The sequence below is a fragment of the Netta rufina genome, assembly GCF_964035555.1.
Source record: "Netta rufina genome assembly, chromosome: 18".
NCBI lineage: Eukaryota > Metazoa > Chordata > Aves > Anseriformes > Anatidae > Netta > Netta rufina.
The window spans coordinates 4,021,659-4,092,488 of NC_140142.1; the positions used below are offsets into that span (position 1 = coordinate 4,021,659).

At 51.0% G+C, this 70,830-nt stretch overlaps 3 protein-coding genes across 3 annotated transcripts; 2 read left to right on the plus strand and 1 right to left on the minus strand.

Annotated features, from left to right (window-relative positions):
* Positions 1–4,314: 4,314 nt before the first annotated feature.
* On the minus strand, positions 4,315–5,235 carry LOC311216255 (olfactory receptor 14C36-like; the record flags this gene model as incomplete). The annotated part of the gene is made up of 1 exon (XM_084297797.1): positions 4,315–5,235. One exon carries the CDS (start codon positions 5,233–5,235, stop codon positions 4,315–4,317), a length of 921 nt encoding a protein of 306 aa, XP_084153923.1.
* Positions 5,236–13,192: 7,957 nt separating this feature from the next.
* Positions 13,193–14,119, plus strand: LOC311216256 (olfactory receptor 14C36-like; the record flags this gene model as incomplete). The annotated part of the gene is made up of 1 exon (XM_084297798.1): positions 13,193–14,119. One exon carries the CDS (start codon positions 13,193–13,195, stop codon positions 14,117–14,119), a length of 927 nt encoding a protein of 308 aa, XP_084153924.1.
* A 29,110-nt stretch (positions 14,120–43,229) lies between these two features.
* LOC311216257 (olfactory receptor 14J1-like) lies at positions 43,230–44,171 on the plus strand (the record flags this gene model as incomplete). Its single annotated transcript, XM_084297799.1, has 1 exon — positions 43,230–44,171. One exon carries the CDS (start codon positions 43,230–43,232, stop codon positions 44,169–44,171), a length of 942 nt encoding a protein of 313 aa, XP_084153925.1.
* Between the last annotated feature and the right edge of the window lie 26,659 nt (positions 44,172–70,830).

Genomic DNA, 70,830 nt, shown 5'->3' on the forward strand with positions numbered 1-70,830 from the left:
TCCTCCTTGTGGCCAATGCTTAACTTCCGAGGTGCACTCTGTGGAAGTTTTTTCTTCTGCTCTTTCCTACTACCAAAGAAAGCTCCATCAGGGTGGAAACCACTCCTCAAGTAGGCATCCCAACCCAGCAGGCTCCTTGCGGCCTCTCAGCCAACCAGACACAAGTCACCTCAGCAGCAGCTTCCAAGCCAGGGGCCTGCTGCTGGCCTTGCAGCTTCTTGTGGAGACACAGCCAAGCCTTGTGCCTGCTGCTATGCAGTCATGGACTCAAGCAGAAGGGACAGGACAACCCATGTTGGGGCCTTCTTTCTGCCTGGGTCCTCCTGGGTGTGTAGGCAGAGGGGATCCCCCAGTCAGCATGCCAAGCAGGTGCCTTCTGCTGGCCTAGCAGGGCCACTGCCAGTTGTCAGCCCAAAAGTGCAGCTCCCAGGGAGAAGTCAAGGGTGACCTGCCACCTCCAGAAAGAAGTGACCTCCCAGTCCCTTTCTGAGACACGTTCCTGCTGCTGCCCTATCAAGTGCAGAGACAGAAGTGACCTCACAGTCCCGGCCACAGTCACATTCCTGCTGCTGGGGCAGGAGTCTGGTGGTTTTACCGTGTTAGGAAGCTAAACACCACAATCGCTCTCTCACTCCCCCTCCTTAGATGAAAAAGGGACGAAGTAAAGTAAAGTACAACTAATAATTATTAAATAATAAAAATTAAAGAAAAATTACTATGAACTAAACTATTTAACTAAAGAGAAAAAAAGGGTACGGGGAAAAAGGAGGCTGAAAGTGAAACATAAATAAACAAACAAAACAAATAAAGGCTATGTGGAAGTGCAGAGGAAAGAAATTCCTCTCTACTTCCCACAAATGTGCCATGCTTGACCATGTCCTTGAAGCAGGGCCTCAACACACATAGTCGGTGTTCAGAAGGCGGACCGACATTTTCCCAACGAGAGCCCACACCTCCCCTCTTTTTCCTGTTTCCACCTTTTATTACTGAGTGTGACATCATACGGTATGGAATATCCCTTTGGTTGATTTAGGTCAGCTGTGAGGTTGCTTTTCTCACTTTTTTTTTCCCACCTGCTAGGAGGGTTAAAGAGAGTCCTGATGCTGTGTGAGCACTGCTCAGCAGCAGACACAACACTGGTGTGATCCCACTGCTGTTCTAGCTCCACACGCAGAGCACAGCACTGTATGGGCTGCTGCAGGGAAAGTTAACATCCCAGCCAGACCCAGTACAGTAACTTTGTTTGGACGTTGTTGTCCATACAAAATACATGAAGGCTCTCCTCAGAGCTTTTAACCAAGATTTTTGGTTAGTCCAGCTGGCATCCTTACAAGTGGTGTCCCTGAGAGGTTGGTACTGGGACCTATCTTGTTTAAGGTCTTTATTGATGACCTAGATGAGGGGATTGACTGTACCCTCACTAAGTTTGCAATGACACCCAGTTGGGAGGTAGTGTTGGTCTGCCTGAGGATCTGTAGGTGGCCCTTCAGAGGGATCTGAATAGGCTGGATTGCTGAGCTGAGGTTAATGGGATGAGGTTCAACAAGGCCAAGTGCAGGCTCCTGCACTTTGGCCACAATAACTCCATGCAATGCTATAGGCTTGGGGCAGAGTGGCTAGAAGACTGTGAAGAGGAAAAAGACCTGGGAATGTTGATGGACGCTTAGCTGAACACGAGCCAGCCGTGTGCCCAGGTGGCCAAGAAGACCAAGGGCATCCTGGCCTGTATTAGAAATAGTGCAGCCAGCAGGAGCAGGGAGGTGATCATCCCCCTGTACTCTGCTTTGGTGAGGCCACACCTTGAGCACTGTGTTCAGGTTTGGGCCCTTCATTACCAGAAGGACATCGAGGTCCTGGAACATGTCCAGAGAAGGGCAACCAAACTGTTGAGGGTTCTAGAACACAGGACATATGAGGAGCAGCTGAGAGAACTGAGATTATTTACTTTGGCGAAGAGGAGGCTCAGGGGAGACCTCATTGCACTCTACAACCTTGTACAGCTAATTGCAGAGCTTGCAAGATGTAGTTAAGGAAGAAGATTTCAAAAAGCACCTAGTGAAAATATCTTTTGTTTTTAAAGGCTGAATTTTTCTGCATTTCAGTTTTGAGCATCATTCTCCTATTGCTATTGATCCAGGGGGACTTCTTTGGAGACCTTTATCAGGAGGAAAAGCAGAGTCTGGAGGTCTGACATCTCCACTGCCAGCAGTGGTCTTTGTCCCTGTAACTGCAGCCCAGCCCAGCACGTGAAACACTTTCTAACACAAGTCATGGGTTCCTTGAGAAAAAAATAAAAATAAAATAAAATAAAATAAAATAAAATAAAATAAAATAAAATAAAATAAAATAAAATAAAATAAAATAAAATAAAATAAAATAAAATAAAATAAAATAAAATAAAATAAGTTTGAAATAAAATAAATTCAAAAAGACCATTGGAACCTGAGAAATTCAGCCTGAATCTTACTAGAAAACTGGACATCCATGGTCTCTCTTGGGTTTTCTGTGGAAAACTCAGAATGAAAACTAAAGAAAATATTTCTTCAAGTGGCTGTAGCTGTACATATGAGCTTGGGGAAATTGGCCCCTTCCAGCCACGGAAAACAAAACTGAGTAATGTGAAAAGAGCTGCCCAGTCAATAGAGTAGCTATTGACTGGGCAGCTCTTTTCACAAGGCAGATATCCCAAAACCCCATTGGTGGTGCCCTCTTGGAACTTTGCAGTACCCTCTCCCGAAGCAGTCTACGCCGAGGATGCACAGGAGGATGTCTCTGGGCCAGTCCCATTGGGGTGCTTGTGCCATTCCTACCCAATTAGACTCAGTTCAACCTCCAGTACAGTTAACTGCTGGGATCCCCCTGTCACTTGAGAAATATAGGTGGGTTCTACCTCTACCTAGCTTGATGGCATTAAGGTACCCAGTGTACCGGTGTCCAGTAGAGCCTGATACATTGGTGGGACTGATATGCCAGGCCATCAAATATACCTAGTCCAGTAAAGCCGACAGTCCCTTTTCTCCCCTTCTCCACCTGTCTGGAAGCAAGACCCCTCTAGTCCTGCTCCCAGTATTCATTACTGTGTCTGGTAGAAGGCCCACTGGAAAGCACGTCCCACCATGGCAGGGGAGAGGTCACTGAGAGCCAAGGGATGCATTTCGATGCAGAAGTTGGGACCCAGCAGAGACAAGGAGTCAAGGCAGTTGGGTGGGGGAGGCCAGCAGAAGCAGCCCAAGGGGTGGTGCTGCTGGTGAGGACACGTTTGTGGCAGCAGCCGGAGTGGGCAGCAGCTGTGCGCAGGCGAGGGGAGGCCAGGAAGCGCATGCCAAGAGCGCTCCTGCCAGCAGAGCCAAGGCCGGGGCCGAGCCCAAGGGCAGAGGCAGGCCCAGGGCAGGGGGCTGCAAGGGCCATGCTGAGCTCCCTGCCCCTGCAGCAGCTGCCCTGGCCCTCGGCCTCCTCTCCCCTGCCCCTGCAGCTCTGGGCTCTCTTCGCGCAGCCCTGGCTCTGCAGCACCAAACCCTGCTGGGAGCCCTCCCCTGCATGCTGCCACCGTTCCCTGACGCTGCTGTTGCCCTCTGCCGGGCACTGCCCAGCCCAGCCCAGCCCCTGCCCATCTCTCCCCATCTCCCTGCCCTTGCCTGGTCACCCAGTCTTTTGGCCCTTTCCACTTGTTCACTGAAGCCCTCTGAGACCCGTTCTGTGCCCTGGCATTGCAGAGCTCCCTCTAGCAAATGCATCCTTTGGCTTAACTTTACTGTGAAGATCCACTCACTGCCCACTCAACATAAGGCACACAGTGTCCCAGGAGAACCCTTAGGATATTCTGGTGGTTCACAATACCTCCTTGATGCCACCGGTCCTGTCACGTTTCAAACCCAGGAAGCTGCTTCTTGACCTGTCAGGGTCTCCAGGGGCACTGGGCATCCACCAGTGACAACTCAGTCCAGCCCTCGCTCCCTCACCCAAAATCTGGTGCCCCCATGGCCCTGTGTCCAGGAGGATCCCCAGTACAAGACCGAGACCTTCAGCCTGGCATTCCCTGATTGTCTTCTGCACTCCAGATTGGGAAGAAGAACCCTAAGCATGAGCAATTTAATTTTACTAACAAGATACCAGAACAGAGGCCAGGTGTCATTTAGGGATAAACACATTCAGAGAAAGCCTCTGGGTCACACAGAGGACTGGTCATTTGGAAAAGAGGAATGAAAGCAAACATCTAACTGGAAAGAGAATTTTAAAAAATGCTATACCTAAAGGTCACAAATTGCCTGAGATTAACGTGAGTAAAACTAGAAAAGTGAGATAGCCAATTTATTGCTAAGTAAATAGAATCAGTTTCTTCAGTGTGGCTTTCAGCTCTTGGTTCCTCATGCTATAGATGAGGGGGTTCAGTGCTGGAGGCACCACCGAGTACAGAACTGCCATCACCATGTCCAAGGATGGGGAGGAGATGGAGGGGGGCTTCAGGTAGGCAAATATGGCAGTGCTGACAAAGAGGGAGACCACGGCCAGGTGAGGGAGGCATGTGGAAAAGGCTTTGTGTCGTCCCTGCTCAGAGGGAATGCTCAGCACTGCCTTGAAGATCTGCACATAGGAGAAAACAATGAAAACAAAACAACCAAATGATAAAGAAACACTAAAGACAAGTGCCTCAACTTCCCTGAGGTAGGCATGTGAGCAGGAGAGCTTGAGGATCTGGGGGATCTCACAGAAGAACTGGTCCACAGCATTGCCTTGGCAAAAGGGCAGGGAAAATGTGTTGGCCGTGTGCAGGACAGCATTGAGAAAGCCACTGCCCCAGGCAGCTGCTGCCATCTGGGCACAAGCTCTGCTGCCCACGAGGCTCCCGTAGTGCAGGGGCTTGCAGATGGCAACATAGCGGTCGTAGGCCATGACGGTGAGGAGATAGTACTCTGCTACAATCAAGAAGACCGAAAAGAAAACCTGTGCAGCACATCCTTGATAGGAGATGGCCCTGGTGTCCCAGAGGGCATTGGCCATGGCTTTGGGCAGAGTGGTGGAGATGCAGCCCACGTCGAGGAGGGCGAGGTTGAGGAGGAAGAAGTACATGGGGGTGTGGAGGCGGTGGTGGCAGGCTACGGCGCTGAGGATGAGGCCGTTGCCCAGGAGGGCAGCCAGGTAGATGCCCAGGAAGAGCGCGAAGTGCAGGAGCTGCAGCTCACGCGTGTCTGCGAATGCCAGCAGGAGGAACTCGCTCACACAGCTGATGTTGGGCATTTGCTGACTTTGGTCAAGGAGACTGCGAAATGAGAAACAAAACATATATAGAGAGTGAGACGGTGTGTTATGAATAATGACTGTGAGCAAAAATCAGTTAATCCCCAATTAAAATCTTACATTCCCTCTTTCTAAGAGGATCTTTGTGTCTCTCCCTGTCTGGAGCCCTGCTTTCTGCTTGCTGAGTGTCCTGTACACTGCAGCCTCCTCTGCCCAGCAGCTCCCAATGAGCCTACTCTGCTCCATTCGAGGTTCCAAGAGGGAAGGTTCCTGGGCAGTGGCTCCCTCTGCTGAGTGAGGGGTGTTTGGCTGTGTGACTCTGTGTGCATCTTCCCTGTTCAATACCCAGGAGACAAAACCAGCACGTGGATCATGCGTGTCTGGCTGGAGAAAACAGGGAGCATCTCCTCCTGCTTCACCCTTCGTGCACAGCACTCCCTGTCAGAATCAGGCACCACCAGCTGCCACGCCGGGCAAGGGAGAGAAGCAGGCACGGGCAGGCAGGGCGGATCCAACCCAGTGCAGAGGCTGCGGTGTTGGTGAGGTAGAGCCTGTCCTCACAGCCCTGTGCCATCTGCCCTGCACAGACAGCAGAGGGACAAGAGCTCTGGAGTTTAAGAAGCGTTTGGAATGTGTTTCTGGTCATATGGTAGGAGTTTGGGGGTAAGACCTGTATGGAGGCAGGAGTTGGACTCGATGATCCCTGTGGGTCCCTTCCAACACAGGATATTTTATGATTCTCCGATTCTGTGCCTTCTTCCACAGAGGAAGGTAGAGGGGGTCTGCAGCAAATGTGTCTACTGACACAGAGATTTAGGGTTCAGACACCCCATATTCTCAGCCCCCCAGGTTATACATGCCGTGACAGAAGCTGTGAGGGGAAGAGAGGAGACCAGGGGCTGCTGCAAGGAAGGCGCCTGCACTGCAGGGGATGGCAGGGAGGGAGCAGCTCCCTCTCACTGCCTGTCTATGTCCCTGCTGCCTGCAGTTGTCCCTGCCAGCAGCTCTTTCTCTGTCCCCACAGCTCCTCCCGTCAATGCTCACAGACCGCATTCCACCCGCTGTGTGCCAAACTCAGCCCTGCAGACAGCTGCCGGGGATGAGGACAGCTCTGGGGAGATCTCCCTGTCTGCAGGTCCTTAATGAATAACTCAGCAAAGCCCTTGTGCAGTGTGTAAGCAGAGAGAACTGAAGGGATGCTCTCGGGTTCATCACTAACCTGTTTATGTCTTATTCAAACGCAACAGGAAGCTCCATCACCTGGGCAAACCCAGCCACTCTGTTAATGCAGAGTCTGCCCCACAATCATAGCAGGATGAGGCAGGCAGAGAGTGCAGAAAGTACCTTCACTTTGCAGGCATCCCCTGTCATGCCCTTCCTCTGCCCAAGCCCCTGGGCTCCCTGGGCAGGCTGATGGCTGAGCCTGGCAGGCAGCAGAGGCCCTGCCCCGGCACACAGCCCCTGGGGCACAGCAGGGACCCTGCTCTGCACCACAGCCCTGGGCAGCCCTGCAGCTGTCCTGCAGCATATTCTCCTTCACACTGCACAAGCTACGAGAGGCATCCTGGCAGCTCCTGGCCAAGCAGAGACACCCCGCATCCAGGTGCCCCTTCCAGGAACCTGCCCTGCACTGTCTGGCAGCCAGAGACTTACTGTGGACAGAGCTGTGAAGGTTTCTCCTGCACTGAGCTCTCCTCTACCCACACCCACCAGGCTGCCTGGAATCCCTTCCTGCCTGGGTGCCTGTGGTCAGAGCCCCCAGCCCTGCTGCGTTGTGCAGAGGAGCTGCTCCTGGGCACAGCTGTCTCTCTGCACCAGGGCCCTCTTGCCACGAGCTCTCTCTGTCCCACGAGCCCGGCCCAGCTCAGCAGCACAGCACCAGCCCAAGGCACTGCAATCACCCCTCTGGGGGCTTTGCTGATGAGCCCACGAACCTCAGGTACTCAGACACAATTGAAGACATCTCTCCAGAAGTCCAAGTCAGAGGCAAGTTTCCTGCAGTGTCCCCCTGAGGGCCAGCACTGACACAGCCTCCCTTGGAGCTCGTTAGAGCAGAACCCTGGAGGCAGTGAGGACAAGGAGACAAAGGCAATGTGAAGGTAACACTGATGTGCAGGAAAATTGGATGTGTTTCACCAAGCTCAAGGGCCAGGCCTTGACCCCTGTCCTCTGGGAAGGGAGATCCTTAGCAGTCACACCTTGCTCAGGGCTCTTTGTGGGGCAGTAGGAGATGGGGATGTGCATGGCCAAGTGCAGGAGAATGGTACGACCCCTGCCTGGTTTATGGGAGGGGATGAGGAGGCAATGAGGCCCTGGTGTTTCAACGATCAGCTGTCTGCTCATGGGCCTCAGTGGCAGAGACAGTAGCCGTAGCTATGGACACAAAGACCTGGGTTCCTTTTGGGACTTTAAGCCTTGCCACAGCCCTCTATCCTGTCTACACCTGACCATTTAAAGGACTCCCAGTCCTGCACACCTTTCACTGCAGACTGGTGTCCATGTGGTGTCACACCAGATCAGAGCTGAGTCTGTGTTGTGGTTTAACCCGGCTGGCAGCTAAACACCACGCAGCCGTTCGCTCACCCTCCCCCCTCCCTCTCTGGGACGGGGGAGAGAAATGGAAAGTGAAGCCCGTGAGTTGAGATAAAGACAGTTTAATAAGACAGGAAAATAATAATAATAATAATAATAATAATAATAATAATAATAATAATAATAATACAATGATGATAATAGTACTACTACTAATAATATGTACAAACAAGTGATGCACAATGCAATTGCTCACCACCCGCTGACCGATGCCCAGCCTAACCCCGAGCAGTCCGGCCCCCTCCCTCTGGCTAGCCACCCCTATATATTGTTTAGCATGACGTCAGATGGGATGGAATACCCCTTTGGCTAGTTTGGGTCAGCTGTCCTGGGTCTGTCCCCTCCCAGCTCTTACTGCACCCCCAGCCTGCCTGTTGGCAGGACAGAGCAAAAGGCTGAGATGTCCTTGGCTTGGTATAAGCACTGCTCTGCAACAATTAAAACATCGGGGTGTTATCAGCACTCTTCTCATCCTAAGCCAAAACACAGCATTCCACCAGCTACTAGGAAGAAAATTAATTCTGTTCTAACTGAAACCAGGACACAAGGTCACGGGGATTTGCTGTGCTGATGATTGCTCTTTATTACAGATCAACACAGATTCCCAGTCCCAAGGGCGCCAGGCAGAATCTGGCGAATATGTAGATACGAGGCTCTTCCATTTCTTACCAGGAAAGAAAGAGATCAAAAGATCTGTGCGTTTCTCTCTGTCAACCTTAGGAAAAACATAGGAAGGGGAGAGCGCTGATGAACAGGAGCATGCTCAGCTCAGCCACTGCGATGGAGGCTGCCCTCTCCTCAGCACCTCTAAGCAGCAGCACCTTCAAGTCTCCTCCTGCAGCAGCAGCACATCAGTGTCTCTTGTCCCACCAGCAGGACAGTGGCGTCTCCCATTGCACCATGCCGACCTCCACGCCTCGAGTGCCACAGCAGTCCTCATTGCGAGCTGGACGCTCAGGGCACTTGTGGCCACCCACCTTTGTGAGCTCCAAGGCTGACAGTGACTCTCTGCTGAGCTACCACGGCTCTCAGGCGTCCCGGTGGCAGAGCTCTCGGCTCTAAGCTGACTGCCAGGAGAAAAGGCTGCCGTGAAATGGCTGCTCCACAATGCCAGGAGCAAGGTCTGCTGGGTTGGGGGTTCGCAGGGGAGCTCGGCCTTGGGCCTGGCAACTGCGCCTGGAAGCCAGGGACGGCCTTGGTGTGCAGCTGGACACCTGGGCCTGAGAAAGCAAGGTCTCTTTCCAGACACTTGGCACCATCGTCACCCAGTGACTGTCTCAGGGGGATGAGACAAATGCACAGCATCTCTTGCTGCCCTGCAGTGCTGCTGTCCTACGCCCTTGGGGGTCTCCGGGATAGAAAAAGGGACGGATTTTGACCCAAAACCCAGCTCCTTTCTATCAAATGCATCACGTCCTCCTGTCTTTCTTGTATTTGGCTATGACTTTAGCAATCCCTGCAATCCCTGCAGCTGTGTCCCCTGCCAGCTTCTTGTGTGCCCCATGCATCCTCGCTTGCAGGGCAGTAGAAGATGCAGATAAGGCCTTGCCTTAGTGGAAGCACTGCCCTGCAGGAGCTCCAACATCCCTCTCAGCAGCACACTGTAGCCCCCAAATGCCCCCGAAACGGCACATTTCAGCTACTGGGAAGGAAATGAGCTCGCTCAAGGTGAGCTACCCGCTCAAGGCCCTGCTCTTTGGCCCAGGTGTCTCTGAGGCAGTATTGGAAATGAGTTCTGTTGTGAACATAAGAACATAACATAACATAAGAACATAAAATAACATAACATAGAAAAAATGTATAATAACATAACGTACCATAAGAACATAAAACAAGAACAACTATCATCATGTGGTCTGCTAAGATCTAGGAGAAAGCAGAAATCCAGCAATGCTGTGTTTCCTACTCCTCTAAACCAATTCAGTTGACAACTATGAATGCTTCCAGCTGGAAAAAAATGGAAGAATGAAGTGGAGGACTCCTTGCCATCACTGTGTTTCTGGAGCACACCTCTACCTCTCCGCCCAACAAGGGCTTCTTCTTGGGAGAGAAATGCAGAACATGAAAAAACATGACCAAAGCCAGAGGACCCATCTCCACAACAGCACGATAAATATAAAAGACATCTCTAGATGCAGGCCCCAGAGCTCCAATTCACTATGTCCCGCTATTGGAAGCTATTTTTTATGCTTTGTTTTTAAGGCCGCTGGCTGCCTCCTCCCTTATGCTCCCCATTGTCCCTGTTGTCCTGTCTTTCTCCTGCATTGCTTCCTTTCCTTGGTGGACCTTGCTGAGCTCTTTGATGTTGTGTTGTTGTAGTGGGTTTACGTGACAAGGTTTTGGTAGCAGGGGGCCATAGGGGTGGTTTCTGTGAGAAGGATCTAGAAGCTGCCCCATGTTTGGGAAGGGCCCCATTGTTTTCCAGAGCTGAGCCAATAAGCGATGTTGTTTTGCGCCTCTGTGAGAGCATATTTAAGACAGGGAAAAAAACGCTGTGCCACACAGCAGCCGGGAGAGTGAAGGGAGTGAGAAAAAGCCTTGCAGGTGCCAAGGTCAGTGTAGAAGGAGGGGGAGAGGTGCTCCAGACGCCGGAGCAGAAGTCCCCTGCGGCCTGTGGTGAGGACCATGGTGAAGCAGGATGTCCCCCTGCAGCCCATGGAGTGCCACGGTGGAGCAGGGTTCCACGCTGCAGCCCGTGGATGACACCACGGTGGAGCAGGTGGCCCTGCACCGACGGAGGCTGCCGCCCGTGGAAGACCCCTGCCGGAGCAGATTCCGGGCCGGACCTGTAGCCCGTGGAGAGGAGCCCACGCAGGAGCAGGTGACCTGGCAGGAGCTGCTGCCCGTAGGGGAGCCAGGTTGGAGCAGTTTTCTCCTGAGGGATGGACCCCATGGTACAGACCCATATCTGGAGCAGTTCTGGAAGAGCTGCTGCCTGTGGGAAGCCCACGCCGGATCAGTTCACCAAGGACTGCATCCCATGGGTGGGACCCCGCAGCACAGGGGACGAGAGTGACCGAGAAGGAGCGGCAGAGAAGAAGTGCTGTAGACTGACCATAACCCCCATTCCCCCGTTCCCCTGTGCCGCTTGGGGGAAGGAGGTGGAAGAGGGTGGTTGGGGGGTGGAAGGTCCTTTTGGTTTCTTTCCTTTGTTTCTCACTTCTCTAGCTTGTTAGTAATAAGCAATAAATCTTACTATCTCCTTATGCTGAGTCTGTTTTGCCCGTCACTATAATTACTGAGTGATTTTCTCGTCCTTATCTCAACCCTTGAGCCCTTTTCACATATTTTCTCCCCATTCCTCTTTGAGGAGGGGGAGTGAGAGAGCGGCTGTGGTGGAGCTCGGCTGCCCACTCGAGCGGAACCACGACAGGCACCCAAGTGTTTTGCCACAGCTGATACCAGTAATGCATTTTTCTCCATCCGTTTGCCAGCAGAGTGAAGGCCAAAGCCTGCTTGAAAACTGGAACGAACTGCCCCAGGGCAGGAAACACAGACCTACCTTTTGCCATGGACTGATCCAGACTGCCCTGGAAGAGGAGGAAGCTCCTGAGCACCTGCACTACATCGATGGCATAACTGGGTGGGGTGACACAGCAGAGGGAGTATTTGAGAAAGGGAAGAAAATACTCCAACTTCCGCTGAAAGCTGATTTTGCACGAAAAGAAATTAAGGTCAAGGGACATGCACAAGAGATCCCGATGCCGGCTGGCCAGAGTCAGTGGGACCAAAGCTCAGGGATAGGTTGAGCATCGGTGAGGGGCTTCTCAGGAATTGCATGGTGCAACACTTGCCTTGTACATATTATTATTGCTATTGTTATTGCTATTGTCATTGTTATTGTTAACATTAATTTCTATTTTATCTTCCTTTTCTGTATTTTCAAATTTTAAATCATTCATTATTGTCTGTACCCTGGTACTTAGTGAAACAAATCCCGTTTATGTACACTTCAGTGTCACCTTCAAACAGCCTTTGTCTCCTTGTCCTCACTGCCTCCAGGGTTCTGCTCTAACGAGCTCCAAGGGAGGCTGTGTCAGTGCTGACCCTCAGGGGGACACTGCAGGAAACTTGCCTCTGACTTGCACTTCAGCAGAGATGTCTTCAATTGTCTCTGAGTGCCTGAGGCTCATGGGCTCATCAGCAAAGCCCCCAGAGGGGTGATTGCAGTGCCTTGGGCTAGGTCTGTGCTGCTGAGCTGGGCCGGGCTCCTGGGCTCAAGGGGAGAATGTGGCAAGAGGGCCGTGGTGCAGAGAGACAGCTGTGCCCAGGAGCAGCTCCTCTGCACAGCGCAGCAGGAAAGAGACACAGAAGCACAGACATAAAGAGAAGAAAAGGAGAGAGGGGCTGAAGGCAGTTGGCAGTGGGAGGATGCTGAGAGCTGCCTGCAGGAGAAACCTGCACAGCCCTTGACAAGGTAAGTGCCTGGCTGCAGGGCCATGCAGCTGCAGGTCCTGGAAAGGTCTCCTGCTGGGTGTTGTTTCTGGGAGGGCAGTGGGCAATGCAGTAGGCTTTGAGAGTCCTGCTGGGTTGCAGTGCAAGGTGAGGAAGTCTGGCAGAAGCCCCTTGGAGTGCCCTAAGGCAGGTGCCCCTGGGCAGCCATGAGCAGAGTGGCCAAGCCTCCTCCAGACCCTGCAGGGGGAGCATCTGGGATATGGGACACTCCAGCTTTCAGATATCCAGCTTTGTCAGTGGGGCATCCTCCTGGACTGCAGGCTGCTCTCCCGCAGGATGCAGCTCCCCTGTGGCATCCTTGTGTTATCCAGGTGCCCCAAGGAGAAGACACCTCCATGCTAACACCATGGCCTTGCGTCTTGATGGCTGTCTGTGGGAAGCTGCAATGAGGTGCAATAAGGGCAATGACCTCTACACCTCTTGCTAGGAGGGAAGAGCTGAGAACTTGCTCACAACGCACAGACAAGGTGAGGTTTCTGTCCATCTGCACTTGGACTGGGGGTTCTCTGCTCTCAGCTGTCTGCTGTTTCTTCTCAGGGAAACACTTGAGTGTGGTGGTCCTGCAGCTCACAGAGGGCTGACACAGGGCAGGTGAGAATAGCAGTGTTCAACAGTGGCATCTGAATCCCTGTTCTGCCTTGAGATGCATTGTTTGAAAGAGCACTGCGAATTCCAATGTCCTGATCAGTGGACTGAACTAGAGTTTCCCCCATATCCCTGCTTCCCCCTGATGAACAGCAGGAAGGACTCCTCTGCAAGCTCAAGTAAGGGAGGTGTGGAAAGGTTCTCCGGCAAAGAGAGGCTCAGGCTGGGGGGTGCTCCAAAACTTGCAATAGGTTTTCCTCAGAGAAGCCTCCTCTAACTGTTCTGTCTTCTCTCTTCAACAGACAACTGTGTCCAATGTCAGAGAATGCCCAACAGCAGCTCTGTGAGCGAGTTCCTCCTGCTGGCATTCGCAGACACGCGCGAGCTGCAGCTCCTGCACTTTGCGCTCTTCCTGGGCATCTACCTGGCTGCCCTCCTGGGCAACGGCCTCATCCTCAGCGCCGTAGCCTGCGACCACCGTCTCCACACCCCCATGTACTTCTTCCTCCTCAACCTCGCCCTCCTTGACCTGGGCTGCATCTCCACCACTCTGCCCAAAGCCATGGCCAATGCCCTCTGGGACAACAGGGCCATCTCCTATGAAGCATGTGCTGCCCAACTCTTTTTCGTTGCTTTCTTGTTTGTAGCAGAGTATTCCCTTCTCACCATCATGGCCTATGACCGCTACGTTGCCATCTGCAAGCCCCTGCACTACGGGAGCCTCCTGGGCAGCAGAGCTTGTGCCCAGATGGCAGCAGCTGCCTGGGGCAGTGGCCTTTTCAGTGCTGTCTTGCACACGGCCACTACATTTTCCCTGCCCCTCTGTCGAGGCAATGTTGTGGACCAGTTCTTCTGTGAAATCCCCCAGATCCTCAAGCTCTCCTGCTCGCATGCCTACCTCAGGGAAGTTGGGGCACTTGTGTTTAGTGTTTCTTTAGTCCTTTGTTGTTTTGTTTTCATTGTGGTGTCCTATGTGCAGATCTTCAGGGCAGTGCTGAGGATGCCCTCTGAGCAGGGACGACACAAAGCCTTTTCCACGTGCCTCCCTCACCTTGCTGTGGTCTCCCTGTTTGTCAGCACAGCTACAGTTGCCTACCTGAAGCCCCCTTCTATCTCCTCTCCTTCCCTGGACCTGGTGGTGGCAGTTCTGTACTCAGTGGTGCCACCAGCAGTGAATCCTCTCATCTATAGCATTAGGAACCAGGAGCTCAAGAATGCTTTGATTAAAACTGTTTTTATACATGCTTCTTAAGCATCAGTGTTGTGGTCATTATTACTACTGTCATAATACATAATGGTAAATAAAAACATTAACTGGACTGATAAGTTATTTGGGAAACTGACAGGACAATTTTTATTATTATGCTTTAACATTTTTTTCAATATAATTTTTATTTGAATAATGGAATTTTTAACCTGAAGTATGTTAATTTATTTACTTTAACACAGTCATCTCATGTACCTGTAGAGCTAGGTTTCCTCTGTGAATAAAGACAATAAGGAAGGCATCTGAAATACATTCAGAATGGCACTGGTCAGAGGTCCCGTGTCAACTGGAGCTGGGGGAGCAGCCCCAGCACGCAGGAGGGGCTCAGGGCCAAGAACCCAGCTGACACATGCAGGAGCAGCCCTGCTGGCCCTCGGGGCTGCCCCTCACTGCCCGCTGGGCTCTGCCTCTCTGCTGCCTTCGGGCTGGGGCTTCTGCTTCCCTGGAGCCATGGCCATGGCCAGCAGCAGGACATGGCCTTGTCACTGTTGTTCTCTTTTGGCTTCCGTGTTCTTCTCTTGTACTCTTGCATTTGACTAAGTCTTGAGATTCCATGTATATTGCTGACAGTCTTTCTTTGCACAGCTCTTCCAAAGCTGGTGCTAGGAATATACCCAAGGAACTGCTGCATGAACGGGCCCCGTACTTCTCTGGGCTTCACCGTGGATCAGAATTTCAGTGTAGTGCTGGACTGGGAACTCCCTTCTTGGATGGCCATGGTCAGCAATCAATAATTGGCCTTGACTGCCCAGGGAGTATCCTGAAGTTGCTGAGTCTGATGGCAAATGGCAACCTGGAGAGGAATCTAGAGCTGCTCTGTGGCTGGGCCAGGCCTCTTGTGCTGGCCTGGGGAGCGGGGCTGGCCCTGCAGGGCACAGGCACTGTGTGCTGGGGATCTGCCAGGCAAGAGAGCAGGGCTCCTGCAGCTTCACGGACCTCCATCTCCTGAGCACGGGGGCTGCTGGGGAGGCCCAGAGCCGCCTTTGTGCCAGCAGCTGCGGTGCCTTGCGAGGGGCTGGGGCTGTGGTGGCCGTGCCCAGAGCCCTGCAGCAGCCTGCGGTGGGCACTGCCCTGGGGCCAGCTCAGCCTGGGCTGCTGGGCTGGGCTGGGGAGAGGGTAGGGACCTGGGGAGAAGTGGGCAGGGGCTGGGCTGGGCTGGACAGTGCCCGGCAGAGGGAAACAGCAGCATCAGGGAGTAGTGGCAGCATGCAGGGGAGGGGTCCCAGCAGGGCTTGGTGCTGCAGAGCCAGGGCTGCGTGAAGGGAGCCCAGAGCTGCAGGGGCAGGGGAGAGGAGGCCTCTCTGGGCCCTTGCTGGCCTGGGCAGAGAAGGAAGTGGGCCCAGGGCATTCGTCCCCTCACCACAGCCTGACAGGACCTGCAGGGATATCAGGAACAGCCCAGGGCCAGGCTATGCCCTGTGGCCACGAGCCCTGCCTGTCCTCCTCCTGCCACGCTGCATGCGCTGGCTGCAGCAGAGGGGACCCCCAGCCAGCCCCTGCAAGTGGCTCTGCCACCTGCCTGGCCCCAGCCCTCTCCAGCATCCTCCTTGCTGCTCTCTGATGCACGCCAGCACCTCCCCGTGCATGCCGGCCAGCACATCTGCTGAGGGCCAGGGCGGCTGCTGCAGGGGCAGGGAGCTCAGCATGGCCCTTGCAGCCCCCTGCCCTGGGCCTGCCTCTGCCCTTGGGCTCGGCCCCGGCCTTGGCTCTGCTGGCAGGAGCGCTCTTGCCATGCGCTTCCTGGCCTCCCCTCGCCTGTGCACAGCTGCTGCCCACTCAGGCTGCTGCCACAATCGTGTCCTCACAAGCAGCACCACCCCTTGGGCTGCTTCTCCTGGCCTCCCCAACCAACTGCCTTGACTCCTTGTCTCTTCTGGGCCCCACCTTCAACACTCAGATGTGTCCCTTGGCTGTTGTCTCCCTTTCCCCTGCCCTGTGGGAATACTAATCTGGGGCGGACAGGTTACCGTTAGGTGTGCTGGTGCTTGTGTAATTCACATTGGTGATGGCACAAATGACGGTTCCTTCACCAATGATGCACATCCTTCTTCATGTTAGGCCAAAATCAACGTCCTTCTCTCTGCTTTTCCTCATGAATGAACTGGATTAGGTCTCCTTGATTATTCTGAGGCACAATACAATGCTTTTTGCCTTCTGCTACTCCAGCACAATATGTGTGACTTTCCCTTACTCTGCACATTGACCTGCAGGGTCATTCCATATTTGTTGCTTTCAAAATGTTAGTTGGACGGGGGCCATTTCCAAAGTGGGGCAAGCTGATGTGTTCTGCCTCAGCCATTTGAAGCATGCTATACTTGAGTTTTTCAGCCTGAGTTTGCTAAAGATGACCCAGGAAGGTCATCAACAGATGTTCAAGTGTCTAGTTTAAGTAAGGGAGAGTATCTCAGGTTTCCAGTGGCCATTTCAAATCTAGGTCAATCCAAGGAACCCACTGAAGAAGAGGTTTGTCTTTGAAGGGGTGTTCCTGTGCTGGGCTGGGCTGCAGTTACAGGGACAAAGACCACTGCTGGCAGTGGAGGTGCCCTGGGAACTCCACTTGGCTCCACCTGATTTTCCTAAAGGTCTCTGGCATCCTGCAGGTCTTTTCTGATATCTGCCAGTCCAGGCAAGTGCCTCAAACACAACAGGGCCACTGGAGGTTTTCCCTGGTTGCTTATGGTCAGACAGCAAAGCTCTGCCAGAATACCCAGTATTTTTTTCAGTACTTGAATAATAAAGCAACAACTCATCAGCTCAAAAGACTCAATCCTTTCTGTAAAATGTCTCATGTGAAGTGTAATTTCTATCATGAAGAAATGTGATTTTTCAGGATGCATATTCATCCCAGGAGAAGAAATACTGGTGTTCACCTGTAGTTGCATTGGCATTGCTTTTCTATCATGGTGTGCTCCCTCCCTCATCTTCCAGGCACAAAACTCATCTTGATTACACAGACCCTGCTGAATGTCCCCTTTCCAGCTGCCTGTCTGGACCTATGCACTTCCCATCATTCTCCTGGTTTGCCCTCCTCTTACCATTTAATCATTCAGACCACTCTCAGTGACCCAGTTGCTGCTTGGAGTTTCAGTGAATTCAAGGTCGCCCATCTCTCAGCAGCCTGTCTAATGCTTTCCTTAGTAAGACCCTCATCATTTATCATTGAATTAGTATGATATGGATTAATATTAACACAATTAGTTAAAATTTCCTATTAATCACTGTAAAATACATCATGTACAGTCATCCTTTTAAGAAGGTAAACATCACTGGAGGCAACAAAATAAGGAACTTGATCTGTGTTTTGTTTTTTTTTTTTTTTTTTTTTTTTTTTCTTTGAAAATTGCATCATGATTTCCTGTTGTTTGTTTTGAAATAGGAAAACTCCTGTTCTTCCCACCTAAACAGGGCTTCAAAGGAGAAACCCTAGACCAATATAACCAGGAGAATGATGCTCTAAACTGAAACACAACAAAATTCAGCCTTTAAAATGAAGAAAGATTTTTATTAGATGCTCCTTGAAATCTTCCCCCTTAACTACAACATGAAAGCTCTCCAATTAGCTGAACAAGTCTTGAATACTTGAAGAAAACGGTGGGAGAGATATGGCTCCTTACGAGTTTCTGTGTTTTAATGAGTTCCATGGTGTATTTTGGTGCTGAGTCAAAGAAACTTGGGTACTGAGAGGAGAATGATGCAACTGAGCGAAAAAGCAAACTCAAAAGGAAAAGCTGAAGTGACTTGGAGTATTAATGGGCCCCACTGAGGGCTGTTACTAACAAAGCCTCCCCAGGGATGTGTTAGGGCAGATAATTGGAGGCCATGGTTACAGACAGGCAAAGCACTGTGATGAGAAAAGTCTTGGTTGGTTTTGGTGAAGCAAAAGGTCTAAAGCCTGACCCCAGTCACTGTGAGGGGAGATCCTGCACCCCCCTGTCTGGCTCAGGACTTTTCCTGGAGGTCTGAGGAATGTGGTGGGCAGTGTGATGCCATGAGAAGGACACTGGTATGACACTACCCTGCCTCTGCACAGGGTTGCAAGGAAGCAAAGAGGCTGCATTGCAATGACTGTATCTAGTTTACTCATAAGCTCTAGCCAAAGTGATAGGGCTGTTGGGTCCTTCCTTTCTTGCCAGCACTCTCTGCCTTCTCCTCTGCACATTTTAATATGCTGTCCCACACTTTATCCTATTTCCTGGAAGTCTGCAGACACCCATCTCTGTTCACCACCTTGCTCTCATCCCAGCATTTCCATCATTTCACTGTCTCATCAACCCTCACCAGCTGTTCCTTGAAAAACGAAGCTAAGGTCACATCATAGATACTCACCAGCATCTTCCAAGCCATGGGCCTGCTGCTGGCCTTGCAGCTTCTTGGCTAGACAGAGCCAAGCCTTGTGCCTCCTGCTGCCCAGTCATGGACTCAAGCACGAGGGACAGGACAACCCATATGGGGGCCTTCTTTCTGCCTGGGTCCTCCTGGGTCTGGAGGCAGAGGGGATCCCCCAGTCAGCATGCCAAGCAGGTGCCTTGTGCTGGCCTAGCAGGGCCACTGCCAGATGTCAGCCCAAAAGTGCAGATCCCAGGTCTATGTCAAGACACAGTACTGTCACCTGCCACCTCCAGACAGAAGTGACCTCCCAGTCCCTTCCTGTGACACGTTCCTGCTGCTGCCCTATCAAGTGCAGAGACAGAAGTGACCTCACAGTCCCTGCCACAGTCACATTCCTCCTGCTGGGGCAGGAGATCCTGAGGCAGAGCTGAGCTTTCTCTAGCCCCCTTGGTATCTCTTTTTACTTTCTGGGTTAGAGATTATGTGAAGTTTTAGTGGGATTGTTTGGTGTTCTGCTTTTTCTGTCACGTCTGTGGTTGAGGTATGGACAAGCTCTGTGGTTTACGGGTGTTTTACATCTGCCTAGGAGTTTAGGGTTAAATAGAGCATTTTAATGTTAGTGGTAAGTGAAAGGATTATGGTTATCAAGAGAGAAAATTGATTCCTTTCAGAGTGTTGTAGTAGCATTTAGGTTTAGGGATTAAAATCACTGTTTCCAGTAAGGTAAGGGACATACATTACTGTTTTAAGTCAGTGTTACTGCAGCATTGGCATTGCATGAATGCTCTTACCTCTGAAATCATTAATTACCTCTATGAAATCATTAATTTCTGCTGGCCATGTGTGGTGGTTTTACTCAGGTGTGCAGCCGAGCTCCACCACAACCGCTCTCTCACTCCCCCTCTCCTCAAAGAGGAAGGGGGAGAAAATACAACACAGAGAACTCGAGGTTAGAGATGAGAAAGGTTTAATTAAAGGGAAAAGGAATGGGGAGGAAAAACAGAGACAAAAGAAACAATCAGTCCGCGCAGAAGCACAGAGAGAGAAAAAATTATTCTCTACTTCCCATCAGCGAGCGGTGTTCGGCCACGTCCTGGGAAGCAGGGCCTCAAACGCGTAGTGGTTGTTCAGGAGGAACAGCCCCCTCCCCCACGAGAGCCCCCCTTTTATTGCTGAGTGTGACTTCAGGTGTTATGGAATATCCCTTTGGTTGGTTTAGGTCAGCTGCCCCAGCAATGTCCCCTCCCCATCACTTGCCCACCCCCAGCCTGCTGGCTCCTGGGGGCTTGGAAGGAGTCCTGATGCTGTGCCAGCACTATGCAGCAAGAGACACAACACTGGAGTGATATCAGTGCTGTTCCAGCTTCGAGTGCAGAGCACAGCACTGTGTGGGCTGCTGCAGGGAAAAGGTGACTCCAGCTCAGACAGACCCAACACACCCTGGTTGCTTATGGTCAGACAGCAAAGCTCTGCCAGAATACCCAGTATTTTTTTCAGTACTTGAATGATAAAGCAACAACTCATCGGCTCAAAAGACTCAATCCTTTCTGTAAAATGTCTCATGTGAAGTGTAATTTCTATCATGAAGAAATGTGATTTTTCAGGATGCATATTCATCCCAGGAGAAGAAATACTGGTGTTCACCTGTAGTTGCATTGGCATTGCTTTTCTATCATGGTGTGCTCCCTCCCTCATCTTCCAGGCACAAAACTCATGTTGATTACACAGACCCTGCTGAATGCCCCCTTTCCAGCTGCCAGATGTCGGCCCAAAAGTGCAGATCCCAGGAAGAAGGCAAGGCTGACCTGCCACCTCCAGACACAAGTGACCTCCCAGTCCCTTTCTGTGACACGTTCCTGCTGCTGCCCTATCAAGTGCAGAGACAGAAGTGACCTCACAGTCCCTGCCACAGTCACATTCCTCCTGCTGGGGCAGGAGATCCTGAGACAGAGCTGAGCTCACTCTCGTCTCCTCGGGACCTCTTTTTCACTTTCTGGGTTAGAGATTAAGCAAAGTTTTAGTGGGAGTGTTTGGTGTTCTGCTTGTGGTGACAGGTCTGTGGTTAAGGTACGGACAAGCTCTGTGGTTTAGGGATGTTTTAGGTCTGCCAAGAAGTCTAGGGTTAAATAGAGCATTTTAATGTTAGTGTTGACAGAAGGGATTAGGGTAATCAAGAGAGAAAACTGCTTCATTTCAGAGTATTATATTAGTATTTAGGTTGGGGAATAAAATTACTGTTTCAAGTAAGTTAAGGGCCATATGTGACTGTTTTAAGTCAGTGTTACGGCACTACCATCATTGCATGAATGCTCTTACCTCTATGAAATCATTAATTTCTGCTGGCCATGCTCCTCTTCCCACCCCATAATCTCACTGCTGCTCCTGACCTCCCCATATCTTGTTGGGATCAGCTTTCTGATGACATTTAACATCTCAGTGTATCTGTCTCACCTCTGTTGGCTCCTTCATTCCTGAGAAGGAAGTAGCATTGTAGTCAGGAGGGAAAAGGGCACAAAGGTCTTTAGGCGCATCCTGAGCAATGTGCCCATCAGCTCTGCACCTCCACAAAATCATGCTTCCTATGTACAAGTTTTGTTTCCCAAGTGGCTTCTGTGGATCCCAGTCTACTTTTTCCAGGTCCTCTCACATGTTTCAGTTTCAGATGTGGAGGGATGGGATAAAGAAAACCAAGGCATGGATGGAACTGAGATTAGCAGGGGATGAAAAGAATAACAGGAAGAGATTCTGTAGGTACCTTGCTCAGAAAAGGAAGGCCAAGGACATTGAACCCCCTGTGATGAATGAGAAGAGTGAACTGGTAATGACAGACATGGAAAAGGCTGAGGGACTCAACAACTTCTTTTCTTCAGTCTTCCCTGCCAGTCAGGCTTCACAAGTCTTTCATTCCCTGAACCCATAGTTGGTGGCTGGGGATGCAAATTCCCACCTGTTGTAAGTGAAGAGAAGATTTGAGGCCACCTGAAGAAGCTCAAGAAGTACAAGTCTATGGGATTGATGACTTGCATTCCAGGGAGTGGAATGCAGTGGCTGAGGCTGTGGATGTTCCATCCTTGGGGGTGTTCAAGGCCATGTTAGATGAGGCCCTGAGGAACCTGATCTAGGGGGTGGTGTCCCTGCCTATGGCAGGGGGGCTGGAACTAGATGATCGTCAAGGTGCTTTCCAACTCAACCATTGTATGATTCTGTGATTGTGCTTCAGAGGGAAAGTAATAATAATAATAATAATAATAATAATAACAACAACAACAACAACATGGTATTGAGTTTCAGAATACTCAGTGATCCTTTGTTTCAACTCATGTTGAAAAGATCAAGACTGGGAAAAGTGCTCCATGCCAACATAAAGGGAGATAAAAAAGGGTCAACAGTGTTGGCCCAAGTGCCCATGACTGAAGGGTGCTGCTGGTAACTGGCTGGCAGGAGCACTTTGTACTACTAATGTCCAGCCAACTTCTCCCCTCCCCAACTTCGTCCCCTTCTTCAGTGTGAATATCAGCAATGTGGCTAAAGGGAGACTCCAGGAGACTATGGCAAAGGCCTTGCCAAATCCAGGTTCACCACATTCCCTTCTCTCCCCTCCCCTACTGCTTCACCTGCGGCAGGACTTTCCCCATCACGTTCCCATGGGCAGAGGTGACAACTGCAAATCTCCCAGTCCTTTTTCTTGTCCTTCCTGAAGACAAGTTTGCTGTCTGCTTTTTCCAAGTCCCCAGAAATCTCTCTGATCCAAACGCTTGATGGCCTGGTCCAGAAAGGCAGGGTAGTGTGACATAGCAGAGAGGGGCATCTGTAATGAGCCTGTGAGAGGGGGGTTACGGAAATCTCACAGGGACACTGGGGGTTGGTTCTGGAGTCACACAGGGCAACGGCAGCGCTCTGTGAGGTGTCCACATCTGAGCTGGCCTCCCACGCTCCTCATACACACGGGGCTGTTGAGAGACACGAGTCTCTGCCTTGCACACCACGCACAGTGCACTGCAGTGCCTGCAGTGTCCCTCTGGCTCCTGCAGCCACTGCCAGAGGCTGTGGGGCACCTCAGCCCTGCAGTGCTTTGCCTTGCTCTGCCCTTCTCTGAGGTGCCCCAAGGCATGAGGAATGGTCACAGGGACCTTGCTTCAAGCAAGCACATCTTAGAGCTGGATAAAGGTGACTTCCCAAGGCATGTTAATTAATCTCGTGACACTGTCTGCCCCACTGGCCTTCATGAGACGTTTAGGAATGGCTGATGGCATTTGTGCTCGCTCGTGTTCATCTCTCTATGTGTGTATTTGTGCAATGCATTCTGGGTCATATGCAGAAGAAAATGGGCTATTTTTTTGATTTTTAAACATCTCTAGTCATCAGTCTCCTCAAGGCATCCTTGAGATCCTGGTTCCTCATGCTGTAGATGAGGGGATTCACTGCTGGAGACACCACTGAGTACAGAACTGCCACCAAAAGGTCCAGGGATGGGGAAGAGAGGGAGGGGGGCTTCAGGTAGGCAAACATGTCTGTACTGACAAACAGAGAGACCACGGCCAGGTGACGGAGGCACGTGGAAAAGGCTTTGTGTCGGCCCTGCTCAGAGGGCATCCTCTGCACTGCCCTGAAGATCTGCACATAGGACAACACAATGAAAACAAAACAACCAAATACAAAAGAAAAACTGAACACAAGTAGCTCAACTTCCTTGAGGTAGGCATCTGAACAGGAGAGCTTCACGATTTGTGGAATTTGACAAAAGAATTGGTCTACAGAGTTGCCTTGGCAGAGGGGCAGGGAAAATGTGTTGGCCGTGTGCAGGACAGCATGGAGAAAGCCACTGCCCCAGGCAGCTGCTGCCATCTGGGCACAAGCTCTGCTGCTCAGGAGGCTTCCATAGTGCAGGGGCTTGCAGATGGCAATGTAGCGGTCGTAGGCCATGATCGTTAGAATTGAATACTCTGAACCAAAGAAGAAGACAAAAAAGAGGACTTGAGCAGCACAGCCTTGATAGGAGATGGCCCTGTTGTCCCAGAGGGCATTGGCCATGGCTTTGGGCAGAGTGGTGGAGATGCAGCCCAGGTCGAGGAGGGCGAGGTTGAGGAGGAAGAAGTACATGGGGGTGTGGAGGCGGTGGTCACAGGCTACGGCGCTGAGGATGAGGCCGTTGCCCAGGAGGGCAGCCAGGTAGATGCCCAGGAAGAGCGCAAAGTGCAGGAGCTGCAGCTCACGCATGTCTGCAAATGCCAGCAGCAGGAACTCGCTCACAGATCTGATGTTGGGCATTTTCTGACATTGAACACGGCTGCCTATTTGAGAGAAAATGGTAGAAAAAGTTATAAAACATTTCTTTGTGGAAGAACTATTGCAAGCCTTAGAGTACACCCCAGAGCAAGCCTCAGTATGTGAAGACATTTTCTGCAGCTCTCTTGCTTGAGCTGTGGCTGGTGCTAGCTGAGAGTGGCACTGGAAGAATGGGTAGTTGTGGGCTCCCTAGCATTCCTTCCTCCTGTGCAGCAGGAGGGAAGCAGGAACATGAGGGAACCTCAAGTGCCTTCTTCTTGTTAGTTGTTGCAAACAACTCATCTGAGTGCTGAGCTGAGCTGTAGCTATTTTGTTTGCTTTATTCTATCCCAGTAGGCCTGGCAAAGCTTAGGATAGGAATTGGGTTGCTGAAAGTCCTCACATTTCCTGTGCATTCCTCTTGATACCCTGTGGGAGTGTCCCTTGGTGAAGATCAAGCAGAGCAGCTCTGCCCACCAGTCCTGTTCTTAGCTGCCCTGTGTCACCCTTATGTGAGTTGCAGGACCATCCCATTAGACTGTTTCTCTGAAAAACTGGAGAAGACACTGGAGAAGGCTGCTGAGGGAGGAGGGCCACAGAAAGCCAGATGGAGCTTGGGAGCTTGTCTTCTTTTCCATGGCTGCAAGAACTATGAGGCAACTGACAGAGAGCCTGACATGGCCTGCTCGAGCAGGGTGTTCTGGGCAGACCAGGGAGACCTGGCCTATGGCTATACAAGAGGTTTCTGCCAGACTTCCTCACCTCGCACTGCAACCCAGCAGGACTCTCAAAGCCTACTGCATTACCCACTGCCCTCCCAGAAACAAGACCCAGCAAGAGGAGACCCTTCCAGGACCTGCAGCTGCATGGCCCTGCAGCCAGACACTTACCTTGTCAAGGGCTGTGCAGGTTTCTCCTGCAGGCAGCTCTCAGCAACCTCCCACTGCCAAGTGCCTCCAAGCCCTCTCTCCTTCTCTCCTCTCTGTGTGCCAGCTGCGGTCAGAGCCCCCAGCCCTGCTGCGCTGTGCAGAGGAGCTGCTCCTGGGCACAGCTGTCTCTCTGCACCAGGGCCCTCTTGCCACGAGCTCTCTCAGCCCCATGAGCCCGGCCCAGCTCAGCAGCACAGCACCAGCCCAAGGCACTGCAATCACCCCTCTGGGGGCTTTGCTGATGAGCCCACGAACCTCAGGCACTCAGAGACAATTGAAGACAGCTCTCCAGAAGTCCAAGTCAGAGGCAAGTTTCCTGCAGTGTCCCCCTGAGGGTCAGCACTGACACAGCCTCCCTTGGAGCTCGTTAGAGCAGAACCCTGGAGGCAGTGAGGACAAGGAGACAAAGGCAAATGCGAAGGTGAAACTATGTGTAAGAAAAGTGGATGTGTGTCAGCAAGCACAAGGGCCAGGCCTTGACCATTGTCCTCTGGGAATGGAGATCCTTTCCCTTCACACCTTCCACAGGACGCTTCCTGGTCAGTAAGAGATGGGGATGTGCATGGCCAAGTGAGGAGAATGGTATGAGCCCTGCCTGGTTCATGGGTGGCGGCAAGGAGGCAATGAGGTCCTGGTGTTTTAATGAGAAGCAGTGTCCTCATAAACCTGAGTAACAGAGACAACAGCCATAGCTGTCCCTTTGGCTAGAGCTTAGGAGGAGATATGTTATACTCATTGTGATGGGGCCTCATTGATTCATTTCAATGTTGTACAGCACGTCAGAGGTGTCATACCACTGTTCTTCTCATGGCATCCCACTGCCCACCACTTCCCACAGACCCCAGGAAAAGCCCTGACACAGACGTGGGGGTGCAGGATCTCCCCTCCCACTTCCAGGGATGAGGCCTTGGCTCTTCTGCTTCGTCAGAAGAATACAAGACTTTTTTCAGCACAGTGCCTTTGCCTGTCTGTAACCATGGCCTCCAATTTTCTGCCCTAACAAGGCCCTGGGGAGGCTTCATTAGTAACAGCTCTCAGTGGGGCACATTAATACTCCAAGTCACTTCAACTTTTCCTCCTGACTTCACTTTCTATAGCAGTTGCATTATTCTCCTCTCAGGACCTGAACTTCACAGACTGAGCACCAAAATACACCATGGTACTCATTAAAATGCAGAAACTCCTGACGTCTCTTCCATAGTTTTCTTCATGACTTCAAGACTTGTACAGCTAATGGCAGAGCTTGCATGAAGTAGTTAAGGAAGAAGATTTCAAAAAAAGAGCTAATACAAATATTTTTTTGTTTTAAAGGCTGAATTTTGCTGCATTCCATTTTGAGCATCTTTCTTCTATTGCTATTGATCCAGGGGGACTTCTTTGGAGACCTTCTTTGGGAAGAAAAACAGAGTCTGGAGGTCTGACACCTCCACTGTCAGCAGTGGTTTTTGTCCCAGTAACTGTAGCACAGTTCAGCATACGGAAACCTTTTTAAGATAATCAGGGAAAAAATAAAAAATAAAATAAAATAAAATAAAATAAAATAAAATAAAATAAAATAAAATAAAATAAAATAAAATAAATTTGAAATGACCGTTGTATCCTGAGAAATTTAAAATGAATCTTAGTAGACAAGTGGACATCCAGGGTGTCTCTTGGGTCTTCTGTGGAAAAGTCAAGGTAAAAAGTGAAAAAAAAAAAAATCTTCCTGTGGCTGTAGCTGTACCCATGAGCTTGGCCTCTTTTGGGAAATTGTCCCCCTCCAGCCACACAAACCTAAACTGAGTAATGTGAAAAGACCTGCCTAGTCAATAGAGTAGGACAAAGTCCTACTTACTGTGCTGTAGATGCAGAAGGCAAAAAGAATTGCATTGTGCCTGACACTACTCTGGGACGTGTCACCCAGGTCAGGCAACTTTACCTTAGTGCTGACAAGTCCATCACTAAACCACGCTCCCAAGCTCTACATCTACACCTTGGCTCCCCAGTCGATGACCCAGCTCATGGATGGCAATCAGGGAGTCTCAGTTAGCGCGACGCTGCCTCAGGTGCACCACCATGGTAGCCATTGGCACCTGCTGTTCTTCAACCCTCAGCAAACCCCCAACAGAAGGGTTCTGTGGAAGGCCAAGCAAGGTAGAAAACTGTTTCATGTCCTTTGTCTCCAAGGCAGCTCTGCCAAAGCCCCACCGGTGGTGCCCTCTTGGAACTCTGAATTCCCTCTCCTGAAGCAGTCTATGCCAAGGATGCACATAGCCTCTGGGCCAGTCCTAATGGGGTGCTTTGGCCATTCCTTTCCAGTTAGTCTCACTTCAGCCTCCAGTACAGTTAACTTTTGGGATTCCCCTATCACTCCAGAAATATAGGTGTGTTCTACCTCTTTTTAACTTGATGGTATCAGGGTACTCTGTGCACCGGTGTCTAGTAGAGCCTGATACATTTGTGGGTGTGATGTGTAAGGCCATTAACTATACCCAGTCCAGTAAATCCCATTGTCCCTTTCTTCCCCGCCTCCCCCTGGCTGGAAGCAGGTCCCCTCTAGTCCTGCTCACAGTATTCATTACAGTGTCTGGTAAACGAAACACTGGAAACATGTCCCACCACAGCACAGTCATCCCACAGTACAGGGGACAGGGCGATGACAGCCAAGGGATGCATTTCGGTGCAGGACTTGTGGCAAAAGTCATCCTGAAAGACTCAAGAACAGGACACCTCAAATGGCTGAAGCAGAACCCATTGGCACGTTCCAGTTTGGGAATCATCTCCTTCTGTCTGGGATATGAAAGCAAAAAATGTGAAATGCCCCATCAGGTCAATGCACACAGTAAGGTAAACTCACAGGTATTGTGCTAGACTGTCAGAAGGCAATAAGCATTGCGTTTTGCCTCAGACTAATCAAGGAGACCTAATGCAGTTCATCCCTGAGATAAAGCAAACACTCTAAGAATTGTGAAGGAGATGGAATCGTGGCCTAACATGAAGAAGAATGTACATCACTGGTGAAGGAACTGTCTTTCTATTCCATCACCAAACTGGATTAGACAAGCACCTCAACACCTAAAGGTCATATATCCCATGACTCTGTCATCCCAAAGGGCAGGGGAAGAGAGATGACAGTGAAGGAAGGTATTTGGGTATGGAAGGTGGGGCCCAGCAGAGACAAGGAGTCAAGGCAGTGAGGGGGGGGAGGCCAGGAGAAGCAGCCCAAGGGGTGGTGCTGCTTGTGAGGACACGATTGTGGCAGCAGCCTGAGTGGGCATTAGCTGTGCGCAGGCGAGGGGAGGCCAGGAAGCGCATGGCAAGAGCGCTCCTGGCAGCAGAGCCAAGGCCAGGACTGAGGCCAAGAGGAAAGGCAGGCCCAGGGCAGGGGGCTGCAAGGGCCATGCTGAGCTCCCTACCCCTGCAGCAGCTGCCCTGGCCCTCAGCAGACGTGCTGGCCAGCACGCACTGGGAGGTGCTGGCATGCATCAGAGAGCAGCAAGGAGGGCGCTGGAGAGGGCTGGGGCCAGGCAGGTGGCAGGGGCTGGCTGGGGGTCCCCTCTGCTGGAGCCAGTGCATGCAGCAGGAGGAGGGCATGCAGGGCTCATACGCCTGGGGCACAGCTTAGCCCTGGGCTGTTCCTGACATCCCTGCAGCTCTTTGCAGGCTGCGGTGAGGTGACCCTCAGCCTTCCCTCCTGTGCTCCCAGGGCACATGGCTGCCTCCTGCCCAGCTCACTGCTCACCATGAACGTCCGACAGGGCTGGTTCCAAAGCTGGGCCTTGCCCAGGGTCAGTCCCCTGCAGGGACAGAAAATGACCCTTGTCCTGGTGGCTTTTCCTGGCCTTCCTCTCAATACATGCTCTTCTCATCCTTGATCTCTTTCACTGAATACAGAGGCCTAGGCGGGCTTTTTGGTACAGCCTAAGACAGAAAAAGCATGGAGTCCCTCAACCCCATCTCTATTTGCTCCTATGAAGTGCCTGTGAGACGTGGACTTCTTTTCAGGTATTTTCATCTGACAGTCTCAGCAGTGTCCGGTGACAGGACAAGACATGGGAATACATGACATTCCACACAGGAAAACACTTTTGCTCTGAGCAATACCAAGCACTGGATCATGTTTCTCCAAAAGTGGGCAAATCCCAATCACTGGAGATACCAAAGCCCAACTGGAAATGGGCCTGGGCTGCCTGGTTTAGGAGTCCATGCATGGCTAGTGGGGGTGGCTAGATGGGCTGTGGAGGTCCCCTCCAGTTTCAGTGAATCTGTCACTTTGTGATGCCTGGCAGGGATTTCAAATGTCAGCAATACCTCAACCCACAGCAATATTCCCTGCCCATGCTTCCCTCTCCTGCCCCTTCTTTCCTTCAGGATTAGAGTCAGAAGGGAGCTCTGGAGGTTTCCAGTGCCAAGATCTGCTCTGAGCAGGGAGAACTTTCACATCAGATCAGGCTGCTTCCTCAGTGCTTCCTTCACCTCACTTTTGACAGCCGTACTTCAAGGGGCACTGGCTGGAAGGCCAGTTCTGATTCAGTGGTGCTACAAGACAGCAGTGTGGAAGAGAAGGGAGACCAGCACCAAAACGACCATGTCCTGCTGCTGTCAGTGTTTGTGGGTCCAAGAAAGTGGTGACACTGACTCAAAGACTGCAGGGAGGGAGTGCCTGCCAGGGCAGTAAAGGGCAGCCCCAAAGGAGGACACCAGGGCTTTCCACCACATTGCAGCAGGGATCTTCATCCCACAACCACTGCCGTATCTGAGAAGAGTGTATGAGAAATGAGATCCACAGAAACAGACTACCTGCTGGTTCCTTTATTTAGTTAGCTACAAAGAGCTTAGCAGCACCTCTACATGAGGTCTTTGGGTTAAAAGAAAAGGTAGAAGAGGAATAGAAATATCTTAAATTTATAAAATAAAAAGATAAAAAAATATTTATTATATTGCAATAATATTGAAAAGAATAAACAATTTTTGAAATATATGAACAAAGATGTTTCTGCCTTGTCCACGTATATTTCAGGGAATCAGATGCAGAAGACGGGTTCCTTTCTGAAATACTGAATATTGCAATAACATCCTCAGTACCTCCCTGAGCTCTTTATTCCTCATGTTGTAAATGAGGGGGTTCACTGCTGGAGGCACCACTGAGTACAGAAATGACACCACCAGGTCCAGGGATGGAGAGGAGATGGAGGGGGGCTTCAGGTAGGCAAACGTGACAGTGCTGAGATACAGGGAGACCACAGCCAGGTGAGGAAGGCACGTGGAAAAGGCTTTGTGCTGGCCCTGAGAAGAGGGCATCCTCAGCACTGCCCTGAAGATCTGCACATAGGACAGCACAATGAAAACAGAACAACCAAAGGCTAAACAAACGGTAAAGATAAGTGACCCAACTTCCCTGAGGTAGGCATCTGAGTAGGAGAGCTTGAGGATGTGGGGGATTTCACAGAAGAACTGCTCCACAGCATTGCCTTGACAGAGGGGCAGGGAAAATGTAGTGGCTGTGTGCAGGACACCAATGAGAAAGCCACTGCCCCAGGCAGCTGCTGCCATCTGGGCACAAGCTCTGCTGCCCACGAGGCTCCCGTAGTGCAGGGGCTTGCAGATGGCCACATAGTGGTCGTAGGCCATGACGGTGAGGAGGAAATACTCTGCTCCAACCAAGAAGAACAAAAAGAAGACCTGTGCAGCACATCCTTGATAGGAGATGGCCCTGGTGTCCCAGAGGGCATTGGCCATGGCTTTGGGCAGAGTGGTGGAGATGCAGCTCACGTCGAGGAGGGCGAGGTTGAGGAGGAAGAAGTACATGGGGGTGTGGAGGCGGTGGTGGCAGGCTACGGCGCTGAGGATGAGGCCGTTGCCCAGGAGGGCAGCCAGGTAGATGCCCAGGAAGAGCGTGAAGTGCAGGAGCTGCAGCTCACGTGTGTCTGCGAATGCCAGCAGGAGGAACTCTGTGATGGAGCTGATGTTGGACATCTGTTATTTCTGGTCATGAGGTCCTGTACAAGGAAGACAAAGGCAGTGATTGTGTACCACAGACATAACTGAGGAAAACCCTTTCCATATTCTCATTTAAAATCACCAAAAGGTTTTCCATTTCCAGGCAGATATTTTGAAGTTCTCTTTCATTGATTCTGCCTGAGAGTGCCTCTGGGAGCAGGGGATCCTCTGTGGGCAATGGAAGAATCAGTCCTGCACTACTGCCAGAGGGAGTAGCATGGTAGCAACATGGTAGTAACACGGTAGGAACATGGGGTAGTCTCAGATTAACTTTACTGCTGATATCAAAGAGATTTCCCCAGTTTTGCTGCTAGTTCACCCTACTGCAGAGCAGAGGTGTGGAGGTTTAGATATGTAATTATTTGTTTTGTGTTTTTGGTTGTAGCTGCCCCACCACACCGGAGAACTATTTCTAAGGCATAAATCCTGGGCATTCTGCTGCACTCCAAGTAAAACCCTGTGGATCCTCAGAGACAAAGACACTGTGCCTCTAGTGCAGTGTCTCTCAGAGACGACAGCCAGCCTCTACATCATTGTTGGTCTCGGCTGTCCTGTGAGAGCTGCAGGAAAGTTGTACTCAGTCGTTCATGTGAAAAGAACCTGAACACAGCTGAAAGCAGAGGAATCCAGGCTCAAATTGTCCATCTCCAGACCCCTCACTGTGTCCCCGTACTCGCCTTTCCCCAAACACCCCGAGGGCACACCACTGTCTCTGAAACCCCCATCCCCAGCCAGCCTGGGAACAAGACCAGCAGCAGCACGGCCAGCTGGAGAAGCCAGCAGGAATGCCAGCGTGCTGCTGCCAGGGGAGGCAAGGCCAGGGTGGGACAGACCGACACTCAGCAGACCCTCCTGTGCTGCAGCTCTGCCTGCAGAGGAGGCAGCTCCTGCTCTTTGCAAATGATCTGTGATCATCTCAAACTGGCAGAGACCTCCCAAAGGCAGAGCACTGGGCATTGGAGGGTTTGCAGCTCCTAAAGAAAAGCTAGGATAAAACCTGAGAGGACCACAAAATGATGATATTGGTGTAGTCTGTGGGCTGAGGTGTGGGAAGGGACTTTATAAAGTTCATTGATTCAATATTGATCTCTCACTGCAATGCTCTAGCAGTCTCAGTCTGCAGTACAAACCTGACCACCTATTACCATGAAACCAGCCTCCATTCTACCACAGGTATCTGCAAGCACAGGCTACAGAAAAAGTCTTGCCTTTCAGGTAGCCCCTGCCTTGGTCTTCCTTTTCAAAAATCCAATCATAAATGCCATTCTCTAAAGCATTTTCTGCTCATTTCTGGAGAAACAAAGAAACTCACCCAGACAGATGCTATCAGGCATCTGATGTGCCAGCTCTAGAAGACCCCTCTGGCAACCCCACCTGCAGTGCCCTGCTGCCAGAGCCTCACGGTGTCAAGAGCCTGCAGATGTGTCCTGCCACACGCTGCCCTCTGTTGTTGCGCTCCTCAGTGCCTCCAAGCCCTCTCTCCTTCTCTCCTCTCTGTGTGCCAGCTGCAGTCAGAGCCCCCAGCCCTGCTGCGCTGTGCAGAGGAGCTGCTCCTGGCCACAGCTGTCTCTCTGCAGCACTTGCCAGGAGCTCTGCTTGGGCCCAAGAGCCCGGCCCAGCTCAGCAGTACAGCACCCGACCATGGCATCGCTTGCTCTGTGCCCTTGGGCTCCCTCGAGGTGTCCCCAAGGCCTCAGGGCTGACAGCTCCCGAAGGCAGCAGGGTCTCTGCTGGGGTGTGGTGCCTGAAGTAGACTGAAGTCTTCGCTGACTGCTCCTTGCTGAACTTGGGAGAGACTGATTTTAGAAGTGTGATTTATGCTATTTAAGTTTGATTGTCCATCGTGAGTAAAATGATTCCCTCCCTTAACTTCTATTGTGTTCCCACTGCATGGCAGGATACCTTAGCCACAACTGCCAGGGATCATTTCACCCCTCTGAATGTGTCCTTACAAGAGAGGGGGGACCTGAATGCTCTAAAAGGTTTTCCATGAAGGGAACTGGACACTAAGACACCATTTGTTGAGTTTTCCCAGCAATCCAAATGGAAGATCCTCTACCCATACGCAAATCTCTTCTTCCTCTCTCGCATGACCAGCACGGTGACTGGGATGTGGAACACCCTCTACACTGTTCTGGTGCCTGACACCAAACACCTGCAGATGCCATGCTTCCTTCTGGGGACCATGATCTACGGTCAGCCCTGGGCTGTAGATCATCCCTGTTCTCTGCAAGGCTCGAGTAGTGGAAGGTCTGGTTCCAGAAGGCAGCTTTACCTGAACCAGGGGAATTTCTCTCATGTACAGGAATTATTTCTTCTCCTCCCAGACATTGTTCTGTGACCCCAGTGTCGTGGACACCTTCTGTGGTTTTTCCCCATTGCTGGAGCTGTCCTGCAGTGCCACGGTGATACTCACAGTCTTTGCTTTCATAATCTACATTTTGGATCCAATCTTCCTCTTCCCTCTCATGCAGTTTTTATGTGTGTGTGTGTCCTGTATTGGCAGGCCAAGGCCTTATCCACCTACTCTTCTGTCCTCACGAGTGTCACTGTTTTCTATGATACTGCCATCACTGTCTGTGAGAAGCCCAAATACAGCCCTCCTCAGAGATCTTCATGAAGCCCTTTCCTAAACCACCATCCTCCCAGTCAGTCCTCAGGTTGCCTAGAGGTGGTATGGGAAGGGTGAGAGAAGTTCAAGTGGATCTGCAGATGTCATCATAAGACCTATCTCAAAGACCTTGGAAAGGACAGATGGATCAAAGACATTCCTCAGAACTTGGAAATGACAGATGTCAAACTCATCTGCTAATAGGAGGGCAAGCAGAAGAATGATAAAGCCTAATCAAGGAATAAAATGCCAGCCTCAGCCTTAGCCCCCAAACCAGACCTAAACTGAAGTCCTCAAAGCTTGCCCTTATCCTAAACCTTGAGCAGGATCCTTGAGCAAAACACCAATCCCTCCCTCGATGCTTTGCCATTCCCTTGACCCTGGAGGGTGACCTCTAATCCCTAAACATTAACCTGACCATCTAACCCCCAAAGCCCTCCACCATGCACACAGCACATCTCAGCTTCAACCCCACTCCTATCCCTAACTTCAGCTGTTTGTCCCCTTGGGGCAGGGCAGGGACTGTGAGGTCCTGCAGCAGTCCCATGGCATTGGAAGAGGCATGTGAGGTGACAGGTATGTGATCAGATCAGAGACCACAAGGAGGAGCTGGCTGGGAATGCTGGGATGAGGTCAGGTGTGCCTCAGGATCTGCTGGGCCTGCAGGAGGCAATGGCTGTGAAGGAGGCTGGGAGGTCACTTCTGTCTCTGGAAGTGATGGACCAGCAGCAGGAAACGGCACAGACAGTAACCGTAAAGGGCAGAAGCATGCACAAAGCATTGAAGATGATGGTGAGGCACCTTCTGTTCTGGTCAGGTGAGAGACCACAGGAAGGCTGATGGCATGGGAGTCATGCTTGAGGTATAGTTTGTGAGACCATAGAATGAGAGAATGGCTCCCGTTGGAAGGGACCTTAAAGGTCATCTAGTTCCAACCCCCAGCCATTAGCAGGGATGCCCCCATGAGACCAGGTTTCCCAGGGCGTCATCTACCCTGCTCTTGATCAGCTCCAGATATGGGGCATCCCTAAGGTCTCTCAGCAACCTGTTCCAATACCTCACTACACACACATTGAAGAATTTTTCTCCTAACCTCTAAGCTAAATCTCCCCTCTTTTAGCTTAAAAACATTCCCCTTTGTCCTGATTGAGCAAAGTGTCACTCTCCATCTTTCTATATACCCCTTTTAATACTGAAAGGCCACAAAGAGATCACCCCGGAGCCTTCTTTTCTCCAGGCTGAACAGCCTCAGCTCTCTCAGCCTTTCTTCATAGGAGACATGCTCCAGTCCCTTGATCATCTTTGTGGCCCTCCTCTGGACTTGTTCTAACAGACCCATGTTGGGAATTGGCACAAACGGTGTGGACATACGTCCATGGAACAGTTGTTTGATCTGAGCTTGTTCTAAGCAACCAGGAGTAGGCCTCAGCAAATCTCATGGTCTGCTGTAGCTGAGCAAACAAAGCTAACAGAGTAACTATGAGAAGCTCCCACGACAATGATTCCCACATCGCCCAATTGAGGAATTCAGAAAAATATTGTTACCAGCAGCTGACTTCAAAGACAAGGTCTACGTGATTGCTAATCACAAGGGGGTTGTTTTCTTGCAGGTGGGGTTGTTTTCTTGTAGTTGTTTGTCTGAGTGCTTTTGACCAATAATCTTGTGTGAAACACTGTCCGTCTCTGTTAAGTTCAATATAAAAGTTAGGCTATTCGGGCAATAAAATGGAGCATGGTCTGACTCTACTGGTGTCTGTCGTGCTTTCAGCCGTGCGTCCTCTAACAGACCCACACCCTTCTAGTGCTGGGGGCCCCAGTCCTGGATGCAGGACTCCAAGTGGGGCCTCACAAGGGCAGAGTACAAGGAGTAGAAGTAGAAGTAGAAGTAGAAGTGACCTCCCTCTACCTGCTGGCCACTCCTCTGCTTATGGAGCCCGGGATGCAGTTGGCCTTCTGGGCTACAAGCGCAGAATGTACTACATCATTGTCGATCTCACTGTCTGTCATAGATAAATATATTAAACAGCACCAATCCCAGGACAGACCCCTGAGGTACAACACTTGTCACCAGCCTCCACTTAGACATAGAGACATTGAGCACCACTCTCTGGATGTGACCTTCAGGCCAACTCCTTACCCACTGAATGGTTCAACCATCAAATGCGTATCTCTCCAATTTGGAGACAAGAATGTCATGTGGGATAGTGTCAATGGTGTTGCAGAAGTCCAAGTAGATGACATAGGTCGGTCTTCTGTTGTTGTCTGATGTGGTCACTCCATTGTAGAAAGCCATCACATTGGTCAGGCATGATTTGGCCTTTGGAGAAGCCATGCTGGCTGTCTGAGATCACCTCTTTGTCTTTCACGGGCCTTGACATAGATTCCAGGAGGGTCTTTTCCATGATCTTTTCAGGCACAGAGGTGAGGCTCACCATTCGGTAGTTCCATAGGTTTTCATTTCTACCTTTTTTAAAAATGGGAGTGATGTTTCCTTTTTCCAGTCAGCAGGGACTTCACCTGACTGACAAGACTCTTCAAATATGATGGAGAGAGGCTTGACAACTACATCAGCCAGTTCCCTCCGGACCCTGGGATGCATGTCATCAAGCCCCATAGACTTATCATAGAATCATAGAATATCCTGAGTTGGAAGGGACCCTTAAGGATCATCAAGTCCAACTCTTGACACCGCACAGGTCTACCCAAAAGTTCAGACCATGTGCCTAAGTTCACAGTCCAATCTCTTCTTAAATTCAGACAGGCTCGGTGCAGTGACCACTTCCCTGGGGAGCCTGTTCCAGTGTGCAACCACCCTCTCTGTGAAGAACCCCCTCCTGATGTCAAGCCTAAATTTCCCCTGCCTCAGCTTAACCCCGTTCCCGTGGGTCCTGTCACTAGTGTTAATGGAGAAAAGGTCTCCTGCCTCTCGACACCCCCTTACGAGGAAGTTGTAGACTGTGATGAGGTCTCCCCTCAGCCTCCTCTTCTCCAGGCTGAACAGGCCCAGTGACCTCAGCCGTTCTTCGTACGTTTTCCCCTCCAGGCCTTTCACCATCTTCGTAGCCCTCCTCTGGACACTCTCCAACAGTTTGTGGTGGTTTTACCGTGCTGGGCAGCTAAACCCCACAACCGCTCTCTCACTCCCCCTCCTTTAGATAAGGAGGGGGAGAAGTAAAGCAAAGAACAACTCACGGGTTGAGATAAGGATAATTTAATTAAAGGGAAATAATTATAATAATTAAATAAAGACTGCCGTGAACTAAACAATTTAACTACGGGGAAATAAAAGGGAAAGGGGAAAAAGGGAGGAAAACAAACAAACAAAATAAATGAAAGCGATATGGAAGTGCAGAGGAAAGAAATTACTCTCTACTTCCCACAAATGAGCGATGATTGACCACGTCCTTGAAGCAAGGCCTCAACGCACGCAGCCGGTGTTCGAGAGGAGGACCGACGTCTTCTCAACGAGAGCCCACCCCTCCCCTCTTCTTCCTGTTTCCACCTTTTATTGCTGAGTGTGACACCACATGGTATGGAATATCCCTTTGATTGGTTTAGGTCAGCTGCCCTAGTGATGTTTCTCTCCTCACTTTTTTGCCCACCCCCTAGGAGGGTTAGAGAAAGGCCCAATGCTGTGCCACTGCTGCTCAGCAGTAGACACAACACTGGTGTGATAACACTGCTGTTCCAGCTACAAGTACAGAGTACGACACTGAATGGGCTGCTGCCGGGAAAGTTAACATTCCAGCCAGACCCAGTACAACCTCCACCCCTTATTCCATAACATTTGTGTCACACTCAGATCCCCATACTTTAGCATACAAGCATTCTCATCATTATCCCTTGTCCTTTAACAGGACAAGGATTTAACAGGACAGGATTAATAGGCAGATGTATCTTTTCATTCCATAGGTCTTTCTTGGAAAATGTTCATAAGAACTGTTGATGATTAGGTCTTCATCTGCCAAAGTGGCCACTCAAGGCAGGCGGAGTTGGATGTCTGGACACCAGCACCAGCTTAGCTCAAGTCCTTGTTGCACTGCCCGGCTCCTTGCAAAGTTGACCTGTCGTTGATCCTACAGCATCTTCCTACAACATATAACTTAGATTATAGATTAGTTTTCTCTCAATGTCAAATCTCCTTGAGGCACACACTTGATATCCCCATTCTTTTGCATGACCCACCAGGTATACCCTGGTCCTTGGGCGAAGACAATCCCACGAGTGGGTTTGCCTTTTCCCGAGGCAGGAGCAACCCACACTGGTGCCCAGAACTGCACACAGTATTCGAGGTGAGGCCGCACCAGCGCAGAGTAGAGCGGGACAATCACCTCCCTTGACCTACTAGTGATGCTGTGCTTGATGCTGTGCTTGATGCACCCCAGGACACGGTTGGCCCTCCTGGCTGCCAGGGCACACTGCTGGCTCATATTCAACTTGCTGTCTACCACAACCCAAAAATCCCTCTCTTCTAGGCTGCTCTCCAGCGTCTCATCGCCCAGTCTGTACGTGCAGCCAGGGTTTCCGCGTCCCAGGTGCAGGACCTGGCACTTGCTCTTATTGAACTTCATGCGGTTGGTGATCGCCCAGCTCTCCAACCTATCCAGATCCCTCTGCAAGGCCTTTCCACCCTCATTCGAGTCCACAACTCCTCCAAGTTTGGTGTCATCAGCAAACTTGCTCAAAATACCTTCTATTCCTACATCCAGATCGTTGATAAAAATATTGAAAAGTACCGGCCCTAAAATGGAGCCTTGAGGGACCCCACTGGTGACCGCCCGCCAGCCTGACGCAGCCTCATTTACCATAACCCTTTGGGCCCTGCCCGTTAGCCAATTGCTCACCCAAACTCATGCAGTTCCACCTGTGCATTGCTTTCCTTATCCCATCCCTGCACACCCAAAACTGAAATATGTAAGAGGACCTGGGAAAAGGAACCCTGGATCCATAGATGCCACTTGGGAAACAAAATTTGTAGGTAGGAAGCACAGTTTTGTGGAGGTGCAGAGCTGAAGAGCACATTGTACAGGATGCTCCTAAAGACCCATGGGTCCTTTTGCCTCCTGACTACAATGCGACTTCCTTCTCAGGAATGGGGTAGCCAACAGAGGTGAGATAGATACACTGAGATGTTAAATGTCATCAGAAAGCTGATCCCAATAAAATGTGGCACAGTCAGGAGCAGCTTGGACAAGAGACTGTAGATGCTAGATGCTACACTAACACTGATTTAAAACAGTCATGTATTGCCGTCACCTTATTTGAACCAGTAATTTTAATCCTTAAAACTAAATGCTACTAAATACTAAACACTACTCGACCTCTCTGAGAGGAATCCACTACTCAAAGTATGCACTGAAGCAAAACACAGCCCTTAGCCCCTTTCCCTTACCTTTCCCTTACCTTTACACTCCTGCTTACCCCAATCCCTACCCCAAACACTAACATTAAAATGCACTATTTAGCCCTAGAGAAGTTGTTGGCAGGCCTTAAAATTCCCTAAACCACAGGGTTTGCCCATACGCTTATGACAGACCTGATATGCACAGAAGAACACCAAAGATTCCCATTAAACCTGTGTTTATCCTCTAACCTAGAATGGTGAGCCCTAGTCCCTAAAGGACTACAGAAAGGTCAGCCCTACCTCAGGATGTCCTGACCCAGCAAAAGGAATGTGACTGTGAGGTCACTTCTGCATCTGCACGTGATAGGGCAGCAGCAGGAACGTGTCATAGAAAGGGACTGTGAGGTCACTGGTGTCTGGAGGTGGCAGGTCAGCCTTGACTTCTCCCTGGGAGCTGCACTTTTGGGCTGACATCTGGCAGTGGCCCTGCTAGGCCAGCAGAAGGCACCTGCTTGGCATGCTGACTGGGGGATTCCCTCTGCCTCCAGAGCCAGGAGGACCCAGGCAGAAAGAAGGCCCCCATATGGGTTGTCCTGTCCCTTCTGCTTGAGTCCATGACTGGGCAGCAGGAGGCACAAGGCTTGGCTGTGTCTAGCCAAGAAGCTGCAAGGCCAGCAGCAGGCCCATGGATTGGAAGCTGCTGCTGAGGTGACTTGTGTCTGGTTGGCTGAGAGGCCGCAAGGAGCCTGCTGGGTTGGGATGCCTACTTCAGGAGTAGTTTCCACCCTGAGGGAGCTTCCTTTGGTAGTAGGAAAGAGCAGGAGAGAAAAAACTTCTTTGGAGTATACCTTGGAAGTTACGCATTAGCACGATAGAATAAGAAATGTCCCTCAAAGTGTCGCACTGTGGTGCCAGAAGTCACCCTCTGATCAGACCCTGACTTTGTGTTTCAAGGAACAGCTGGTGAGGGTTGACGAGACATGGGTGAAACAAAGGATGAGAGGAAGGTTGTGGACAGAGATGGGTTTCTGCAGACTTCAAGGACATAAGTCAGAATGTGATAGAGTCTGCAGAGGAGAAAGCAGAGGGTGCTGGTAAAAATGGCAGGCCCAACAGCCCTGAGTTTTCTGTCCTCTTGGCTAGAGCTTAGGAGGAGATATGTTATATTCATTCTGATGAGGCCCCATAGATTCCTTGCAACATTGTGAAGCTCCTCGAAGATGTCATACCACTGTTCTTCTCATGGCTTCACACTGCTCACCACATCCCACAGACCCCAGCAAGAGCCTGGAGCTGGACTTGGGGGTGCAGGATCTCCTCTCACAGTTCCAGGGGTCAGGCCTTGGCTCTTTTTCTTCACTAAAACCAACCAAGACTTTTCTCAGCACAGTGCTTTGCCTGTCTGTAACCATGGCCTCCAATTATCTGCCCTAACAAGGCCCTGAGGAGGCTTTGTTAGTAACAGCTCTCAGTGGGGCCCATTAATAATCTAAGTCACTTCAACTTTTCCTTCTGACTTTACTTTCTCTAGCAGTTGCATCACTCTCCTCTCAGTACCTGAGCTTCATAGACTCAGCACTACAATACACCATGGAACTCATTAAAATGCAGAAATTCCTAACATCTCCTCCATAGTTTTCTTCAAGGTTTCACGCCTTGTGCAGCAAATTGCAGAGTTTACCTGACGTAGTTAAGGGAAAAGATTTCACAAAGCACATAATAAAAATACTTTCTTATTTCAAAGGCTGAATGTTGTTGCATTTCAGTTTGGAGCATCATTCTCCTATTGTTCTTCATCCACGGTGACTTCTTTGGAGACCTGCATCAGGAGGAAAAGCAGAATCTGGAGGTCTGACACCTCCACTGCCAGCAGTGGTCTTTGTCCCTGTAAGTGCAGCCCAGCCCAGCACATGAAACCCTTTCTAGGACATGTCAGGGGTTCCTTGGGAGAAAATAAAATATAAAATAAAATAAAATAAAATAAAATAAAATAAAATAAAATAAAATAAAATAAAATAAAATAAAATAAAATAAAATAAAATAAAATAAAATAAAATAAAATAAAATAAAATAAAATAAAATAAAAGTTGAAATGACCATTTGGAATCTGAGAAATTCAGCTTGAATTGCAGTAGACACCTGGACAGCCATGGTTCTCTTGGGTCTTCTGTGGCAAACTCAGGATGAAAACTAAAGAAAATATATCTTTATTGGCTGTAGCTGTACCCATGAGCTTGGCCTCTTTTGGGAAATTGCCCCTTCCAGCCACGGAAACCTAAATTGAGTAAAGTGAAAAGACCTGCCCAGTCAATAGAGTAGGGCAAAGTCCTACTTCCTGTGCTATAGACGCAGAAGGCAAAAAGAATTGCATTGTGCCTGACACTACTCTGGGACGTGTCACCCAGGTCAGGCAACTTTACCTTAGTGCTGACAAGTCCATCACTAAAGCACGCTCCCAAGCTCTACATCGACATCATGTCAGATGTTCACGTGTGCAGGCAGACAGTTCAGCCTTTGCGTGATTGTGCGCTCTATGACAAGACGGCAGGATCAGGAGCTGCAGGAAAGTTTGGATAATACAGGAGTAACCAGCTGCATTGAATTGCAGCACAGAGTCACAGAATGGTAGGTGATGGAAGGCTGCCAGGTTGCACCTTTTCTGTGCTTCCTTCTCATGCATGCTCTCAGTTTCTCTGGAGCTGTGTCCTGAATGTTATGGGGTTGTGCAGGTCTAAATTAGAAGGGCCAAAGGAAGGTGATTAAAGGATTGGAGCATCTCAATCCCATCCAATTGGTTCCTAGCCTGAATCAAGAGGAGTGTGGACAACAGGTTGAGAGAGGTGATCCTCCCCCTTTACGCAGATCTGGTGAGGCCACACCTGGAATAGTGTGGGCAGTTTGGGGCTCCCCAGTACAGGAGGGGCATAGAATGTCTAGAGAGGGTCCAGCATAGAGCCAGGAAGGTGATTGAGGGATTTGAGCATCTGTCCTCTGAGGAAAGACTAAACACGCTGGGCCTGTTTAGCCCAGAGAAGAGGAGATTGAGAAGGGATCTTGTCAACCTCTACAAATACCTGAGGGGACAATGTAAAGAGAATGGTGCCAAAATCTTCTTAGTGGTGGCCAGTGATAGGACCTGGCAGCCTTCCATCCCCTACCCTTCTGTGACTCTGTGCTGCAATTCCATTCAGCTGGTTACTTCTGTATTATCCAAACTTTCTTACAGCTCCCGATGCTGCGATCTTGTCAGAGACAGGACAATCACATGAAGGTGGAACTGTTTGCCTGCAGACAATAGCTGTTAACAGAATGGAGCATCAATGTAGGTGAACAAGGAGAAAATACAGGATTTTGCCTACATACACCTCTTGGCATTTACAAGGAGAAGAGCCCAGTCCTGCACCGGAGAAAGAGTAACCCCACACATCAGGGCAGGCTGGGACCCTACTGAGTGAGTAGTGGCCAGGAGGAGAGGAGCATGGCCATCAAGAAGATCTGAGTTATCAGACTCAGCTGAGATCTATAAGAGACCACCAACAGAAGGGACTGCAGCCAGCAGGGAAAGAGGTGCAGCTATGAGAGTCCTTAGGAAAGGCTGCTGTGGAAAGGATTAAGGGCTGTGACAAGACAGAGTCCCAGCAGGACCCAGGTCTTTGTGCCCATGGCTATGGCTGTTGTCTCTGCCACTGAGGCCTATGCAGAGACAGCTGATCGTTAAAGCACCAGGGCCTCATTGCCTCCTCGCCCCCACCAATGAACCAGGCAGGCGTCATACCATTCTCCTGCACTTGGCTGTGCACATCCCCATCTCCTACTGCTTCACAAAGAGCCCTGAGCAATTTGGGAAGAGAAAGGATCTCCTTCCTAGGGAACATGGGTCAAGGCCAGGCCCTTGTGCTTGGTGACACACATCCAGTTTTCCTACACCTCAGTGTCACCTTCACATTGCCTTTGTCTCCTTGTCCTCACTGCCTCCAGCGTTCTGCTCTAACGAGCTCCAAGGGAGGCTGTGTCAGTGCTGGCCCTCAGGGGGACACTGCAGGAAACTTGCCTCTGACTTGGACTTCTGGAGAGATGTCTTCAATTGTCTCTGAGTGCCTGAGGTTCGTGTGTGGGCTCATCAGCAAAGCCCCCAGAGGGGTGATTGCAGTGCCTTGGGCTGGTGCTGTGCTGCTGAGCTGGGCCGGGATCATGGGACAGAGAGAGCTCGTGGCAAGAGGGCCGTGGTGCAGAGAGACAGCTGTGCCCAGGAGCAGCTCCTCTGCACAGCGCAGCAGGAAAGAGACACAGAGGCACAGACATAGAGAGAAGAAAAGGAGAGAGGGGCTGAAGGCAGTTGGCAGTGGGATGATTCTGAGAGCTGCCTGCAGGAGAAACCTGCACAGCCCTTGACAAGGTAAGGGTCTGGCTGCAGGGCCATGCAGCTGCAGGTCCTGGAAGGGTCTCGTGCTGGGTCTTGTTTCTGTGAGGGCAGTGGGAAATGCAGTAGGCTTTGAGAGTCTTTGAGGTTCTGCTGCAAAAAGAGGGGCTTGGGCTGGGGGTGTTCTTAGGCTTGTAATAGGTTTTAGTTTAAGTAGTCTGTTCTAACTTTGCTCTGCCTTCTCCTCTTCAACATACAGCCATTTTCTAGGTTAGAGAATGATGAACAGCAGCTCTGTGAGTGAGTTCCTCCTGCTGGCATTCGCAGACACGCGCGAGCTGCAGCTCCTGCACTTCACGCTCTTCCTGGGCATCTACCTGGCTGCCCTCCTGGGCAACGGCCTCATCCTCAGCGCCGTAGCCTGCCACCACCGCCTCCACACCCCCATGTACTTCTTCCTGCTCAGCCTTGCCCTCCTCGACCTGGGCTGCATCTCCACCACTCTGCCCAAAGCCATGGCCAATGCCCTCTGGGACACCAGGGCCATCTCCTATCAAGGCTGTGCTGCACAGGTCTTCTTTTTTGTCTTATTGTTTGGAGCAGAATATTACCTTCTCACCGTCATGGCCTATGACCGCTACGTTGCCATCTGCAAGCCCCTGCACTACGGGAGCCTCCTGGGCAGCAGAGCTTGTGCCCAGATGGCAGCAGCTGCCTGGGGCAGTGGCTTTCTCAATGCTGTCCTGCACACAGCCACTACATTTTCCCTGCCCCTCTGCCATGGAAATGCTCTGGACCAGTTCTTCTGTGAGATTCCCCAGATCCTCAAGCTCTCCTGCTCAGATGCCTACCTCAGGGAAGTTTGGGCACTTGTGTTTAGTTTTTCTTTAGCCTTTGGTTCTTTTGTTTTCATTGTGGTGTCTTATGTGGAGATCTTCAGGGCAGTGCTGAGGATACCCTCTGAACAGGGCCGGCACAAAGCCTTTTCCACGTGCCTCCCTCACCTGGCCATGGTCTTCCTCTTTCTCAGCACTTCCACGTTTGCCTACCTGAAGCCTGCTTCCATCTCTTCCCCATCTCTGGACTTGGTGGTGTCACTTTTGTACTCAGTGGTACCTCCAGCAGTGAACACCCTCATTTACAGCATGAGGAACCAGGAGCTCCAGGTTGCAGTGAGGAAATTGTTTCTCTATGTGCTTCTTAAGCATCAGTGTTGTTAACATTACTGTGATTTGTATCATACCATTTTTATACTTAGTATTATTATCATATTGTAATAATAATAATAATCCTCTAAACGCTACCATTCTATTTGAGAAACTGACATAAGAGATTTTCATATCATTTTTTTTATTATTATTTATTATTTTCATAACTTTTGGTATTGCTTTAATTTATTTAGTAATTTTTTTACTTTGACTACATCTTCCATTCCACCTATTGAACTAGGCTTCCTCTGTAGGTATAGACAATAAAGAAGACAGAATAAATTCAATGGTCTCAGTATCCCTCTCTTCCCATCTTCTCTGGAGCTGGGGGAGCAGCCCCAGCATGCAGGAGGGGCTCAGGGCCAAGAGCCCAGCTGACACATGCAGGAGCAGCCCATGGTGGCCCTCGGGGCTGCCCCTCACTGCCCGCTGGGCTCTGCCTCTCTGCAGCCTTTGGGTCGGGGCTGCTACTTCTCTGGAGCCATGGCCATGGCCAGCAGCATGATGTGGCCTTTTCCCTGCTGCTCTCTTTAGGTCTCCACATTTTTATCCTGTGCTCTTTTTTATGGATAAGCCATCAGATCTCATGTACTTTGGTGACAGTCTTGTTGTCCCTGCAGTGGCATCCCTGTGGCTGCAGGCAGCAGCAGGCACTGTGCAGCCCCGAGTCACATCTGCCTCCCTGCTAGCACCACAGTAATAAAAGGGTCTTGCTCAGGGCAAACCCAGAAGTCTGGACACCTCTTTCAAATGTGCTATTGGGAATAGAGCTAAGAGGTTGCTCCCTGCTCTTCTGTTTTCTGGGGATCTTCATGGAATGCAGGACTCAGGATGAAAGTCCCAGGGTGGTTTGTGGGGAAACAAGGGCAGCACTAAGAGCTCCCTTTATGGGGGCACTTGCCCAAGCAGATGACAACTGGTGTTGGACTCATCAGCATGAGACTGCACCCCCTGCAGTGGGGCTGATGGCCGAAGCCAGCCTGGAGAGCTTCCAGGAGATGTCAGAGGATCTCCAGGGACAAGGTGCTCAGTGGGTAGTGATTAGAACCTCATAAAATGACTGTGCAAGGTCGTTTCAGGTAACAAACAAGGTGAATCTGAGGAGTGCATGGGCAGCTCAGACTGCTCAGGCTGGATCAGCTGTCACTGCAGATTCTCCTCCCAGACTCTTGCCCACATAGAGCCAACTGTCTCCTGGGGCAGAGTGAGAAGCACAGAAGGCCTTGATGCTGTGCAACCACGGGTGACCAACACTGTTCTGGTCACCTATCAAAAACACAGCACCACAGGGCCTGATCTGCAGAGAGAAACTCTGTCCCAGCCATGAGTCATCATACCCACAATGGAGAAGAAGGTCTGGAAGGAGTCAAGAAAGTGCTAATAGACACCAGGACAATTGAGGAAGCCCAGAGGCCCTTCTGAAGGGTCACTGAGTGCCACCTGAGAGGCAGTGCTGGGCAGTGGGGAGGGTCAGGAGAAAGGCTTGGGTGAAGGATGTGAGAAACAAGGAAATGTCACTGCCATTGCCCCAGGGCTGCAACAGATCTCTCGCAAGGCTCATTGATGGGGATTTGTGAGCCCAGGGGCCAGAAATGAATGTAGCCTGCAGAGCATGAGCCTGTCCGAGGTGGACTGAGCAGAGCTGAAGTGCTCAATCTGGTGTGAGCAGGCAGGGGAGAACTCTGCAGCCCCACAGCACACAAAAGCCCCATCAAAGGAGCCTGGCGAGTGATTCCTTGCAGCCCTGGGGCAATGGCAGTGACCCCCTGAGCTGGGTCTGCCTCCCAGCCTGCCCAGCACAGCCCTGCAGAGTGCCCCTGTGCCCCGGGCACCACAGCCCCCTCGCTCTGCAGAGGAGCACCACCAGCTGGGGCTGGGACTGGGGCTGGGGCTAGGGTTGGTGCTGGGCGGGTGCTTCCCCTGAGTGTCTTCTAGGCCAGCTTCAGGCTCATGGCTTCTGGATACAAACAAGTTCTTCACTGTGCCCAAGGAGCTGAGAGACCACCAACAGGCATGGGGCTGGAACATTGCCTGCAAGGTCCCTCCTGCCCTAGCACCTCACAGGACTGGCACAGGACTGGCTTCTGAGTGTCAGAGAGGCTGGGAGCCCAGCAGGCTTGAAGGATGAAAACCAGCTCACTTCTACCTGGGCAGGCCCTGGCCCAAAAAGGGGGTGTTTTGTAGGTCTGGTATTATGATGGCAGAGGTGCATCAGAAGCTGTCAGCCCAGTAGGAAGCTACTGTCTGTTAAGTGGCTGTGAGTTGACTTCTTTCTGAAGTAGCCGACAGCTCAACCCTTGACTTCTGGCTGGGATCTGTGTCTTTAGGCTCATATCTGCTGGTCTCCATGACAGGCCAGCAGATGCACCTGCTCTGCAGTTTGTGAGATCCCCTCTTTCTAAGTACCTGGTAGGCCCCATAGAGGAATAGGTCTTGAATAGGTGTTGTCATGTCAGAGGTATGAGCTTTTGCCTAAACTCATCCTTCAGATCTGCTTCTGTGGTGTTGCAGAACTGCTGGGCACATTGTGCAGGGTGCTCCTACAGATGTTTCTCTCCTTCTCCATGCTGGTTCTCCAAACTTCCCCTAAGAAGATGACTGATATGGGGAAGTCAAGAGAAACCTGGCCAACAGAGATGTGAGATTTGTGGGAGGGCAAAGGAGCGTGGACAGCAGAAGCTAATGATTTTGCAGAGGTAAGAATGGTCAGGTAATGTTGATCCTACCATAAAGCAGACTTAAAGCAGTCATGTGAGACCCTTGCCCTATTTTAACCTGTAACGTTAGTCCGTAGAGCTAAGTGCTACTCCACACCCTGACATGAATCCACTGCTCTAATATTTGACCACAAGATCCTTTGAAACCAAAACTACTCCACAGCCCCATTACATCACCCTTACTCTCTTCTTCACCCTGATCCCTGCCCTTAATGCTATGATTAACACACTCTATTTAGCCCTAGATTTTTTGCAGACCTAAACAAAATCCTAAACCAAAGAATTTGTACGTACCTTAAGCACAAACCTGACACCACAAGCCGAACACCAAACCCTTCCACTACGCATTTGATTCATCTCTGTCAGGGGAAGGTGAGCCCTAGTCCCTAATCTCATACATGAAAGCCTAACACCCAAAGTCACGGTTCCTTTGCATTAACTTCTTCACATCCAACCCTTTTCCTGACCCTACTCTTAAACACTTAAGGTGCTTGGCACTTATCCCAAGCACTTTAGGTGCTAGGCCCATGGGGCAGGATAGGAACCATGAGGTTGTTCTGCAGTCACATGGCATTCAAAGCTGAATGTGAGGGCCCATGGATCTGACCAGGTTGTGGGTCACAAGGAGGAGATAGATGGGAATGCTCTGAGAAGCTCAGCTCTGCCTCAGCATCTCCTGCCCCAGCACGAGGAATGTGACTGTGGCAGGGACTGTGAGGTCACTTCTGTCTCTGCACTTGATAGGGCAGCAGCAGGAGCGTGTCACAGAAAGGGACTGTGAGGTCATTTGTGTCTGTAGTTGACAGGTTACCCTTGACATAGACCTGGGATCTGCACTTTTGGGCTGACGTCTGGCAGTGGCCCTGATAGGCCAGCAGAAGGCACCTGCTTGGCATGCTGACTGGGGGATCCCCTCTGCCTCCAGACCCAGGAGGACCCAGGCAGAAAGAAAGCCCCAACATGGGTTGTCCTGTCCCTTCTGCTTGAGTCCCTGACTGCACAGCAGCAGGCACAAGGCTTGGCTGTGTCTCCACAAGAAGCTGCAAGGCCAGCAGCAGGCCCCTGGCTTGGAAGCTGCTGCTGAGGTGACTTGTGTCTGCATGGCTGAGAGGCCGCAAGGAGCCTGCTTTGTTGGGATGCCTACTTCAGGAGTGGTTTCCACCCTGATAGAGCTTTCTTTAGTAATAGGAAAGAGCAGGAGAGAAAAACTTGCCACAAAGTGTACCCTGGAAGGTTGGAACTGGCCACGAGGAGGAAGAAATGTCCCTCAAAGGGTCATGCTGTTGTCCCACAGATCACCCTCTGATCAGACCATGGCTTTCTGTTTCAAGGAACAGCTGGTGAGGATTGACGAGACATGGGTTAAAGGAAGCGATGAGAGCAAAGCGTTGAACAGAGATGTTTGTCTGCAGACTTCAAGGAAATAGGGCAATGTGTGGGACAGCATTGGAAAGCCTGCAGAGGAGAAGGCAGAGAGTGCTGGTAAAAGGGGAAGGTGCTAAGAACCTTGAGATATTTGTCTCCTTGGCTACAGCTTATGAGGAGAGATGTTATACTCCTTGCAATGAGACCTCATTGATTGTTTGCAACCCTGTGCAGCAGCTCAGAGGTGACATACCACTGTTCTTCGCTTGGCATCACCCTGCCCACCACATCCCACAGACCCCAGCAAGAGCCTTGAGCCAGATGTGGGGATGCAGGATCTCCTGTTCCAGTGGCTGGGGCCAAGCCTTGGCCCTTCTGCATCACCAAAACCAACCAAGACTTTTCTCAGCACAGTGCTTTGCCTGTCTGCAATCATGGCCTCCAATTATCTGCCCCAACAAGGCCCTGGGGAGGCTTTGTTAGTAACAGCCCTCAGTGGGGCCCATTAATACTCCAAGTCACTTCAACTTGTCCTTCTGACTTCACTTTCTCTAGCAGTTGCATCATTCTCCTCTCAGTACCTGAGCTTCATAGACTCAGCACCAAAATACACCATGGAACTCATTAAAATGCAGAAACTCCTAACATCTCTTCCATAGTTGTCTTCAATGCCTTGTGCAGCTAATTGCAGAGCTTGCAAGATATAGCTAAGGAAGAAGATTTCAAAGAGCAACCAATAAAAAGACTTTTTTATTTCAAAGGCTGAATTTTGCTGCATTTCAGTTTTGAGAATCATTCTCCTATTGCTATTCATTCAGGGTGACTTCTTTGGAGACCTTCATCGAGAGGAAGAGCAGAGTGTGCTGGTCTGACACCTCCACTGCCGGCAGTGGTCTTTGTCCCTGTAAGTTCAGCCCAGCCCAGCACATGAAACCCTTATAAGATAAGTCAGGGGTGCCTTCAGAAAATAAATAATAAACTTAAAATAAATAAAATAAAATAAAATAAAATAAAATAAAATAAAATAAAATAAAATAAAATAAAATAAAATAAAATAAAATAAAATAAAATAAAATAAAATAAAATAAAGATTTAAATGACCATTGGATCCTGAGAAGTTCAGCCTGACTCTCAGTAGACACCTGGACATCCATGGACTATCTTGGGTCATCTGTGGAAAACTCAGGGTGAAAAATAAAGAAAATATATCATTATTGGCTGTAACTGTACCCATGAGCTTGGCCTCATTGGGGAAATTGTCCCCTTCCAGACATGGAAACCTGAATAAAGTGAAAAGAGCTGTCCAGTCAATAGAGTAGGGCAAAGTCCTACTTCCTGTGCTGTAGATGCAGAAGGTAAAAAGAATTGCATTGTGCCTGACACTACTCTGGGACGTGTCACCCAGGTCAGGCAACTTTACCTTAGTGCTGACAAGTCCATCACTAAACCATGCTACAAAGCTCCACATCTACACCTTGGCTCTCCAGTCAATGACCCAGCTCATGGATGGCAATCAGGGAGTCTCGGTTAGCGTGACACTGCCTCAGGTGCGCCACCATGGTAGCCATTGGCACCTGCTGTTCTTCAACCCTCAGCAAACCCCCAACAGAAGGATTCTGTGGAAGGCCAAGCAAGGTAGACAACTGTTTCATGTCCTTTGTCTCCAAGGCACCTCTGCCAAAGCCTCACCTGTGGTGCCCTCTTGGAACTTTGAAGTACCCTCTCCTGAAGCAGTCTATGCCGAGGATGCACATAGCCTCTGGGCCAGTCCCAATCGGGTGCTTTTGCCATTCCTTCCCAGTTAGACTCACCTCAGCCTCCAGTACAGTTAACTGTTGGGTTCCCCCTGTCACTCCAGAAATACAGGTGGGTTCTACCTCTTTCTAGCTTGATGGCATTAGGGTACTCTGTGCACCGCTGTGCAGTAGTGCCTGATACATTTGTGGGTCTGATGCACCAGGCCATTAAATATACCCAGTCCAGTAAACCCGATGGTCCCTTTCTTCCCCGACTCCCCCTGGCTGGAAGCAGACCCCCTCTAGTCCTGCTCATACTATTCATTACGGTGTCTGGTAGACGAACCACTGGAAACATGTCCCACCACAGCACAGTCAGCCCACAGTACAGGGGCAGGGCAATGACAGCCAAGAGACGCATTTGGCTGCAGGTGTTGTGGTAAAACTCAGGCTGAAATACTCAAGAGCAAGACACCTCAAACGGCTGAGCCAGAACCCATCTGCACATCCCAGTTTGGGAATCATCTCCTTCCGTCAGGGCTATGAAAGCAAAAAATGTGAAATGCCCCGTCAGGTCAATGCACACAGTAAGGTAAACTCACAGGTATTGTGCTGGAGTCTGAGAAAGCAAAAAGCATTGTGTTGTGCCTCAGACTAATCAAGGAGACCTAATGCAGTTCGTCTCTGAGATAAAGCAAACACTCTAAGAATTGTGAAGGAGATGGAATCGTGGCCTAACATGAAGAAGAATGTACATCACTGGTGAAGGAACTGTCTTTCTATTCCATCACCAAACTGGATTAGACAAGCACCTCAACACCTAAAGGTCATATCTCCCATGACTCTGTCAATCCACGGGGCAGGGGAAGGGAGATGACAGTGAAGGAAGGTATTTGGGTGGGGAAGGTGGGGCCCAGCAGAGACAAGGAGTCAAGGCAGTGGGATGGGGAGGCCAGGAGAGGCAGCCCAAGGGGTGGTGCTGCTGGTGAGGACACGTTTGTGGCAGCAGCCGGAGTGGGCAGCAGCTGTGCGCAGGCGAGGGGAGGCCAGGAAGCGCATGCCAAGAGCGCTCCTGCCAGCAGAGCCAAGGCCGGGGCCGAGCCCAAGGACAGGGGGCTGTAAGGGCGATACTGAGCTCCCTGCCCCTGCAGCAGCCGCTCTGGCCCTCAGCAGATGTGATGGCCGGCTGCACGGGGAGGTGCTGGTGTGCATCAGAGAGCAGCAAGGAGGGCACTGGAGAGGGCCAGGACCAGGCGGGTGGCAGAGCCCCATGCAGGGGCTGGCTGGGGGTCCCCTCTGCTGCAGCCAGCGCATGCAGCGTGGCAGGAGGAGGACAGGCTGGGCTCGTGGCCACCTTGCTGGGGAAGAGCCCTGATCTGGAGGACAAAGCTTTTCCTGCTCAGAAGGACAAGGAGCTCTGGCTTTGCCCCATGCTTTGTGTCTTCACCCTCTCCCTGTGCACCACAGAGCAGAGGCAGGCCCTGGGCCCTTCCTGACATCCCTGCAGGCCCTGGTGATATCAGTTCAGAAGGACATTTGGTTCTCTCCCTGTTAGAATAATAAAACCAAATTTGAAATACGTTGCTATGTTTAATTAGATGGAAGACTAGAAACTTTTTATGTCTGATGCTACCTTAGTCACTAACACCTTATCTGTAAGGCCATACAAAATTGTAACCCAAGATGGAGGAGAGGGATAAGATAATCTAGGGCTGGAGTATGTGTTTTTAAAGAATAGCTGAGGAACTTGTGGTATACATGCAGTGCTATAGGCTGGGAGGTGAGTGGTTGGAAAGCTGCCTGGCAGAGAAGGGCCTGGGAGTATTGGTTGATAGTCGGCTGAATATGAGCCAGCAGTGTGCCCAGGTGGCCAAGAAGGCCAACAGCATCCTGGCTTGTATAAGAAGCAGTGTGGCCAGCAGGGCTAGGGAAGTGATTGTCCCCCTGTACTCAGCTCTGGTGTGGCCACACCTCAAGTACTGTGTTCAGTTTTGGGCCCCTCAATACAGGAAAGACATCGAAAGACATCTCTACAAGAAGGACATCGAGGTGCTTGAGCGAGTCCAGAGAAGGGCGACGAAGCTGGTGAGGGGTCTGGAGAACAAGTCCTACGAGGAGCAGCTGAGGGAGCTGGGCTTGTTCAGCCTGGAGAAAAGGAGGCTCAGGGGCGACCTTTTTGCTCTCTACAGCAACCTCAAAGGAGGCTGTAGCAAGGTGGGGGTTGGTCTCTTCTCCCACGTGCCCAATGACTGGATGAGGTGGGAATGGGCTAAAGTTGTGCCAGCGGAGGTTTAGTTTGGATGTTAGGAAGAACTTCTCTTCCAAAAGGGTTGTTAGGCATTGGAATGGGCTGCCCAGGGAAGTGGTGGAGTCACCATCCCTGGACGGCTGCAAGGAATTACTTGCCAGGCTCCTTTGCTGGGGTTGCTGTGTGCCCTGGGGCTGCAGAGCTCTCCTCTGCCTGCTCACACCAGACTGAGCACTTGAGCTCTTGTCAGTCCACCTCAGGCATAACATGGTGCTCAGCGGTAAATATTGGGGTCATCTTTCCAAGTTAAGGTTACAGTTTCTCAGAGACTGGCAGTACAGTGGTCTGCTTGTGGGAATTGAAAAGTTACTAAATATTCCTCATGTTTGGGGTTGGAATATCTTTTTCTTTCATTTTTCTTTTCCTTTCCCTTACTTATGTGTCTATCTCTCTGAGTTTTTATGGTTTTGTTTTGTTTTGTTTTGTTTTGTTTTCCCCTTCTCCCTCTAGATGTATTTCCTCCTCTCCCTCTAGAGGAGGAGGAAGCAGGCAGCTCATACATGTGTAGTGTCTGCTTGGGGTGAGCAAGGAGGAGTCTGGCTATGGTGCCAGGAAATGGAGGTCTGTGAAGCTGCAGGAGCCCTGATCTCCTGCCTGGGAGATCCCCAGCACACAGTGCCTGTGCCCCGCAGGGCCAGCCCCAGTCCCCAGGCCAGCACAAGAGGCCTGGCCCAGCCACAGAGCAGCCTGCCCCGAGCAGGGGCCTGCACAAAGAGCTTTCTCCTTCTCATTTCTGCTTTTATACAGGACCAGCAATGCTGCCCTGCTCTTCCCTAGGGCCATCCCTGCTCCCAGAGAGCCTTGCCCAGGGCAGTGTGTCCGTGCTGGCCAGGTCAGCCATTGCTGCTTCCTGCCCTGTGCTCCCCACAGAGCCCCAAGCTGGCGGTGCTGCTGTGAGAGCCAGGGGCTGTGGTGCCCTGGGATCCCCGGGGGTCTCCCTCCCTGCCCATGCTGCTCAGGGTGGGCTGGAGACCTATGTCCATGGGGATCTCTGCTGCTGAGCCCCTTTCCATGTGCCCTGATGGCTCAGCAGCACAGGGCAGTGCTGGGCAGGGCCATGGGGTGTCTCTAAGGGCACAAAGGGCAGGCGAGTGCTGCACCAGACCTGGTCCATGAGGCCTCAAGAAGGTTATCCTCAATTATTCTACACTCTTAGAGGTCTCTGTCCGCTGGCTCTTCAGCACCACTCCTGGCATGGCAGAGCTGTCCTTACCCCATGGACTCCTCATATTCCCTTTTTTCTTTACGAAACTCTTCTTTGGATGGCCATTAATTTTATGGGATTCTAATCCCTACCAACTCAGCGTTGCATGTTCTCCCTGCAGATCCCCTGACATCTCCTGGCAGCTCCAGATTCCTCTCCAGGCTGACAGTGGCCATGAGCCCCACTGCAGGGGGGCAGTGACATGCAGATGAGTCCAAGACCAGTTGTTGTCAGGTGCTGCCATAAAGCTCTTGGTCAGGCCCTTGGTCCCTCACAGACTGCCCTTGGACTTTAAGTCTATGTCCTTCACTCCACAAAGTCCCAAATAGAACCCCATTTGTTGCTGTGGTGCTAGCCGGGAGGCAGCTGTGACCCAGGGCTGCACAGTGCCTGCTGCTGCCTGCAGGGACAGGGATGCCACTGTAGAGACAACAGGACTGTCACCAAGGTACATGAGATATCAGGGCTTACCCAGAAAAACAAAAAAAGAAGCACAATGTGGAAGCCAAAAGAGAGCAGCAGTGAAAAGGCCAGGTCCTGCTGCTGGCCATGGCCATGGCTCCAGGGAAGCAGCAGCCCTGACCCGAAGGCAGCAGAGAGGCAGAGCCCAGCGGGCAGTGAGGGGCAGCCCCAAGAACCACCAGGGCTGCTCCTGCATGTGGCAGCTGGGCTCTTGGTCCTGAGCCCCTCCTGCGTGCTGGGGCTGCTCCCCCAGCTCCTGAGGAGATGGCAAGAGAGATGGCAGCTGAGACCAATCAGGTTCTAACAGCTTCTCAATTGTCTTTATCTAGAAGGCAGGCATGGTTCTACAGGTACATGAGATATTTTTGTGAAAAAAAAAAATAAAAATAATTAAAAGATTTGAAAATAAAGATACCATTATAAAATGAAAATCTAATAATGCAGTATAATATATTACAAAAGAAGTATAGCAAAAGAATATTCTAACAATTTTTTAGAAAAACAGTGAGTCCTGGCTGGATTGGGGGCTTCAATATTACTGACGAAGGAACATGTATCCAAAGAGTTTCCACAAGGCATCCTTGAGCTGCTGGTTCCTCATGCTGTAAATGAGGGGGTTCAGTGCTGGAGGCAACACTGAGTACAATAATGACACCACCAGGTCCAAGGATGGCGAAGAGATGGAGAAGGGCTTCAAGTAGACAAATATGGCAGTACTGACAAAGAGGGAGACCACGGCCAGGTGAGGGAGGCACATGGAAAAGGCTTTGTGCCGGCCCTGAGAAGAGGGCATCCTCAGCACCACCCTGAAGATCTGCACATAGGACAACACAATGAAAACAAAACAACCAAATGTTAAAGAAAAACTAAAGAGAAGTACCCCGACTTCCCTGAGGTAGTAGTCTGAGCAGGAGAGCTTGAGGATGTGGGGGATTTCACAGAAGAACTGGTCCAAAGCATTGCCTTGGCAGAGGGGCAGGGAAAATGTAGTGGCTGTGTGAAGGACAGCATTGAGAAAGCCACTGCCCCAGGCAGCTGCTGCCATCTGGGCACAAGCTCTGCTGCCCACGAGGCTCCCGTAGTGCAGGGGCTTGCAGATGGCAATGTAGCGGTCATAGGCCATGACGGTGAGAAGGTAATATTCTGCTCCAAACAATAAGACAAAAAAGAAGACCTGTGCAGCACAGCCTTGATAGGAGATGGCCCTGGTGTCCCAGAAGGAATTGGCCATGGCTTTGGGCAGAGTGGTGGAGATGCAGCCCACGTCGAGGAGGGTGAGGTTGAGCAGGAAGAAGTACATGGGGGTGTGGAGGCGGTGGTTGCAGGCTACGGCGCTGAGGATGAGGCCGTTGCCCAGGAGGGCAGCCAGGTAGATGCCCAGGAAGAGCGCGAAGTGCAGGAGCTGCAGCTCGTGCGTGTCTGCGAATGCCAGGAGAAGAAAATCTGTGATAGAGCTGATGTTGGGCATTTTCTGACATTGAAAACCGTTTTCTGTTAAAGAGGAAATTGCGGAAAAATGTTAAAACAAATTTCTCTGAGGAAAACCTATTGTATGTCATAGAGCACCCCCAAACAAAGCCTGTCTCTTTGCAGGAGAACCTTTCTGCATCTGTCTTGCTTGAGCCGTGGCTGGTGCTGGCTGAGAGGGGCACTGGGAACAGGGGCTGCTGTGGCTCCACAGGAGTTCTTCCTGCTGTGCAGCTGGAGGGAGGCAGAAACACGGCAGAAAATTACATTCCGTCCACTGTTCAGATCCATGAGATCTGCAGTGTTGTTGCAAAAAACTCATCTTAATACAGAGGCAGAGCTGCAGGGATTTTGTTTCCTTTGTTTTGTTCCTATTATCCCAGTAACACTTGGCAGAGGTATTGGATGGTTGAGCTCCCTGACATTTCCTGTGCACTTCCAGAGAAACCCTGTGGGTGCCAGGAGGCAAAGGGTCCCTTGGTGAAGACTGAGCAGAGCAGCTCTGTTGATCAGACCAGTTCTCAGCAGTCAATTGTCACCCCTCTGAGCTGCAAAACAATTGCTCTCAGGTGTTTCCCTGAGTAAAAAATGTAGATGGCTGCTAATCGAGGAGGACGAAATCAAGACAGAATTTGAGAGCTTCTCGTACGGGCTCTGCCTGTACTGCTGGCCATGCCTGTCCCTCAGCCCATGGGCTGCAGGCGGAAAGGAGGCCAGGGAGGGGCTGCTCCAGGGGAAGGCGTCTGCACTGCAGGGCGTGGCCGTGAGGTGCCCAAATCCCCCCTGCCACTGCGTTTATGCCAACAACTCTTTCTGGCTGCCTGCCCCTCTCTCTGCTGCCTGCAGCTGTCCCTGCCGGGAGCTGCTTCTCTGTGCCCTCCTCTTCTTTCCCCCTGCCCGTGCTCACAGACCCCATCCCACACGGCTGTGCTCAGCGCTGTCCTGCTGCACCCGGCCACCAACAGGGCCCTGCCAAGGGGCACCTCCATGGCTGCAGGAGCTACGGGGCAGCTGACAGAGAGCCCGGCATGGCCAGCCAGGGCAGAGTGTTCTGGGCTGACCAGGGGCATCTGCCTTAGGGCACTCCAGGGGGCTTCAGCCAGGCTTCCTCCCCTCGCAGGGCAACCCAGCAGGACTCTCAAAGGCTACTGCATTGCCCACTGCCCTCCCAGAAACAAAACCCATCAGGAGACCCTTCCAGGACCTGCAGCTGCATGGCCCTTCAGCCAGACCCATACCTTGTCAAGGGCTGTGCACATTTCTCCAGCAGGCAGCTCTCAGCATCCTCCCACTGCCAACTGCCTCCAAGCCCTCTCTCCTTCTCTCCTCTCTGTGTGCCTCTCTCCTCTCTGTCTCCTCTCTCTGTGTTGTGGTCAGAGCCCCCAGCCCTGCTGCGCTGTCTCTCTGCACCACGGCCCTCTTGCCACGAGCTCTCTCTTTCCCACGGGCCTGGCCCAGCTCAGCAGCACAGCACCAGCCCAAGGCACTGCAATCACCCCTCTGGGGGCTTTGCTGATGAGCCCACGAGCCTCAGGCACTCAGAGACAATTGAAGACACCTCTCCAGAAGTCCAGGTCAGAGGCAAGTTTCCTGCCCCCCCCCGAGGGCCAGCACTGACACAGCCTCCCTTGGAGCTCATTAGAGCAGAACCCTGGAGGCAGTGAGGACATGGAGACAAAGGCAATGTGAAGGTGACACCGATGTGTGGACAAGTTGGATGTGTGTCACCAAGCACAAGGGTCAGGCCTTGACCTCCAGCCCCTTGGAAGGGAGATCCTTAGCAGTCACACCTTGCTCAGGGTTCTTTGTGGGGCAGTAGGAGATGGGGATGTGCATTGCCAAGTGCAGGAGAATGGCACGACCCCTGCCTGGTCCATGGGTGCATGCACAGAGACAATGAGGACCTTGTGCTCATTATCAAGATGTCTCTTCACAGGCCTCAGTGGCAGTGAGTTTCAGTCAGGCCTCAGTGTTGGGACTTTCAGCCTTGGTAGAACCCTTGCTCTTCTCTGCACCAGGCTGTCCTAGGGACTCCCAGACCTTCACCTCTTTACCAGCTAGTTGTAGGCACTTGTCCGTGTGGTGTCACACCGGGTCTGAGCTGAGTATGATAACTCAGATCTTCTTGGTGGCCATGCTCCTCATAAGGCAGCTCTGTAGGAAGCTGGCCTGGTTCCTGCTGAGCAGGCACCACTGCTTGTATGCACCGCACTGATGTTTCATTCTGTCAGCTGTTAATGTCTGTACACAAATGGTTCAACCTTTCTGTGATTGTGTTGTCTCTGACAAGACAACAGCAGCAGGAGTTGCAGGAAAGTTTGGATAACACAGGAGTAACCAGTTGAATGCAATTGCAGCACAGTGTCACAGAAGCACAGGATGTGGAAGGTTGCCAGGTTCTACCTCTTCTGTGCTTCATTATCATGCAAGCTGTCAGTTTGTCTGGAGCTGTGTCCTGAATGTTACGGGGCTGTGCAGGTGAAAACTAGAAGGGACAAAGCCCAGCTGGAGCTCCATCTGTATATTTATGTCAAAGAAACAAAAACTATTTATATATTAACTCCAAATAAAGGAGGATTGGTACGCTAGAATCAGAGGGGCTGTGTGCCAGTGAGGTCCTTCGGTCAGCTCCACAAGGTGCTGAGTGTAAGGAGACGCACTTGAAATGCTTTTACACGAACGCACGCAGTATGAGGAATAAAATAGATGAGCTAGAAGTCCTGGCCCAGTCACGCAACTACGACATCATCGGCATAAGCGAAACCTGGTGGGACGAGTCCTGTGACTGGGGTGTTGCGATAGATGGTTACAGGCTCTTCAGGAGGGACAGGCAGGGTAGGCGAGGTGGTGGGGTGGCGATGTATGTGAAGCAGGGGCTGGACTGTGTGGAACTTCAGGTCGGCGATGGCAAAGTTGAGAGCCTCTGGGTAAGGATCAAGGGACGAACGAATAAAGGGGATGTCGTTGTGGGAGTCTATTACAGACCGCCTGGCCAGGACGATAGCGCCGATAAATTATTCTTTACAGAACTAAGAGAGGCCTCGAGATTAACTCCCCTTGTCCTTATGGGGGACTTCAACTTGCCGGACGTTAACTGGGAGTGCCACACAGCTGACACAAGCAAGTCCAGGAGGTTCATGAAGCACCTAGATGATAACTTCTTGGTGCAGGTGCTAAGGGAGCCAACTAGGAAAGGTGCCCTCCTAGACCTGTTGCTAGTAAACAGAGAGGGTCTGGTGGGAGATGTGGTGATTGGTGGCCGCCTCGGCCATAGCGACCATGAAGTGGTTGAGTTCAATATTTATGGTGACAGAAGGAAAAGTGCCACCAAAACCTCATCCCTAGATATGGGGAAAGCGGACTTCAGGCTGCTCAGGGAACTAGTCAGCAAGGTCCCCTGGGAAACTGCTCTTGAAGGCCTCGATGTCCACCAGTGCTGGTCACTCTTTAAGCGATGCCTCCTAGAAGCACAAGATCAGGCAAATCCTAAATATCGCAAGTCAGGCAGGCGGGGCAGGAGGCCGGCGTGGCTGACCAGGAACATTCGAATGGACATTAGGCGGAAACAGAGAGTGTTTCACTACTGGAAGGAGGGCCAGGCGTCATGGAAAGAATACAGGGATGCTGTTCGTGTTTGTAGGGAGAAAGTTCGTGTGGCCAAAGCACACCTAGAGTTGAAGCTGGCTGTGTCTGTGAGAGAAAATAAAAAGGGTTTTTTTAGATATGTGAATGGAAAAAGGAGAACTAAAGAATACATAGGGCCGCTCCTTGATAGGGAAGGTCTCCTCACAGACAATGACATAGGCAAAGCAGAGACGCTTAACGCCTTCTTTGCCTCTGTCTTCAATGCCGATGATGGGCTTCGGGACCCAGGGTGCCCTGAGCTGGAGGACCGGGACGGTGGGGATGACAAACTCCCAACCGACCCTGAACGTGTGCGGGATTTGCTACTCCACCTGGATCCCTACAAGTCCATGGGTCCGCATGGGATTCATCCCCGGGTGCTGAAAGAGCTGGCGGACGTCATCGCGGAACCTCTCTCAATTATTTTTCAACGATCCTGGGGATTTGGAGAGGTCCCGGTAGACTGGAAGCTGGCAAATGTTGTGCTGATGTGATTTTTTTTGGACTTCAGCAAGGCTTTTGACACGGTTTTCCCATAGGATCCTACTGGACAAAATGTCCACCATACAGCTAAATAAAAACATCATACGATGGGTGAGCAATTGGCTAACGGGCAGGGCCCAAAGGGTTATGGTAAATGGGGCTGCGTCAGGCTGGCGGGCGGTCACCAGTGGGGTCCCTCAAGGCTCCATTTTAGGGCCGGTACTTTTCAATATTTTTATCAACGATCTGGATGTAGGAATAGGAGGTATTTTGAGCAAGTTTGCTGATGACACCAAACTTGGAGGAGTTGTGGACTCGAATGAGGGTGGAAAGGCCTTGCAGAGGGATCTGGACAGGTTGGAGAGCTGGGCGATCACCAACCGCATGAAGTTCAATAAGAGCAAGTGCCGGGTCCTGCACCTGGGACGGGGAAACCCTGGCTGCACGTACAGACTGGGCGATGAGACGCTGGAGAGCAGCCTAGAAGAGAGGGATCTGGGGGTCGTGGTAGACAGCAAGTTGAATATGAGCCAGCAGTGTGCCCTGGCAGCCAGGAGGGCCAACCGTGTCCTGGGGTGCATCAAGCACAGCATCGCTAGTAGGTCAAGGGAGGTGATTGTCCCGCTCTACTCTGCGCTGGTGCGGCCTCACCTCGAGTACTGTGTGCAGTTCTGGGCACCACAGTATAAAAAGGACATGAAACTGTTGGAAAGTGTCCAGAGGAGGGCTACGAAGATGGTGAAAGGCCTGGAGGGGAAGACGTACGAGGAACGGCTGAGGTCACTGGGCCTGTTCAGCCTGGAGAAGAGGAGGCTGAGGGGAGACCTCATCGCAGTCTACAACATCCTCGTAAGGCGATGTCAAGAGGCAGGAGACCTTTTCTCCATTAACACCAGTGACAGGACCCGCGGGAACGAGGTTAAGCTGAGGCAGGGGAAATTTAGGCTGGACGTCAGGAGGGGGTTCTTCACAGAGAGGGTGGTTGCACACTGGAACAGGCTCCCCAGGGAAGTGGTCACTGCACCGAGCCTGTCTGAATTTAAGAAGAGATTGGACTGTGCTCTTAGTCACGTGGTCTGAACTTTTGGGTAGACCTGTGCGGTGTCAAGAGTTGGACTTGATGATCCTTAAGGGTCCCTTCCAACTCAGGATATTCTGTGATTCTATGGGTTTGTTGTAGTCGAATTGCAGGACCCAGCAATTAGCCATGTTGAACCTCAACCCCTTGTTCCTCTGCCCATCGATCCAACCTGTCCAGGTCATTCTTCAGGACCTTCCTCCCCTCTGTCGGATCAACATTTTCCCCCAGCTTGGTGTCATCTGCAAACTTACTGAGGGTGCACTCAATTCCCTAGTCCAAGTCATCAATAAAGATATTAAAGTGGATGCGCCCCAACACCGATCTCTGGGGAACACCACTGATGACTGGTCGCCAGCTGGACTTCAGTCCGTTCACTACTGCTCTCTGGGCCTGGCCATCCAGCCAGGTTTTAACCCAGAAAAACATGTACCTGTCCAAGCCATGGGCCTCCAGCTTCTCCAGGAGAATCCTGTGGGAGACCATGTCAAAGGCCTTGCTGAAGTCTAGGTAGACTATGTTAATAGCCTTTCCCTCAGCCACCAGGAGGGTCACCCAGTCATAGAAGGAGATGAGGTTGGTCAGGCAGGACTTGACTTTCATGAACCCATGCTGACTGGGCTTGATCCCCATGTTGTCCTGCAGATGCTACGATTGCATTCAAGATGACCTGTTCCATCACTTTTAATGGCACCGAGGCTGTAATTCCACAGTTCCTCCTTACAACACTTCCTATAAATGGACATCACATTAACAAGTCTTCAGTCATCCAGGACCTCTCCGGATGACCATGACCACTGTTAGATGATGGAAAGCAACCCAGCAATCACATCTGCCAGCTCTCTCAGCACCTTAAGGTGCATCCCATCAGGGCCCATAGATTGCCTAAAAAACTTCTAACCCATTCCTCTTCAAAACTCTTCCTCCCTCCAGGTTTTCTCTCTTGCTTCCAGGCTCGGTAGTGCATGGGGGTTAGCCTTAACAGTGAAGACTGAGGCAAAGAAGACATTCAGTAATTCCGCCTTCTCTGTGTCCACCATCACCAAGGCACCTGCCTCATTTAGCAGCAGTACACACACATTTTTCTGTCTTCCTATTGCTGCTGATGTATTTGAAAAAGCCCTTCTTTTTGTCCTTGATGTCTCTTGCCAAATTTAATTCTAACCGTCTTCGTCACCCTCCTCTGGGCACTCTCCAACAGTTTAATGTCCGTCTTGTACTGTGGTGCCCAGAACTGCACACAGTACTGGAGGCGAGACTGCACTAGTGCAGAGTAGAGCGGGACAAGCATTTCCCTTGACTGACTAGCGATGCTGTGCTTGATGCACCCCAGGATACGGTTGGCCCTCCTGGCTGCCAGGGCACACTGCTGGCTCATATTCAACTTGCTGTCAACCACAACCCCCAGATCCCTCTCTGTGGGGCTGCTCTCCAGTGTCTTGTCGCCCAGTCTGTACGTATAGCCAGGATTACCCCGTCTCAGGTGCAGGACCTGGCAGTTTTTAAATTTCCTGCGGTTGGTGATCGCCCAGCTCTCCAATCTGTCCAGATCTCTCTGTAAGACCTTTCCACCCTCATTCGAGTCCACAACTCCTCCAAGTTTGGTGTCATCAGCAAATTTGCTCAAAACACCTTCTAGTCCTATATCCAAATCGTTTATGAAAACATTGAAGAGGACTGGCCCTAAAATGGAGCCTTGGGGGACTGCACTGGTGACCGTCTGCCATTACCGGCATTTACCACACCCCTTTGTGCCCTGCCCGTCAGCCAATTGCTCACCCATTGTATGATGGTTTTGTTTAGTTGTATGCTGGACATTTTGTCCAGTAGGATCCTATGGGAATCCATGTCAAAAAACTTGCTGAAGTCCAAAAAGATCACATCAGCTGGTTTCCCTTGATCGACTAGATGGCTGATCTTATCATGAAAGGAAATCAAATTTATCAAACAGGACCTACCCCTCATGAACCCATGTTGGCTGGGACCAGTGACTGCATTGTCCCCCAGGTGCACTTCAATAACTTCAAGGATAATCTTCTCCATAATTTTACCAGTCACTGACCTGAGACTGACAGGCCTGTAGTTGCTAGGGTCTTTTTTCTTGCCCTTTTGGAATATTGGTACAAAAAGGGCAAGAAAGTATCAGGGAGAGTTGAGGATAAGATGACCTGCACACCCGAGTTCCTGATCCCAAATCCTTGAAGTCCCTTTTGATTGCTCACAGGCTATGCGTTGCCACTCCTTCTCCTCCCAGATGTAGGACGAGCAATCGGTAATAGTGTGAGGGTTGAACCAAGCTGGGAAGCCTCCTTGTGATGTCCTTAACCCAGGCCCCAGGAAGGCAGCAGACTTCCCTTAGAGGAGGGTCCCTTCTACATATTGGACCCTCTGTTCCGCTGATTGATAAATCACCCTCAACTAAAACTCACCTTTTCTTCCTGCTGCCTGTGGTCACTATACAGGGGGTTGGTTTTCCAACCCTGGAAATATCTCTGATGGAGAGGGATTGTAGCCTTTTCCATCCATCGATTGCCTTTCAGCCTCCAAGGCCTTATACCTGTTGCTCAGGTCTACCTGATAGTGTCATATGGGTGAAGGCGGGTTTTGCCCACCACCTGGAGCCTGGACTTGTTTCCATTCATTCATATCCTTCTGCCTTGTGTCTGTTGAGGGGTGGATACTGCATTCCCTTTGTGTTGGGGAATTCCTGGTGCCTGTTCTTGTTCCACAGAGGCCAGAGGTGGGCATCAACAGTCTATCTCCCTCTCTGAATCCTAGATGTTCATAAGTTTTACAACCTCTTTTCATAGCTCAGCCACCATGCAGAGCAGGTCTTCCACCTGCTCGTATCTCACTCAATTGCTGTCTCTGCAGCTGCCCAATGGCAGTGTGAAGCTTTGGCACTCCCTGCAGCCTGACACCTGGACAGCTGAGTACTTTTTTGGAAGCTCAGTTTGGGTCCCCACCTCCTTTCTGGAAGTGTGAAGGTGGCCTTCTGCTGTTTGCCATGAGCGGTCTGTCACAGGAGCTCGCTGCAGCACCCTGCTTGCATGAACTGCCACACAGACTGCCACAACATGCCCTGACTGGCACCTAATGCCTTGTTTGCCTGCTCTGTGCACAGCATTCATGGTTGCTCGAGCTCCCTAGGGTCTCCCAATTGGCTCCCTAGGGGCTGCCTTTACAGAGGGGGGCGCTCCTGAAGGGAAACCCCTGCACCCTGCAGGCCCCTGCTCCTATGCAGAAGGTGTCTGCCCCGGAGCCGATCACCTCAGCAAGTTAGAGTCATTATAATTGGGTTAAATTGGTTTAAATACACAGGCACAATGAATAATGAGGTTTAATGGTGAAGCACAATTCTAATAAAACTGGGGAAAAAATACCACAAAAGAAGAATATAAAGCAGGCTTGGCCTATCATGAGTAACATTATGAGCGATTTTCAGAAAAATGCAGTCAGCTTATGGCTTATGAAATACACTCAGTCATCAGTTTCCACATTACATCCTTGAGGTCCTGGTTCCTCAAGCTGTAGATGAGGGGGTTCGCTGCTGGAGGCACCACCGAGTACAGAACTGCCAGCGCCAGGTCCAGGGAAGGGCTGGAAGCAGGGTTCCCCTAATCCTGGTCAGAATCTTCTTCGTTTCTGTGTTTGAAGGACTGCCTGCTGGAAGTTGGAGCAGCAAACTTTTCAGGGAATCCCTTTTTCATGATTGTTTTCTTTTCAACTCACGTACCCGTGCCTCTAGGGTCGCAGTAGATTTTCCATCCCATTTTCTCATGTCCTCTCCATGGTCTCGTAAGTAAAACCACAGGGTGGCACAGGGTGAGTACCCACCATATCGTCTTCCTTGTGTGGGTGAACGCCTGCCCCTGACAGCTGAGACACTGCTTTGTACAGGTGCGAAGGAGAATAATCTCTCTTCAAGTTGGTGAACCTTTTCAGAAAGTTTCTCCCAAGTGTTCTCTTTTGGTCGGTGGACACTGGTTGGTTCAGGTGGGGAGGACAATAGATTCTCTTCAAGTTGGTGAACCTTTTCAGAAAGTTTCTCCACAGCTGAGACGCAGGCCTGTAAGGAAGAGGAGAGACTTTCTTCGTACTGCCGGAGTTGTTTAGCCGCTTCACCCACTGTGGGTTCCTCATCCTCTTTCCAGGCCATTATTGCCAATGAGCTGGCATATGATGATGGTGCACTCCGTACAAACTTCCGCCACATGGGTCGTGTACACTTGACTTCATCTGGATCTGTGGATGTTTGATTGAGGTCTGGATCCTCATAAATCACTTCCCGTACGGCTAATTCCCTCAGGTACTGGATTCCCTTCTCCATAGTGGTCCACTTGCCTGGTAGACATAAAATATCTTCCTTGAAGGGATACCTTTCCCTCACAGCTGAGAGGAGACGCCTCCAGAGGCTGGTGGGTCGTGCTCCATCTGCAATTGCTTTGTCAATGCCGGCGTCTCGAGCAAGGGATCCCAGCCGCTTGGCTTCCCTGCCGTCTAATTCCACACAATTGGCTCCAGAGTCCCAGCACCGGAGCAGCCAGGTGACAAGCTGCTCACCTATACAGCGACCAAAATCTTTTCGCACATCTCGTAGCTCGCGCTCGTTTAGGCTTCGGGTAGTTACTGTTGCTCTTTCGGCATCCTCATCTTCCTCCTCCTGAATCCTTGACGGCCCAGCGTCGTCATCATCTTCGTCATCTCTATACTTAGTTTTGGCAGAAGCCTTACCTGGATTGGCAGAAGACTCTCTGCGTTCTAAACGACTTGAATTTCTGTACCATATTTTCACCTTCTCTACAGGGGCAGCTTGCACTGCTACTGCTCGTTTCTCTGACTTTGTTACAGGGTCTGCCACAGGGGTTGGAATGCCCTCTGCAGGGTCAACTTGCACTGCTACAGCTCGTTTCTCTGACACGGCCACAGGAGCTGGAGCGGCTACAGGAGCTGGAGCAGTTGCAGGAACCGGAGCTGTAGCGGCTACAGGAGCTGGAGCTGGAGCTGGAGCAGTTGCAGGAGCTGGGACTGGAGCAGCAGTAGGAGCTGGAGCTGGAGCGGCTTCAGGAGCTGGAGCTGGAGCGGCTTCAGAAGCTGGGACTGGAGCAGTTGCAGGAACTGGGACTGGAGCAGCTGCAGGAGCTGGGACTGGAGCGGCTGCAGGAGCTGGGACTGGAGCGGCTGCAGAATCCACCGTAGGGGTCACAGTGGCCGTTGGATCTGTCACAGGGTTTGGAGTGGCCGCAGGGTCTGTCACTAAGTTGACAGCAGTATCAATGGCAGCTCGATAGGCATGAGCCAGGCCCCAGCACGTTACAATGATTTGTGTTACTTTGGAACTGCCAGAATCATTACACCTTTTTTTCAAGCATTCTGCCAGTTTTTGAGGATTTTGCCATTGTTCAGGGGTGAATTTCCAACACACTGGGGGTGCCAACTGCTCTAGATGCCTGCCCATATCCACCCATACTCCCTGCCACCCACAACTATACTGCCTCCGGGCAGATCTCCGGATGAGCTTCATAAGTAGTTGTTTAACTTTAAGCAGAATCTGAAGTGCATTCATGAGGCAGAACAACAAGACTATGGTATTCTGAGTATTCCAGAAATATTCAATATCTTGGAGAGCTATTGTGACAAGCTCAGGGGATAAGAGGGTGGTGAAGGAGGAAGGCAGAGTGACCCAGGAGGATACAGGGGTGGTGAAGGAGAAAGGGAGAGTAAGCAAGTAAGGAAAAATATCCTCCCCTTTCCCCTCCACAGATTGACTCTCTAATGGAGAAAAACAATAGGTATAATTGCTAATAGTTCCCAAGATGCTGTTTCCAAAGTACAGAGTCCACGATGTTACTGAGTATAAATACCAAGTTAGAGTCATGACCAGATATCTTATCGTCTCATAAGCCATTGCTATAACACTTAGTACCATAATGGTCTGAAACCAGGGCCCGGAGAGGAGAAACAACACTACAGAGAGCAAATACGGAAAATAATGTACTATAATACTCAATTTGGAAAACAGGCGCAGCAGAGTTGTGATTAAAGCAATCAGCATCATGACAAGTGACTATTAAGCAGGTCTAATCCTTACACCAATTTTAGTTTAACACACTCTGATCAGATCTGCCGTTATCTCAACCTTTCGGGCCCCACGTTGGGCGCCAAAAAGACTGTCGTGGTTTAACCCGACCGGCAGCTAAACACCACGCAGCCGTTCGCTCACCCTCCCCCCTCCCTCTCTGGGACGGGGGAGAGAAATGGAAAGTGAAGCCCGTGAGTTGAGATAAAGACAGTTTAATAAGACAGGAAAAAAAATAACAAAAATAATAATAACAATAATAATAATGATGATACAATGGGAATAATACGAAAGTAATAATAGTATGTACAAACAAGTGATGCACAATGCAATTGCTCACCACCCGCTGACCGATGCCCAGCCTAACCCCGAGCAGTCCGGCCCCCTCCCCCCGGCTAGCCACCCCTATATATTGTTTAGCATGACGTCAGATGGTATGGAATACCCCTTTGGCTAGTTTGGGTCACCTGTCCTGGGTCTGTCCCCTCCCAGCTCTTACTGCACCCCCCAGCCTGCCCGTTGGCAGGACAGAGCAAAGGCTGAGATGTCCTTGGCTTAGTATAAGCACTGCTCTGCAACAATTAAAGCATCGGGGTGTTATCAGCACTCTTCTCATTCTAAGCCAAAACACAGCATTCCACCAGCTACTAGGAAGAAAATTAATTCTGTGCTAACTGAAACCAGGACACCGTGTGCAGGACAGCATTGAGAAAGCCACTGCCCCAGGCAGCTGCTGCCATCAGGGCACAAGCTCTGCTGCCCACGAGGCTCCCGTAGTGCAGGGGCTTGCAGATGGCAATGTAGCGGTCGTAGGCCATGACGGTGAGAAGGAAATATTCTGCTGATATAAAGAACAGAAAGAAAAAGACCTGAGCAGCACAGCCTTGATAGGAGATGGCCCTGGTGTCCCAGAGGGCATTGGCCATGGCTTTGGGCAGAGTGGTGGAGATGCAGCCCACGTCGAGGAGGGCGAGATTGAGGAGGAAGAAGTACATGGGGGTGTGGAGGCGGTGGTCGCAGGCTACGGCACTGAGGATGAGGCCGTTGCCCAGGAGGGCAGCCAGGTAGATGCCCAGGAAGAGCGCGAAGTGCAGGAGCTGCAGCTCGCGCGTGTCTGCGAATGCCAGCAGGAGGAACTCGCTCACAGAGCTGATGTTGGGCATTTTCTGACATTGAAAACCGTTTTCTGTTAAAGAGGAAATTGCAGAACAATGTTAAAACACATTTCTCTGAGGAAAACCTATTGTATGTCATAGAGCACCCCCAAACAAAGCCTGTCTCTTTGCAGGAGAACCTTTCTGCATCTTTCTTGCTTGAGCCGTGGCTGGTGCTGGCTGACAGGGGCACTGGGAGCAGGGGCTGCTGTGGCTCCATAGGAGTTCTTCCTGCTGTGCAGCTGGAGGGAGGCAGAAACACGGGGGAAAATTACATTCCGTCCACTGTTCAGATCCATGAGATCTGCAGTGTTGTTGCAAAAAACTCATCTTAATACAGAGGCAGAGCTTCAGGGATTTTGTTTCCTTTGTTTTGTTCCTATTATCCCAGTAACACTTAGGAGAGGTATTGGATGGTTGAGCTCCCTGACATTTCCTGTGCACTTCCAGAGAAACCCTGTGGGTGCCAGGAGGCAAAGGGGCTGTCCCTTGGTGAAGACTGAGCAGAGCAGCTCTGTCGATCAGACCAGTTCTCAGCAGGCAATTGTCACCCCTCTGAGCTGCAGGACAATCGCTCTCAGGTGTTTCCCTGAGAAAAAATGTAGATGACTGCTAATCAAGGAGGGCCAAATCATGCCAGAGTTTGAGAGCATCTCTTCGTATGGGCTCTGCCTGTACTGCTGGCCATGCCTGTCCCACAGCCCATGGGCTGCAGGGGGAGAGGAGGCCAGGGAGGGGCTGCTCCAGGGGAAGGCGTCTGCACTGCAGGGCATGGCCATGAGGTGCCCGAATCCCCCCTGCCACGGCGTTTCTGCCAACAGCTCCTTCTGGCCGCCTGCCCCTCTCTGCTGCCTGCAGCTGTCCCTGCCAGGAGCTGCTGCTCTGCGCCCACCTCTTCTTTCCCCCTGCCTGTGCTCACAGACCCCAACCCACGCGGCTGTGCTCAGCACTGCCCTGCAGCACCCTGCCACCAACAGGGCCCTGCCAAGGGGCACCTCCATGGCTGCAGGAGCTACGGGGCAGCTGAGAGAGAGCCCGGCATGGCCAGCCAGGGCAGGGTGTTCTGGGCTGACCGGGGGCACCTGCCTTAGGGCACTCCAAGGGGCTTCTGCCAGACTTCCTCCCCTCGCACTGCAACCCAGCAGGACTCTCAAAGCCTACTGCATTGCCCACTGCCCTCCCAGAAACAAGACCCAGCAGGAGACCCTTCCAGGACCTGCAGCAGCATGGCCCTGCAGCCAGGCACTTACCTTGTCAAAGGCTGTACACATTTCTCCTGCAGGCAGCTCTCAGCATCCTCTCACTCACAACTGAATTCAGCCCCTGGCCCCTTTTCTTCTCTCTGTGTGTCTGCCTCTGTGTCTCTTTCCTGCTGCTCTGTGCAGAGGAGCTGCTCCTAGGCACAGCTGTCTCTCTGCTTCATGGGACTTTTTAAAAAGTGTTTTCTCTGTCCCATGAGCCCGGCCCAGCTCAACAGCACAGCACCAGCCCAAGGCTCCTCTGGAGGCTTTCCTGATGAGCCCACGAACCTCAGGCACTCAGACACAATTGAAGACATCTCTCCAGAAGTCCAAGTCAGAGGCAAGTTTCCTGCAGTGTCCCCCTGAGGGCCAGCACTGACACAGCCTCCCTTGGAGCTCGTTAGAGCAGAACCCTGGAGGCTGTGAGGACAAGGAGACAAAGGCAATTTGAGGGTGACACTGAGGTGTAGGAAAACTGGATGTGTGTCATCAAGCACAAGGGCCAGGCCTTCACCTCAAGTGCTTGGGAAGGGAGATCCTTTCTTTTCATGCAGTACTCGGGGCTCTTTGTGGGGCAGTAGGAGATGGGGATGTGCATGGCCAAGTGCAGGAGAATGGTACGACCCCTGCCTGGTTCATGGGTGGGGGTGAGGAGGCAATGAGGCCCTGGTGTTTTAACGATTAACTCTCTCCTCTTTGGCCTCAGTGACAGACACAAGAACCATAGCCATGGACACAAAGACATTGGACCTTTTCAGACTTTGAGTCTTGCCATAGCCCTTGCTCCTCTCCAAACCAGGATACCCTAGAGACTCCCAGATCTGTACCTCTTCACTGACTATTTGTAGACACATGTCTGTGTGGTGTTACACCAGATCTGAGCTGAGTTTGATAACTCGGATCATCTTGGTCACTATGCTCCTCGTAAGGCAGCTCTGTAGGAAGCTGGCCTGGTTCCTGGCGAGCAGGCACCACTGCTCATATGGCATCCCTCGTGGTGCCCAGGCCCTCCTCCTCCTGGGCACTGCTCACTCAGCAGGGTCCCAGTCTGCTCTGATGTGTGGGGTTCCTCTTCCTTTGCTGCACGACTAGGCTCTTCTCCTTGTAAATGTCAGGAGGTTTCTGTAGGTAAATCCTGGAATTTCTCGTGGTTCCCCCAACCAATGTTGCATTCTGTCAGCAGTTAATGTCTTCAGGAAGATGTCTCACCCTGATTGTGCTGTCTCTCACAAGATAACAACATCAGCAGTTGCAGGACAGTTTGTATAATACAGGAGTAACTAGTTGAATGGATTTCCAGCACAAACTTAGAGAAGGTTAGAGGATGGAAGGTTGCCAGGTTCCACCTTTTCTTTGCTTCTTTCCATCCATGCAGTCATTTTGTGTAGAATTGAATCCTGAATGTCATGAAGTTTTGCAGAGACAAATTCAGAATGGCCAAATCCCAACTGAAGCTCAATCTGACTATTACCTTCAAAGACCTATGCTGCATATTTTTATGTGTAAATACATTAAAATAAAAGAAAATAAATTTAAAAAAAAAAGAGCACTTAGGTGAATCTTCATCCTGTATGGGATGTAGGGGGAAGCATATTCACAAGAGTTGAGGAAAAGGCTGAGGTACATAATGTTCTCTTAATGTACTCCTTGCCTCAGTTTTCAGCAACATGACCTGTTGTTCTGATACTCAGCCTCCTGAGCTGGTAGATAGGTACAGGGAGCAGAATGAAGCCTTCATAATGAATGAGGAAAT